Here is a 72,089-nt window from a genome sequence, read left to right on the forward strand (position 1 = left end):
CATATATCTGTCATTTGTATTTCTTCCTGAGAGTAGTGTCTGTTCATGTCCTCTTCCCATTTTTTTAATTGGGTTGTTTGTTTGTTTGTTGTGGAGTTTTATGAGTTCATTGTATATTTTGGATATTAGACCCTTATCTGTGCAGTTGTTTGAAAATATCATTTCCCATTTAGTTGTTTGTCTGTTTATTTTGTTGTCAGTTTCTCTTGCTGAGCAAAAACTTCTTAGTCTGATGTAGTCCCATTCATTTATTTTTGCCTTCACTTCCCTTGCCTTTGGAGTCAAATTCATAAAATGCTTTTAAAACCCAGGTCCATGATTTTAGAGCCTATGTCTTCTTCTATGTACTTTATTGTTTCAGGTCTTATATTTATGTCTTTGATTCATTTTGAATTTTAGTACAAGGGGACAAACTGTAGTCGAGTTTCATTCTTTTGCATGTGACTTTCCAGTTTTCCCAGCACTATATGTTCCATTGGCCTGAGTGTCTATTTTTCTGACAATACCATGCTGTTTTGATTGTCAATATAGTTTGAAGTCAGGTATTGTAATGCCTGCAGCTTCATTTTTTTTCTTTAGGATTGCTTTGGCTATTCAGGGTTTTTTATAGTTCCATATAAAGCTGATAATTTTTGTTCCATTTTTTTAAAAAATGTCATTGGAATTTTGATGGGAATTGCATTAAATTTGTATATTCTTTGGGTAATATGGCCATCTTGATTATATTTATTCTTTCTATCCAAGAACAAGGAATATTCTTCCATGTCATTGTATCTTTTTAGATTTCCCTTAACAATGGTTTGTGGTTTTCATTATATGTCCTTTACATTCTTTGTTATGTTTATTCCTAGGTGTTTTATTTTTTTTGTTGTTGTAATCGTGATTATTTTTTTTTAGTTTGTTCTCAGATGTTTCATTGTTGGCATATAAAAAGGCTATGGACTTTTGTATATTAATTTTTTATCCTGGGACCTTACTGTTTTGGCTTATTGTTTCTAGTAGTCTTTTTGTGGATTCTTCGGGGTTTTCGATGTTTAGGATCATATCATCTGCAAAAAGTGATACCTTTACTTCTTCTTTTCCGATATGGATGCCTTTTATTTCTTTGTCTTGTCTGATTGCTCTGGCTAGAACCTCTAGCACCACATGAAATAAGAGTGGAGAGAGTGGACAACCCTGTCTTGTTCCTGATTTAAGGGGAAAAGCCTTCAGTTTAGTGCCATTTAATATGATGTTAGCTGATGGTTTATCATATATGGCCTTTATCATGTTGAGATATTTTCCTTCTATACCTATTTTGTTGAGAGTCTTAAACATAAAATTGTGTTGTATTTTATCAAATGCCTTTTCTGCATCTATTGATAAGATCATGTGGTTTTTTAAGAACATTTTCTAAATAAATTTATCCAGGTAAATTCTTAATGCAGTGATATATTTATAATAAAAAATTCATATTCAAATAAGTAAAATAATGAGATAAATTCTAGAGGTACAAACAAATCTAGTCAATAACATAGAAGATGTGTATTCATTTCTCTGTAAAATTACTACAATCTAAGTATATGATAAAATAAATTAGATAACTTACATGATGTTAAATCAAATACAGCATGTATTTAGAAGGGAACAATACATATTAATTGTAATGAGAAACATTACAATGACTACATTAAACATATGATGTGAACATTTCTTTTAGACATTTTGAATAAAACTTCCATTAATTTAAAAAATATAAATTATTGCTTAAATGATTTCTACACACTTCAATTTTAAATAGAGTTTTATAACCATTAATACTATATCCTAATTAAGAAATCCTTTAAATCTCTATAATAGTTGCCTCAGAGTTAATGTTAAATTTACTAGAGTTTTAAATAATAAGTTCATGTGATAGGATTTTAATGTACATTTAAGAAGTTAATATTTGAAAGAAGTAATCATTGCTTCTATGTTCAATCAATACTAAGTTTTTGCATTATACTTCGTTAAAAATTTTACTATTTCTAGTATTTAGTAAATATTTGTAAGTGTTCTTTATGAAAAAGGATATCTTACCTTAGTGAAACTTCTTTACTTAAGAATTATTTATACTCATTTATCTCAATATAAAATATGACTGATATAAATTTGTTCTACTTCTTTGTGAAGTGTGACCTCTTATGACTTTTACTTTATCACTATTTTTTCATGCCTTATCCTCAAAATGCAAATTTTGAAGATTATATAGTTTATACTTATAAAAATAATAATATTTTAAAGAAATTGGGGATATCTGTGAATCATAAACTATGTTGACAAACTGGAGAACTAAATGTAAGCCCTGGGTCTCCTACAAATTGTCTGTGTTATATTATCCATTCATGCCAAAAGCTCTCTTTAGGAATCTGTTTCTTCATCTGTACAATAAAGAACTTCCAAAGACTGAGTTATCTTTCATCGCTTAAAAGATAAAAACCTATTACTCACCTAGTTGAATACATTTTTATGCTGTTAAAAAAGGTGTATGTAATCAATTAGTTCAATCATGTTCTGAATTAGTTTTACAAACCATCATCAAACACATATTTAAAATAAAACTTGAAGAACATACTTTAATTAAATTCATTATATATACTAAATTTTTTGTATATGTAACTTAGAAAAGGTACCGTATTTTCTGTTCCATAAGACACACTTTTCCCCCACAAAAGTGAAGGGGGAAATGCCCATGCATCTTATAAAGCAAATGTTCATTTTTTTTTAGCTGCTGAGGGGCATTGCCTAGATAAACATATATAGAATGAGTGCCAGCGAGAGCGTAATTATAACCGCGACGGTAGCGGTAGCATGCAGAACCCTGGCATCTGCTGAGTGATCTCCTGGTTCTGGATTTCACAATTGTATGCAGCTCAGGAGGAAAGGCAAGCAATGTTGTGTGGGCGCATTCATCCAGCATCATCCAGGGCAGATGTGAGAGGCACGCTGCAGCAGTGGACGGCTGTGCTGCAACTGCTGGAGCTCTGTGTGGGGTGCTGACATCACTTGTTGCCCTATTAATGCTTGACCAGTTTAGAGCACATATTAGCAAAACCACAAAAAAATAGAAATTAAAGAAGTATAGACTCATCAAGCTGTAATTCCTGGGGGTTTTACCAGCCAGTTACAATCTCTCAACATTTCCATCAACAAACTGTTTAAAGTCTTCATGCAAGAAGAGTAGACCAAATGGATGGCTGCTGGTAATCATGATCTGACACCAACTGGACGAATGAAGAGACCCACTGTCACTCAAGTTTGTGAATGGGTGAAAACATCATGGCAGTCAGTGAAGAATTAAACTGTGGTATGGTCATTCAAAAAATGTGGCATTAGCAATGCCTTAGATGGCACTGAAGATGGTATCATACATAAAAATATCAAAGAAAATGATACCAGTGATTGTGAGCAACTGAGCTTCTTAAATTCTGACACTGGTGATGATGAGTTCCTGGGGTTCCTGGACAACTAGATGAGTATTTGAAGATTAAAGTCTCTTCTCATTTGTTAATAACAGTGCTAATGGCTGTTAATGCTGCTGAGCTTATATTGCTGAAATATTACTGTGGTATATTTTATTAAATATTTTAATATACCATTTGTTTCAGAATATTTTTTTCTTTTTTTCTTTCTTATAACCCTAGGTGTGTCTTATGATCAGGTGCATTTTATGGAGTGAAAAATACGGTAATTTAATATTGATATAAAAATCCAACTAATTTTTAAGACTCAGTTGGTTCATTTGTAATTTTATCACTAAAAAGATTTGAAAATAATCTGAAGGGGGAGGGAAGGAAATATATAATTATTGTTATAAGACAAGATACTCAGCAGATAATTTCTATGCAAGATTTTAAAACCTGTAAGCCAGAAAATAAGAGCAAGAAAGACTTTGCAACTAGAGTAGAATAAACAAAGGAAGAACATAAGTTCCACAATACACTTATGTCCTTTTGAATCCAAGTGTCCAATTCAAGATGCCATGTCATCATGTCTCTTAAGTATTCTTTAGTTGGTTAACAGTTCTTAGTTTTCCCTTGATGTTCATGATTGCGTAAATATTACATAAAATGTTTCTTAGTTTAGATTTATTTAATATTTTATCATACTGGTGTTGGTTTATGGATTGGGGGGAGAAATACCAAAGAGATGGCATGTTCTCATGATGGCATCAAATGCAGAGAAATGCCATGATATTAGCATGACTTACTATTGGTGATGTTAACCTTGATTGCATGGAAAAGCTGGTGTTGGGTTTCTTTATACAATTCCCCCCTTTCTAGATACTATAGTTATTAGAAACAAGTCACTAAATCCAGACCATGGAAAAGAGAATAAAATTGGGCTCCATCCCTCTGAAAGGAGAAATATCAAAGAATTTCAGATACTTAAATACCACTAAATTATTAAATGAATATTCCTGAGTGACATTTTTTGGTTGTGCAAATTTCTTGTTTTTCCTTAAAGTTTTGCCCACTAATATTATCATTCACCTGTGGATATTGCCTATAGCAGCTATTACTGTATTTTTCTATGTACATACACAGATAGTTATAATTATTTCAAATTCTTTCTATGTACTTGTATTAAAATAAACACAATTTCACAGATATTTCTATGCATAATCCACTACCCTGGGTACTTCCATATCATATCATAAGGTTTGTTCACTCTATCATAACTTCTGTCTCAGACAGCACAAAACCTGGCACATATTGTCAACAATTCATTTATTGTGTAGATACATGAATTGTTAACCCTATTACTGTGAGAAATAATTTAACCAATTAAAGTATAGTCTTTAGCTTCTTTTTGCTTTTTAACTTTACAGTCTGTCAAAATGTCTTTTTCTAGAGTAACTTAAATTAACTTTTCTTCCTTCTCCCACTCCTTTGGATGAGATTATGTCACACATTTATAATACAGCTAGTTTCATTTGTCAGCTTCTGCATTTCCTCCTGGAATTTTCTAATATCTTGATTATTTTCTTTCAATATGTGTAAGGTTTTATGTGTTTATGATATATACAGCGGTCCCTTGTTTATCATGAGGTTAGGTTCCAGAAACCTCTGTGATAGGTGAAAATCCACGAAGTAGCAACCTTATATTTATTTTATTATTTATATATATTTTAAGGCTTTATAAACCTTCCCCACACTCTTATAAATACTTCTTATACTCTTAAACACTTTCTACACTCTTAAACCTAGGTAATTTTAACAACACATAAAATTATATATAGGTACTCACCAGTGAATATAAATGCAAATCTTTGTCTACTAATCTGCTATATGCTATGTATTTTATTTTGATTTATTATTCTCTTAATATGTTTAAATTAATATTTTATATTGTTTTCAATTTTTTAGGCTAGAAAATGCTTCTTTTACTACAAAAATAATTAAAATAATAAATATATAAAACTACCTATATACTGCAAAATCCTGCGATATAGTGAAAAATCTGCAATACAAAATTAGATATATACAATTTAAAAATCTGTGATACAATGAGACCGCAAAATGTGAATCGCAATATAGCGAGGGATGACTGTAGTTCTATGGGCTTTAACAAATACATAGGGATTATTATTATTTTCTATATTGTTTTAGCTATACTCATCAATAAGTTGGAGCAAGGAAGAAGAGTTATGGGCAAATTGGTAGCAGTGAAAACAGTTACAAAAGCTATTGCCACTAAGTGTGGGAGAAATGTGATTTTAACAAGAATGACTTTCTTTGGATTTTGTATATGATTAATATTATTATCTTTTATACAATTGTAATGTGATTATGAGATTCATTTTTATGAGATTTTTTATGATAGATTTTTAAAAATTTCAATAAAAAATTTATTTTTTACTCTGAATATAAAAATATCTTAAAGGTAATATGTTATATATAACTTCATACTATGTGTTAAGATTGATGTGTATTTCAAAATAGAGCTAATATACCAGATTAACTGGTTGCTAGACTAGAGGTAAAATAACAATTTAAGAATAAATCTAAAGTTTTTATTGTAAGTAAATGGCAGTCTCACTTAAAAGACCTGATAAATGCCTGACCAGGCGGTGGCGCAGTGGGTGGAGCATCGGACTGAGATGCAGAGGACCCAGGTTCAAGACCCTGAGGTCGCCAGCTTGAGCACGGGCTCATCTGGTTTGAGCAAAAGCCTACCAGCTTGAACCCAAAGTTGCTGGGTCCAACAAGGGGTTACTTGGTCTGCTGAAGGCCTGTGGTCAAGGCACATATGAGAAAGCAATCAATAAAGGTGTTGCAACGTGCAATGAAAAACTAATGATTGATGCTTCTCATCTCTCTTCGTTCCTGTCTGTCTGTCCCTGTCTATCCCTCTCTCTGACTCACTCTCTGTCTCTGTAAAAAATACATACATAAAAAAAGACCTGGTAAATATCTTTGTAAATTTAGTAATCACATTTTGTTCCCTTAAACAACAAAAACAAAAATTATATAAATAAAATAATTTTAAATTAAATGTTTATTTTTCTAAGTAGATGTAAAAAAGAAAAACATCCTTATTTTGTAAGAACTTATTATCTCAAGAATTTTCTTCTATAAATATAGGGTAATGGGTTTGATGTGATAAAATTCCATTTAATAATTTTATTAACAGTAGATTGTTCTCTTATATGTAATGTTTGCAAATCTTGCTCTTATAAGTCATGAAACATAAATATAATTTAATTAGAAAGCAGAAAAGGTACTAATATAGTCCTTTGAAAATATGAAATTCTCTTAAGATTTTTTTCAAAGACTAAACAAATATTATTATTATTATTTCTTCTCATTTAAACAAAAACTGAATCTGACAGACTTAAGTTAATAATTTTCTTTTCTTAATCACTATTAAACCATCAAACATGAATAGAATAGCAGAGATCTGTTTGTAATCTAGTACCTACCATTCTCAGGTCGCTAGTAAACTATTGCTTATTTTTTAATTTTCTTATCATTTATAGTTCTCTAGCCTGTATAATTGGTAGCAAAGTTTAAGATAAAAATAAAGTGTCATATAACAACCTGTCTTATTGTTTTAACTATCCATTTTATTAATTAATATTGTTAATATTTACTTTCAATTAATAATAAATATTTGTAAAATTTTTCTTTATTTGATTCTTTCTTGAGATAGCTAATTTTACTCAAACCAGAAAAAATATCTAAAATATACTTATTTCTTTAAGACATTAAAATATATTTAACAATAAATTAAGAAATCTTCAGTTCAACCAAGCTTTTGAATTATCTAAACTAATTTTAAAAATTTTTGACTTTTTAACACAATGAGCTCTTTTAATATGAATGTATAAATAACTATATTTTAAAATTTTTTGAACTCTGAGAAAGTGGTTTGATGTCAGGACACTAAATTAATATCTAAAGGTTAACATGGTTTATATAACTAGAGTCTAAATAAATCCTTTTGAAATGAAAATCATGTGAGAACAATAAATTGTTACAAATAAAAAATCATGTCATGGTAACTGTAATGAAGAAAACAGAAAAAAATAGAAATTAAAAAGGATTTTTTTTGTATTCTATACTATAAACAAGGATACTTTAAATGTCACTTTCAAGAGAAATATTCATTCGCTAATTAAATACAAAATAGATATATATTCTTGAAGAATAAGTAATGCTTTTTGCCAGTTAATTCAATTAAATTACAGCACCGTTATTGGAAAAACTAAAGTAAAGGTGAGGGTCTATCTAGTATATTACTTTTAAATTATTTATATTTAAACTAGAAAATATATCTCTGTTCTATATTTCATTTTTTTAAAAAATCTGCCTCATAAAAATAAAACATAATTGTCTTGGAGAGAGTATAATATTAACCATATTGAAAATACAGAAATTAATATACAGAATAAGTTCTCAGATAAATTATTGTATTATAAATAAATGACTACAAAAATTTATCAGGGTAGGATAAAACTTTTTTTCTACTTTTTTATTTGTTTTTTGTTTTTTTGCGAGATATAGACAGACAGATGGGGAGAGACAGGAAGGGAAACAGACGAGAAGCATCAACTTATAGTTATGTCTAGGGTCCCACACTCAAGGTAGCAAACCCAGCACTCAAGCTGGTGAACCTGCAATCAAGCCGTATGAACCTGTACTCATGCCAGTTTGTCCCCCTGCACAAAAATTAATTCAAAATGAATCAAAGACCTAAATATAACAGCTGAAGCTATAAATTACATAAAAGAAAACATAAGTACTAAGGTCATGGACCTTGGACATAAAAAACAATTGATGAATTTCACCCCAAAAGCAAGGAAAGTAAAGGCAAAAATAAGTGAATAGGACTGTATCAAATAAAAAAGCTTCTGCACAGTAAAAATACTGACAACAATACAAATAGACAGCTAACTAAATGGGAGAAAATATTTGCCAACAACAGCTTCAATAATGGGTTAATATCCAAAACATATAGAGAACTCACAAAACTCGGCAACAAAAAAGCAAACAATCCCATTAAAAAATGGGGAGAGGACCTGGACAGACAGTTCTCCTAAGAGGACATACTAATTGCCAACCAATATATGAAAAGATGCTCATCTTCACTAGCTCTTCAAGAAATGCAAATCAAAACTACAATGAGATACCAACTCACATTTTTTAGATTGGCTATTAACAGCAAGACAGATAATAACAAGTATTGGAGAGGCTGTTGTAAAAAAGGAACCCTCACTCTCTGCTAGTGAGAATGCAAATTAGTACAACCATGATGGAAGAAAGTATGGTGGTTCCTCACACATTAAAAATAGAATTACCATATAACTCAGCAATCCTTATACTGGGTATCTACTCCTCAAAACTAAAAATGTTGTTTTGTAAAGACACATGCACCCCATGTTCACTGCAGTATTATTCACAGTGGCCAAGACATGGAAACAACAAAAATATCCTTTAATAGAGGATTGGATAAAGAATATGTAATATATATATATATATATATAAAGGGAAATACTACTCAGCCATCAAAAATGATGACATAGTGACATTTATAACAACTTGGATGGACCTTGAGAACATTATACTGAGTGAAATAAGTAAATCAGAAAGAGCTAAGAACTGTATGATTTCACACAAAAATGGGATATAAAACTGAGACTTATGAACAAAGATAAAATTGAAGTTGTTACTAAGGGGAAGGGAGCAGGGAGGAGGAGAAAGGGGACTTGAGTAAATGGGAAGTGTGTAAAGAGAAACAAATATAAGGTGACAGAAAATAAATTGACTTTGGGTGATGGGTATACAACATAATCAACAGTTCAAATGCTATAGAAATGTTCACCTAAAACCTATGTACATTTATTGATCAATGTCACCCTGCTAATGTTAGTTTTCTAAATAAAACTTTAAAATTAAATAAATAAATAAATAAATAAATAGTGGAATAATGAAATCAGGTTTGTGTTTAAGTATATCATTTAATAAATTCATTTTTGTAACTAATATTTGTTGAGTGATTATAATATCCAATGCATTATAAAGTGATAGTTTTCAAAGAAAGAGAAGCACACCAAATGATAGTGAAAGGGGATAGAATATGTCATTCCAAAATATATCACTTTAGCATAAGTATTATTTTGAGCTAAAGGCACTTAAAAAAAACAGATGCAATAAAAGCATACTAGGAGAGCAAAAGTCCCATGTGAAAGATGCTTTTCCTGTACCAGGAAAAAGAATACATTATTTGACAGGGAGTCAAAAGAAAGAGAATTCTATACAAAAAGACTTCATTAAGCCCTGGCCAGTTGGCTCAGCGGTAAAGCATCGGCCTGGTGTGAGGGGGACCTGGGTTCGATTCCCAGCCAGGGCACATAGGAGAAGCGCCTATTTGCTTCTCCACCCCCCTTCCTTCCTCTCTGTCTCTCTCTTCCCCTCCCACAGCCAAGGCACCATTGGAGCAAAGATGGCCCGGGCACTGGAGATGGCTCCTTGGCCTCTGCCCCAGGCGCTAGAGTGGCTCTGGTCTCGGCAGAGCGACGCCCCGGAGGGGCAGAGCATCCCCCCCTTGTGGGCAGAGCATCCCCCCTGGTGGGCAGAGCTTCACCCCTGGTGGGCATGCTGGTGGATCCCGGTCGGGCGCATGCGGGAGTCTGTCTGATTGTCTCTCCCTGTTTCCAGCTTTAGAAAAATACAAAAAAATAAAAAATAAAAAAATAAAAAAATATTTTTTGATTTCCTTTACCCTCTAGTATATATTTAATTACTTTGTGCAATTGCCTTTTTTGTTCAACTCAATAGAAAACATTTACATTTTGACACTTCTTTGGGTTTTATTGTTTATGAGGGCTTAAATGCAAGGAAAACATATATCCATATGCTTTACTCCTGTTAATCAGTGTTATATCAGTTTAATTCTCATTCCATGCTGTAAAATCCTAAGAGGGTGGCGAGACAATTTTGTCTCCTCTATAGTAGAAGATGCTTAAGACTAATATAATGGTCATATTGGGAAACATAGTGATATATTTTCTATCTAACATCTGCTTAAATCTGCTAAACAAGTTTTAGCAAAACTTTTGATATTTCAAGAAATACACCATCATTTTATTTTATTTTATTTTTTTAGTGAGAGGCAGGGAGTTAGAGAAACCGACTCCCACATGGATCCTGACTGGGATCCACCGGTAACCTCGGTCTGAGGCTGATACTCTGCTCATCTGGGCCTGTTGTTTTGTTGTTCATCAACCGAGCCGTCCTAGTGCTAGTAACAAGGCCATGGAGCCATCCTCAGCACCTGGGGCCTAATTGCTTGGTCTATTTGAGGCATGGCTGTGGGAATGGGAAAGGAGAGATAGATAGATAGAGAGATAGAAAGAGAGAGAGAGAGAGAGAGAGAGAGAGAGAGAGAGAGAGGAGGGAGAGGGGCGCTGAAGCAGATCATTGCTTCTCCTGTGTGTCCTTACCAAAAATTGAACCTGGAACTTAGACACACTGGGCTGTCACTCTACTGCTGAGCCAAATGGCTGGACCCACAATCATTATCAATCAATGCTAGGTCATAATTGCCAACAGAATAGATTTTTTGCACCTAAATTGAAATAGGAGAAACCTGTTTATTTGCTTTTTATTTTTGGCTAATCTTGTTTCTTTGCCTTTAAACTTCTGCACCAGATTCAAAATGTTTTTAAATTGTTTCCTTTCCAATGGCTCATCTCTCTTTTATACAGGAAAGAGAAATGCATATTCTAATATAAGATATATTGGAAAGTACCAAGAAAATATTTAATATCCCTTCATTTTTTACTTACTTACTCAACATTATGTAAGTATGAGATTCAGTGTTCCACACTTTGGGTGATATAATGAGCAGAACAGATGGACACCTGCCATGGAGGAGTTACATTTTGATGTAGGAAACAGAAAATAATAATGACTCAAATAAATAGAGAGTATTTAAGTGCTATGAAGGAAATATGATTCTGTGGTACAGAATAACAAGGAGAATGGCCTCCGGGAACACATGACATTTCAGTTGAGACCTGCAGGATGCTCCAGGCCAGGAATGCCAGGTGGCAGGGGAAAAGAGCAAATAATAAATGTAAAGGCTTTGAAATTGGGAGAATGTGGCATGTGTGTTCTTACAATTGCCAAAAGCTATTGTGATCATAAGAGAGCAAGTGAGTTTCAGAGTTCTAAGAGATGAAGTCAGTAAAGTGTGCTAGATCATGTAAGGATTTATAGGTCCCTGGAAAAGGTTGTAATTGTTTTATAAATGGAATATAAAAAGAAATTATTAAATTTGAGCTGGGAATAACATACTTTGGTTTTAAAAAAATATTCTTTCATATGTGAAGTGGAGGGGCTGGAGAAAGAGAGCAGAGAAACCAGAAAAGAAGCCAGTACACTCACTTAAACAAAAAACAATAGTGACTTTACTAAAATTGTGGGGATAAAAAAATGAGAATGCCTCAGAGATGTAGTTTGAAGATGACATGAACAAGATTTGAAAATTGATGGCACATAAGTGTCTATGAATTTGAGGATAAAATTTAGGTCTGGTTATACTGACTTCAAGAACAAAATTTCTTTTTCCTAACTTATAAAATTAATTTTCTTAAATCTACAGTGTAGATTTTTCTGGGAAAGACAACAGCAATGGCATATGGAGATCTCATTTTGTAAGGTTGGTGGTTGTGGCCATACACGTTCACATTGGAATTGGGCTGAAAGTAGAGAATGGGCCATTCCATTATTAGAGTCTCACAATAGTGGATGATCAAGCAGACAGAGAAAACAGCTTCTTTCTCTCAGGGTTGATAAGCAAATATACTGAAGAAAAAACCCTACTCTGGCAAACAATAGCAAAAAAAGACCAGTCCCCAGGGGTAGGCAATCTGCAATTAACAATTTGCCACTCTAAAGGCAAGAACCTTCAGCCTTACATCTTTATTATATGCGGCTTAAGTGTCTGTTTGTCGCCGATAGCTTATTGGTTGCTTGCGTAACTGTACTAGCCAATAGGGTGATGTTGCCATGGCTGAATGCAAATTGAGTGGGTTAAGGGGAAGGTGAACATTTGTTTGCATTGGCAATCATCTATTTTACATAAAAACTACGTCTTAACATAATTTCTTTTAAGAATGCCTCCTAGAAAATACAGCACTGAAGAGGAGAGAAAAGGAGCTAAAGCTGCACAAAAACAGCTTTCTCGACAAAAAGAAACCACTGAGCAGAGAAAGACAAGGCTTGCTTCAGTTGCAGAGCAAATGTGTCTTTCTCAGCAAAATGAGACTGATGAGCATAGAGAAACAAGGCTTGCCTCAGATTCAAGACAAAAAAGCCTGTCTCGACAAAATGAGTCCCTTGAACAAAGGCAGGAGAGAAATGCAAAAAAAATGACAGAGTAATGCTGACCGAAACGCAAAAAGGATTAAAACAGTTTCAAATGGAGAAACTTTAATTTTTGAGCATTCCTCTGGTGACATGAATATTAAATGTGAACACTGTCAGTCCTTAAACTTCAAGTTAGAAACTAATCGATTTGACTGTGGCAAGAAAGGATTTTCTCAAGTGCAAGTACGGACACATTGTAGTTCCACTAATTGAGAATTATCCACCACTCTTGAATAAATTATTGACTAATCAGCATCCAAATAGCAAACAGTACATGGATAGCATTCGATCCATTAATAGTTCGTTTGCTTTTGCGTCCATGGGAAACAAACCAATTGACTTGCCTGGACCAGGACTTTATTGCTTTCAACTTCATGGTCAAGTTTACCATCAAACTGGAACTTTGCATCCTTCTGACGGGAAAAGAAAGTTTGCTCAATTATATATACTTGATCCCTCAGAAGCCAGTTCGGCACATTTAGAATGGAATAAAAGAGTTCCTGAGACCTTATTTAATGAAGTGGGGGAATTATTTCAAGACATTAACCCATTTTAAGCAAAGGGGCGTCCTCGCCACCTGCCCTGGGTAATTCAGCTTGAATTAGCAGACACCTTTGCACAAATAATTTTAATTACAATTTATAATATCTAGAACAGTGGTCATTTCGTATTACTGCCGGGCTTTCTAGTAGACTATAAACAAATGGTGCTTCCCAGTGCTCATCCACCAATCAAACAGATTACAAGTGAGCAAGCCTAACATGTTTGTTTTCCCAACACATGCCTACCACCATATATTAATAAACACAAAGGACCAATGATATGCCAAAACACTTCAATTGAAATAGGAATTGGAGCAAAGTATATCCTCAATGAACTACAAATGATTCTGTTGTCTACAGTGTGGAAAATAGACTGCAAGAGATAGCTTACAGTTTCGGGGGACAGAGACATGGTGGACTGGCAGTAAGCTGATAAGGTCCTTGCTGCCCATCCACCCACTTCACTTGCTTGATTAGGTTGCTAGAGGCTGTGGGAGATTATGAACTGACAAAGATCCTTGCAGTTTAATGTTTAAGTTGCTAAAGGCTATGCCCTTCCCCACACTTCCATGTTATCTGTGATGTTGATGGTTTCTACTCATCTCATCCCCCTGTCCCTCAAAGAGATAGGAGGCAGTTTTCTTTTTACACTTTGTTTTGTGTTGTTAAGCTGTTATGCATGGTTGAGGGTTTTCTGCACTAGGGAAAATTCTTGGTTTGCTTCAGAAATTTGACTTTGTATCTGAGCTCTCTTTGTTTTGAAAATGATTTTGCTCTCTGCACTATAAATAAAGTGTTTTGGAGGTGCACGCTCACTTTTTATTTATTTATTTATTTATTTATTTATTTTTCTGAAGCCGGAAATGGGGAGAGACAGACAGACTCCCGCATGCGCTGGACCGGCATCTACCCGGCACACCAACCAGGGGGCGACGCTCTTCCCACCAGGGGGCAATGCTCTGCCCCTCCAGGGTGTCGCTCTGTTGCGACCAGAGCCACTCTAGCACCTGGGGCAGAGGCCAGAGAGCCATCCCCAGCACCCGGGCCATCTTTGCTCCAGTGGAGCCTTGGCTGCGGGAGGGGAAGAGAGAGACAGAGAGGAAGGAGAGGGGGAGGGGTGGAGAAGCAGATGGGCGCTTCTCCTGTGTGCCCTGGCTGGGAATCGAACCCAGGACTTCTGCACGCCATGGCAACGCTCTACCACTGAGCCAACCAGCCAGGGCTGCACGCTCACTCTTGCAAGCTAGTTAGCTTGGCAAGGAGGTCTCTGAATTCCATCCTTTTTCTTTCTGTGTTTATTTTCTAATTCTCCACAGTTTCCACTTGAAATCTTTAAAATTATGTGTCATGCTGGCTTACAACACTATAGTACTAAATGCATGAAACAGAAAAGAGAGCAAGAGTTAAAAATAAATTTTTTTTATCTGAAATAACAATGACCTATCTCAGAAAGAAAATAGAGAAATTCGGGTAGACCCTATTGATACTCCATAAAATTTCAAAATAAAATCTGAGGTCTAGCCATGGAAAAATGGAAATCTCTTTTCTGGGAACCTCATTTCTTACAACAGCATATTATGAGCCTACTATGACTCAATAAAAGGCTTCTAATTTTATTCTGAAAAAAAAATTTAATATTAGCATGAAGTCTATTTAATTAAATAAAAAATTGATTTCTCTAATAAGTCTTGTCATTTGTAATTTTCTTTCTTTTTCCCCCCTAACATTTGTCTGCATTGACTTTTCTTTTTTTCCTAGATTTCTTTTGTTATTATAGCTTTTAATTTTGGAGTGAAATGATTCATTTTTTTATTTATTTTAATTAATAAAATTATAAAGTAATGTGATATACTCCAGGCATAGATTTGGTCAAATAATTTAGATATTTCTTTGTACTTTTCTCATGGTTGATACTTTCTAAATATTCTATTAAAACCACTTTGATTTTTTTAATTTAAACAAAAGCTATCTCTGAGAGTATATTTTTATATTATTAATATTTATGGCCTGACTTGTTGTGGTGCAATGGATAAAGCATTGATCTGAAACACTGAGGTCACTGGTTAGAAACCCTGAACTTGCCTGGTAAAGGCACTTATGAGAGTTGATGCTTCTTGCCCTTCCCCTTCTTTCTCTTTCTGTCTCTCTCTTTGTTTCTCCTCTCTAAAATAAATGAATAGATAAATTAATTAATTATTTTAAAATTTAATATTTTTGAATCAATATCTTAATTTTTAATTCTATTTAAATCTTTATATAATTTCTAAAGATTATTTCTGATATTTTTATTTTTAATTATTTTTTTTAGGTAAGTTTTAGTCTGAAAATACTGTGAGGTGTATATTCCATGATGATTTAATATCACTTCAATTCTTTAAATAGTCTAGAAATATCAAGCTATCATTTCAAACATATTTAAAATTCATACAACTATACTTTCTCCCTTACATTTTCAGTTATTTGCTCCTACTTAATATTGCTAGTATACTGTGTTATATTTTTCTTCCATGGTTTATGGCTTGAGACAATTTATTTTAATTTTTTTTTTCATTTTATTTCCTTGAGGAATACATTCAGAAGGATTGATGGGTCACATGGTAATTCTATTTTTAATCTTTTTAAAAACCTTCACTTTTTTTTAAAGCATCTTCACAATTTTATATTCTCATTACAGTGTATAAGGGTTCTCTTTTTCAACATCCTGGCCAACACCTTTGTTTTGACAATAGTCATCATAACACATGTGAGGTGATAACTCATTGTGGTTTTTTTTGTTGTTGTTTTTGTTGTTTTCAGGGACAGAGAGAGAGTCAGAGAGAAGGATAGATAGGAACACACAGACAGGAATGGAGAGAGATGAGAAGCATTAATCATCAGTTTTTCGTTGAGACACCTTTGTTGTTCATTGATTGCTTTCTCATATGTGCCTTGACCGCGGGCCTTCAGCAGACCGAGTAACCCCTTGCTCTCGAGCCAGTGACCTTGGGTCCAAACTGGTGAGCTTTTTGCTCAAGCCAGATGAGCCCGCCCTCAAGCTGGCAACCTCGGGGTCTCGAACCTGTGTCCTCCGCATCCCAGTCCTACGCTCTATCCACTGCACCACTGCCTGGTCAGGCCTCATTGTGGTTTTGATTAGTATTTCCCTGATGATAAGTGATGTTGACCACGTTGCATGAATTTGTTGGCTATTTATATATGTTCCTTGGAAAATTATTCTAATTAGGTTCTTTGTTTTGTTTTTGTTTGGCTATTGGTCTTTCCTTATGTGATTTGTATATTAACTCTTTTTCATATATATCATTTGCAAATATATTCTCTCAGCCTGTACATTGTTTTTTCATTTACTTGATGTGCCTTTACCAGGGAAGCCCAGGGTTTTGAACCGGTGACCTCAGCATTTCAGGTCAACGCTTGATCCACTGTGCCACCACAGGTCAGGCTGTAATATAATTTAAAATCAGGAAATAAAATGTCTCTAACTCTGTTTTGTTTTAAGATTGCTTTGATTATTTAAAGTCTATTGTAGATGAATATACATTTTTAAATTACTTTTTAGAATATTCTTTTTCAAATAAAAAACAAAGTTATAAACATCACTCATATATTATTTATATATTTTCTAGTATTCAGCTTCAATAATTTAAAAGTATACGTACTATAAAGTAACCAAAAATTACTTTGAATACTTCTTATAAAATTAAAAAAAAATTCTAAACTTATTCTGTTTTGAAAGATAATTGTCAATTTTAGTTTTTAATTAGTTTTGGCCATCTTCACCATGACACTGTAACAGAACTTTACAATTTAGCACTTATTATTCTAAAGTAAAGAATATTATATCTTTATGTTTTTTGTATGGATAGAAACATAAAAAATCATTTTTTGCAATGTTTATTTAAATCAAAGGTAAAATTTTTTGATTCAGGGATTTTTGGATTAAATTTATTTGATATAAAAATATTAACTTACTTTAAATTTGGTTTCTACAAAACAAGCAAGTTTCAAAAGTAATTCCATCAGTTACTAAGTAGATTAATCATGATACCATACATTCATTAATAAGTTTTATAAAAGAGGTGCTAACAAAAGAGTAACGCAAAAATAATTTTTAAGATGTCAACACACTTGCAAATATTACAAGACAAATCATGCACCAAATAAAGAGTGAGCCATATGGCTAAATTTACAATTACTAGGAATCACCCTCAAAGTGTACATTATATCTCTAGCATCCTTCTGATATATTGCTTGGAATCCTTTCACTAATTATTTCTTCTTTTTATTAAGTTTTAGATAACAAGGAGTATTTATTATACTCATTAAATTCAGCCTGAATTAGAGTCCTAAAAGATTTCTCATCAGTAACTATCATATCATTTTCTCATTACATTTTTAATATTTTTAAATTCAATAGCTAAAGGAATTTAAAGAACACAAATAGGAAGCTTAGAGAAATGAAATTCTCTATTCTGAAACATCTCAATACTTTAATATTTTCTAGTGAAAGATAATCTCTTAGAGGAAAGATAATACTTTTAGAGGAGTAACTCAGGATCTTGAAAACTGTGCTGTAACATTTGAATTGAATTATTTCCACAAAAATGGTTCAGTGTTACTTTATGTACATCAACAATTTAAAAAGATTTATGTTCATAATGTCCATTTTTTCAAATTAATCTAATGCTTTTAACATTAATTTAACATTGTGAACAATTAGATTAAAGATGTTTCTACTATTTTATTGCAATTACAATTCTAAGAAATATTTTTTTAAAACAGAAACTTTAGTTTTTAGCTCTATAATTGAATCAATAAGTATAGTTGATAAACCACGTTCCATGCTTTCATTCAGTTGCAGGAATATTAATGAAACATCAAGAAACCTGCTGAGATGATAAAGAGGTTAATTAGTTCATGAACAGAAAGTCATTTTTCTGCAACTTGTCTTTGAAAAGATTTGAAAATGCTTATAAGTATTATTAAAGCAATTTCACTAAGAAACATGTATTTAAATTCTAGAAAATATAAATTTATTAACTAACCTAATGAGAAGTATGTAAATAATTTTAGAAGTAAAATACTAAAGCTATGCATAGCAAACCACCAAATGACAATAATTACAGTAGGCAGAATATGTAATATCTGTATAAAAACATGTTAACAAAAATTTTTAATCAATCAAAATTGATGTTTACAGCTTGTCAAATAATTTGTTTTTTTTTTTTATTTTGTAAGCAAGAATTAGCAATCTTTCTCAAATTAAGAGGTTTTTTTTATGACTATAACATCCATAGAATTTTAATTGGAAAACACATGGAACATTCTGGAGAAAATACAAATTAATAACATTTCTTGACAACACAATTAGATCTGCTTAACATCAAGAAGACTTGGAAAGAATATAATTAGATGTATCTTTATCACTTGATAATGATAATAATTATATGATATAAATTATTATCATTTTATTTGCATATATATAATGAATATCTTATGTCATTTAATAAACACATCACATTTGAAATGTGATGTTGTAGGCTAAATAACATCTCCTCCACTTCAACGTATACATATCTTAATCCTCAAACCTGTCTTTTTATAGCAAAAAGACTTTACAGATATGATTATTTATAAAATATGTAAAATATATTTTAAAATCCCTTTTTTTATAGCACAAGGACTTCACAGATGTGATTATTTATAAAATCTTGAGGTAAGAACGTGAGCCAGATTATCCAGGTGGGCACTACATAATTGTTAGTGTCCTCACAAGAAATGGGCAGTAGAGTTAGAGGCAGAGTGAAAAGACAATGTGATGATGAAAGGAAGAAGAGGGAGAAAAGAAGATGTAACACATGGCTGCATGCAAGGAATGAGTATAGTCTCTAGAATTTGACAAAACAAAGAAATGGATTGTTCCTAACCTCCAGAAGGAAATAGCTTTGTTGAAATTTTGATTTTCCTTCAGTCAAGATTTCTTATTTTAAAAATCAAAATCTATGTTACTAGGTTTGTGTTAGTTTGCCAAAGTAGCAAGAGAAAACTAGTACAGATTCTGGTACCAGGAGTGGGGTTCTAATCTATCAAATATGTCCAAATGTGGAAGTGGCTTTCAATGGGGTAATGAGTAAAAGCAGAATGAATTTTGAGAAGAATTATAGAAAAAGCTTATCATGCTTTTAATGAGCTGTTACTAAAAATATGGTTATAAAAAATGGCTTATTAGGGCTAGAAATAAATGAGGAATATGGTAACAAAACCTTATATTATATTAGAGAATAACTAAATTGTCATAAACTGATTATGCTTAGAAACATAGATTAAAGGTGTTATTAATGAAGCCTCAGAAGTAAGTGAGAAACGTAATAGATCAAGCCTATGATGTAATAGATATTTATTAAATGACTCTAAAAAAATTGTTGGTAGAATATATATGTTAAGTGTACTGTTAATTAAGAATCAGAATGAAATGTAGAAAATAGTATTGGGAAAGAGAATAAAGTTGATTGTTATTGATAGATACGTGAATTTACCAGGAATTTCAAACTGCCCTCTTGATGTTCCACTTATCTGTCAGACCTCACAGATAATCCTTACTGGATTATTGCCCCTGAGACAGAGGAATTCCAAGAAGCTGGCAAGCCCCCCAAGGAGGAGTATTCTGGACATACCAGAACTTTTGATTCAACACCCACATACTTGAAATTCTTCCTTACCCTATAACATTCATCCCCCTATCTTGTACCGGCGCTCTTCTCCCCGGGAGAAGTGCCTGGCAGGGTTCCTTTCTTCCTTTCAATAAAGCCTGTTACTCCAGTCTTTTTGGACTTCCATGTATTCCAACAGTTATATAGTAACTAAAAGCATGGCTAATTTGAGTCCTTACAGTTCCACTAAGTAAAGTTGTAACTGATAAACTTAAGTATTTGCTGAGGTTTTCTAACAAAGTTGAAGGTGAAATTTGGTTTTCTCTAGCTAATCATAGTAAAATGATTAGGAAGAGGAAAGATATATTAAACAAATGTAACCAGGACTTTATTTGAGAAACAATCAGCTTATACAAATTGAAAAAAGCTAAAATTAGGTGACTCACTATAAGGAAAAGGTAATCTTAAGACAAAGACAAGGATGTGCCTGGACAACATTTTTTTCTTTGTCGCATAAGAAAGAAAAGTGTACATTATTCAATTATACAGATGGTTCTTTAAAGATGTTAAGTATGTGACTTATAGACCCACCTAGGCATCTCAGTGGAAACCAAATATAGAGATGAGTGTATTTAGAAAAAAAGTCTTCTATTTAATGGATTGAATCTCCTAGTTGTAATTGAGAGAGCCACAAGATTCCCAAAGATGTGGTACCAACAGACACACTGTGGCTTGGACTGAGACAGAGAAGGCAAATGAAAAAAGGCTATTAGACTCCAAAAATTCGACTGGCAGGAAACAGTCTGATAAAACCACTCAATGGCAACTTCATGAAAAAGGAAACGTGACCCATAGAGTAGAGCTGAGATTCAGACACAAAGCTGAAGGATCACAGTGTGGATCCTAATGCTGCAATGCATTTTCCCCAGGTTTTGAAACCAGCAAAGTATGTTTAATTGATTATTAAATATTTTTTAATCTGGTGACATCATTTTTTTCCCTTTTAATTTCTTTTTGAAAGGAACTATAGCTGGTACCCAATGCTTACAATACCGGATATATTGTTTTCTAGTTTCTCAAGTATACATTTGGCAAAAAATTCTGACCAATATAGATCACACCCAGAGTCTCACCTGATTCAAATGATGAAATTTGGAACTTTTGAGCTGATAAGACTTATATGAGGTTTTGGAATTGAGTTGATTCTGTAATATTTTGAAACTGCTGGGAACCATGGGGTGAATGTATTTTGAGTATGAAATTAAGGTGAGTATTTGAGGGCCAGAGATCATACTGTAATAGGCTGAATAATACCTCCCCGCCCCCTCCCCACAAAGATATATACATCTAATCTAGAAACCTGGTAACATGTTACTTTATATGACTAAAGAGACTTGCAAATTTGATTTATTTAAGGGCATCAATATGATGAGATTATCTTGCATTATATGGGTGAGTCCACTGTTATAAGACTTTTTGGCACACTGGGACACTCTTACTTAACAGCAGGGCTGGCAGCTTCTTCAAGACTACTCTTGAGGCAGCTAGAAGGATTCTACTTATCAGTGCCGAGACCCACTGCCACTGGAGGAAAGACATGACCAACTCACAAGTTAGTTGCAAGAATCACACAGGCAATTTATTACTCACAAATCCTTTTGGTGTGCTTCGTGCTCCTCTCTGTTTTCTTTGGTCAGAGAGTCATGGAGACAGTCCATGTTCAATGTTGGAGTCTGGGTGCCTACCACAGCAGGGGGGCCCTTAACTTTAGTACATTTTCTGGCCTGAGCCTTCTAGCAGGTGTTAATCTACAGGATGATCACAGCAAACCACCTATGGGAGAGTTCCTCGCAGGGAACCCCTTTATGTTAATCTACTGAAATGTCACATCAAGTCACCTTTAAGGTGTTCCTAAGGAAGCTTCTTGTTTATGTTAACCTACAGAGCTATGGCATCAAGTCACTTTTTATCTATGTATAACTTCACACACACACGAACTGGGTCCTGTGGGAAAGGCGGAGTCTGCCTATCATATCTGTACACATTAGATTAATTCCTATCCAGACAGCATAACTTTATATACTTTCCTTAATTGCTTTTAATATTATTATATCCTAATTATTTCTATATATCTTCCATATTTTTCTATATTTAATTTTTATAACATTCTATTACTGCAACAATAATAGTGTTTTTAATTCAGAAATACCAGTACACTGGAAGGTAGGGGAGTCTTGTCCACAAAGCTAAAATTCTCCAGCTGCTGGAAGTTTCTACAGGTTCAAGAGAAAAAGAAATAAATAAAAGTAAAAAGTCCATGCAGTTAATCATATAGCAATGTGAAGGAGGTGAGTGTTCAGCTACAGAAATAGTAGATGAAGTATTTCTTAACCCTTACATATCTCCTATTCATTACAAGTAAAAAGGTGCTATTACTGAAGCAAAATATCTCACTTTTGGGCTCCCTTATTAATAATAATACCAAAAAGTAATTTATTATTTGCCAAACACTGTTCTTTATACACATTAAGTACTCTAATAAAATAATAAGGTAATTTTTAAAATGATACTAAAGTTCACATCAAGATATTGTGCAATACATTCACCAGTCTTTTCTTGAGAATCACTATTCTACATGTGCAGCAGTAAAATAATCCCTTGAAAACTGAAATTACACATACCTGGCAATCTTTTTTCACTATTAAATGTTCTTATGGAAGAACAAGAATAATGATGATTTATTGTCATTCAAGAAGACAAGAAATTTTAACTAATGCTTTTTTATATGAAATGATAACATTGTGAAGTAACTTTATTTTTTTTTAAAAAGCTACTATAACTGTGTGCAATAGACACTATTTTAGCTAACTATAATTTTCCACAGCTAAGAAATGAAATATCTTATTTCTCCTAAGAAATTTTAAGGATGTTTCCTTCTCACTGAAGCAGGTAGACCATTTTAAGGTAGCTTCTAAGGTAAATAAATAAATAATTAAAACTTACAACTGTTAGGTTACAGAAGAATAGTGCAAACTTTTTATTTATATCCAATCATTTAAAATTATGAATCACATATAATATGCCAGACGTGATGCTAGATAGTGGGGAAGACAGATTCAGCAAGATTTTTTCTTCAAAGAGCTCTTAGTTCAAGAGAAGAAAGATAAGAAAGAAAACGGTAACACTACTCTGGGAATAATGAGAGCATGAACGAAGGTATCCTTTGCAAGTATTGTTACCCACCTCACTATTCTTTTAACACTATTTCTGTGAATAGTGACCTGTTAACTAATAGGTGACTAGAGATAAACAGCCTGTTGGGTTACAAGAATTTTAAGAACTAACTTCAAAAGAAGTAAAATCTGACCTTCAGACATTATAGCCCCTGGTTATTTGCCAACTTTCATCCAGTTATCTGAAAAGACTGTGTGGACTTGCATATAGTTTCCTCAAGGGAGAGCTCTCAATGCCCCCACCAATTTTTTAATTATTTGCTTTTTTCCCCCTCCTTTTTCTTCACTCTGCCTGCCCTGAGATGCTGTGATGCTTTTTGCTATGAGAGCTCGCCATTTTCTCAAGCTCTGGGCTCTCGAATAAACTTACTTTCCTCCTTCCAGCTTCTGTCTCTTGATTATCGGCTTTCCAGCAGCAGGCAGCTGAACCTGAGTGTGGTATCAGTATCCACTAACAGCATGAAGAACCACTAACCAGCGAGGTAAAGGTAAATGGGATTTGAGAGTAATTTAGAGATGTGGTAGAAAGTATGTTAGATAATTTATCCTGTGGTGTTTATGTCTTATTCAGTGTTCATATAATTCTTCATTATGAACTCCACAAGTTTTAGTTTATCTCCCAATTATAAATTCATTAAAGCCAGAGACTCGTTTTAACTTGACTAATTTTGAACTGTTACATTCAGAATAATTAAATGAATTTTAGACACTAATATTTTCAAAGCTTCACCTTAGGAGATTCTGATTTTTTTAAGTGGATCTTTCAAAGTGGGAAACTAATTGGAATGGGAAAAAATTATGACAGAATAGTTTAGAATTGATGGACACAGAGGAGCTAGAATCCTAAAGCAAGTGTATATGTAAAATGTCGAAAAGATGCTGTTTGAGTGGAAGAGATGTTACCTGGTTAGGCAAACCCTTTCTCAAATAGATAGGTTTGCAGAAATTTCCTGAAGCAATGAGTGAAATTATATTTTGATTTATGGTTTTATCTTGCTGGGCAGGAATTTCCTGGAACTAAATATTAAGTTATGTTGACACAAACTACTTCAGTTTTTAATCTTTCTTCAACTCTGTGAACAGAGGTGTTCTTGGTTTTTAACACTTGAATGGGACTTTATATTTTTTAATGAGAATTTTAATTACTGCACCAATATGAATTTTAACAATGGCTGCATTCTAATAACAATTTTTCTTAGCAATATATAATATTGGCTACATATTTCTTTATCGCATTATTACATTTAAACATTCATTACACTTTACAAGTTGCTTGACATAATGGTTCACCAGGTGCATGTAAGAGGACCCGTTTCTCCATTTATCTCAAGGCTTTATGTTGTGTTTCTTTGATTGCAATCAGTTTTCATACTTCATATTTTATATAAAATACCTTTTATAGTTCTTTCTCTGGAAATGTATTATTGTGAATATTTTAATATATTTTAGATTTTCTTTCTGTTAGGTTTGCTAAGCAGAATCACATGAGGCCAAGGGAGGTAAAACAATGGACTTTATTAGTGCATCTGAGTGCAGATGAGCTGAGAAAAAAAGACATCAGCCTCCGATTGGAGGGAGTCTGGAGATTTATAGGGCTTAAAAGTTCCTGCTGTCATGTGCGTAGCTAGGGGACTAATAAATCTTGGTCTGCTCCTTAGAATTCAAGTGGGTCATTCTGCAGTTAGTTGGTTCCAGGAACACCAGGAAGGTGTTTACAGCCTTTAGGTCTCTCAACCATGTTCGTTTCTCTTGGTTTAGACCAGGGGTCTCAAACTTGCAGCCTGAGGGCCGCATGCAGCCCGCCGAACAATTTTGTGCGGCCCGCAGACTAATCCACGAAGTTCAAAATATTTTGGATAAAATTAAGTAGGCCTAGGGGCCTACTTGTATTTTTCATTTCTCTAGCATCCTAGCTAGATATTAGCTTAGTTAACAGCAGTTGTGATGCGAACTACAGTTTCTGGTCATTTTGTGACATGGAGTAAACTGCATGTATGATTGTGCTTGTTGTACTGATTTTTTTTGTGTTTTCAACTGCAGTGAGAAAAGTGTTGCGTAACAGTTGCCTTTTGTAGACCTAGTGCGGCCCGCCGAACAGCTGTGATCTTGCTCTGTGGCCCACATGCTGAGTTGAGTTTGTGACCCCTGGTTTAGACCAAGGGTCCCCAAACTACGGCCCCCAGAGACCATTTATGCTGCACCTGCTGCACTTCCGGAAGGGGCACCTCTTTCATTGGTGGTCAGTGAGAGGAGCACAGGATGCGCAAAGCACGGCATCATTCATGTACAGACCTACTTCCGGTGATGCAAGATGCACACGTCAGAGCTCCGGAAGCGCGTCATATCACTTGTTAGGGCTAGCAGTGACAAATATGAAAGCGGACATTGACCATCTCATTAACCAAAAGCAGGCCCATAGTTCCCATTGAAATACTGGTCAGTTTGTTGATTTAAATTTACTTGTTCTGTATTTTAAATATTGTATTTGTTCCCATTTTGTTTTTTACTTTAAAATAAGATATGTGCAATATGCCTAGGGATTTGTTCATCGTTTTTTTTTATAGGTCGGCCCTGCAACAGTCTGAGGGACAGTGAACTGGCCCCCTCTGTAAAAAGTTTGGGGACCTCTGGTTTAGAATGTAGTTATTGTGATCTGCAAAGTCCTAACAAAAATGGGTGTTAGGAAGGCAAAATGGCTCTGCCTTTGTTCTACCTAACACTTTCATTGAAGTTTGTGTGTGTTTGTGTGTTTGTGTGTGTGCACATGTATTATTGTCACAGATATTTTAAGCTTTTCCTAGCAGATTGTTTTTCTATACTTATATAATATTGAGTCATATAAATTTTACTTTTGATATAATTAAATTTGTCACTCTTTGGTTATTCATGATTTCTAGGGTTTTTTGCCTTTTCAAAAAATCCTTTCCTATCTTGATGTAATTTTTAATTTTCTTTCTCATGTTTTAAAATGTTGTTTAATATATGTATGTTTCTCATCTTTTACTCTTTTTTAAAGTCAAAGATGTAATTTTAATATTTATTTTAATAAATGCACCTAAAGCTATATATTTTTCTTCAAATGCTGTTGACTTTTATCCCATGAATTTTGATATGATGTATTTTTATGTGTAATCCAATTTAAATATTTAAAACCTACATTTGTGAGTTTCTTTTTAAATTTTGATATACAGAAGAGAATGTATGCATTTGATATTCATAGACGTTATTGTTTTGTTAGTTTTGTTGGTGTGATATTTCTGGGTTGGTCTTTTCCATTTATATATTATCTAATTCTAAATTTACTTGATATTATCTATTCACTCTCAACTTCTAGAGAAGAACTTTATCAAGGTCTATCTCCCAACTTAACCATATTGTTTTCTCTTACTGTTTATTTCAATTCTGTGCTGTTGGGGACCAAATAAATAATCAGGGTATTTTTGCAATCTGGACAGAGATGCTGGGCTCAAACCCCACCTCATTTGCATAGTTAACATAGAGCTACACCTGATTCTCATTTATTTCACCCATGTTCTCCGGAGGAGGCTGGAAACTAGTTTCTTATTAGTTTAAAGTAGATTTGGATGGTATGGTGGGGGGTTGTCTTTGAGTTGCCTTGGAAACTTAATTGAATTCCTGATGGACCACATTTTTTTCTATGAATAAAAGTGGATGTGCTTCTGGGAGCAGAGAGGGGTGGGTGGGTTATAGCTATGGAACAGTAGAAATTGTTGGCCGTGGAATCCTCCCGAACCCATCTTTAAGTTCCTGTTTCTCATTTATTTTAATTCCATACCTTTTCCTGTTTGGGACTCTGGTATATATATACTTGTTGTGGCTGGACCCCAAAACTGTGTGGCCAGTATTTTATCTTTTTTTTTTTTAGGTGAAAGGAAGGGATATAGAGAGACAGACTTTTACATGCACTCTGACAGGGATCCACCCAGCATCACCTGTCTGGGATGATACTTGAGTACTGAGTTATTTTTAGCACCTGAGGTTGTTGCTCTGGGACCAACCGAACTATCCTTAGCATCCAGGACCACGCTCGAATCAATTGAGCCATTGGCTGTAGGAGGGGAAGTAAGAGAGAAAGGGGAACAGGAGGAAGAGAGAAGCAGATGGTCTCTTTTCCTGTGTGCCCTGACTGTGTGCCCAAGACGTTCATATACTGGACCAAGGCTCTCTCCACTTAGCAACTGGCTAGGGCAAGTGTTGAATCTTAATCCTCCTTTAAATGCCAATTGTATGAATTTAGTATTTGTTTATGTTCTCCAAAATACATATGTTGAAAGCCTAACCTCAGTTGTGGTTGTATTTGAAGTCAGATGTTTAAGGAAGTGATTAAAATTCAATGAGGTCAAAAGAACTGGGCTTACCCTGCCAGGATAGCTCAGTTGGTGAGAGTGTTGTCTGGAAGAGTAGAGGTTGCTGGTGCAATCCCTGGTCAGTGAACATACAGGAATAGATGAAATTCCCTCTTGCACACTCTCCCTCTGTTCTTTCCTCTTTCCCTAAAATTAAAAAAAAAGGAAAGAAAGAATGATATGAATGATACCATTAGTGTCCTTATAAGAAGAGAAATTAAAGAACTAAGTTGCACTATTTGTATGCATGCACCAAGGAAAGCTATGTAAGAACAAAGCTAAAAGGTGGCCCTCTACAAGTTGAAAGACAACTCTCACCAAAACCTGAATAAGCTAAACTTTGACCTAAAACTTCAGGCCTTTAGAACTCTGAGAAAATAAATTTCTGTTCTCTAAGCCACCAAGTTTATAGTATATATCAGGGAAACAAGAACAGACTTATACATGAATACATTATTTTTGTCAATTAAGAGTTAAAGTTTTTCAATATATTTTACTAATTGATATGCTGAAACTTTAGTCATCAATCTTTTTTTATTTTTATTTTTCTGAAGTGAGAAGTGAGGAGACAGACAGACTTTCACATGTGCCCAACCAGGATCCACCCAGCATGCCTGCTAGGGGGTGATGTTTTGCCCATTTGGGGCATTGCTCCATTGCAACTGGAGCCATTCTTGTGCCTGAGGCAGAGGCCATGATGTCATCCTCAACACCAGGGGCAACTTTTGCTCCAGTGAAGCCTTGGCTGTGGAAAGGGAAGAGAGAGATAAAGAAGAGAGGGAAGGATAGAGGAGTAGATGGGCGCTTCTCCTGTGTGCCTTGGCCGGGAATCAAACCCAGGACTTCCACACACTGGGTTGATGCTCTATCACTGAGCCAGCCAGCCAGGGCTTGTCATCAATTTTTAGAGCAGTGTAACTTGTTTTTTCTTGGCATAATTCTTTTAGTATTTATTTCTTCTACAAATGTTCTTGAAAGGTAATTTCTACAAGTTATTTGTTTCTTCCACATCCAAAACCACAGACCTATACCTATTTCACACTCATTTCTGAATGATTTTGCATCTGAGTTTGAAAATAACCTTCATCAATGTGGCTACCTTTCATAATCAGACAGACTAAAATAGCTTTGTCTTTGTTGTTATTATATAATACATGTTGAAGAGCACTTCTCAATCTTTGTCTCTGAAATTATTTAAATATTTCCCTACCATTCTCTTGGAGTTTCTTTTAAATGTTTCTAGGCTTATGATACAGTCATTCAAATATAAATCCCTTAATTTCATACTTCCTTTTTTTTTTTTTTACAGAGACAGAGAGAGAGTCAGAGAGAGGGATAGACAGGGACAGACAGACAGGAACAGAGAGATGAGAAGCATCAATCATTAGTTTTTCATTGTGCGTTGCAACACCTTAGTTGTTCATTGATTGCTTTCTCATATGTGCCTTCATCGTGGGCCTTCAGCAGACCAAGTAACCCCTTGCTCGAGCCAGTGACCTTGGGCTCAAGCTGGTGAGCTTTTGCTCAAACCAGATGAGCCTGCACTCAAGCTGGTGACCTCAGGGTCTTGAACCTGGGTCTTCTGCATCCCAGTCCGATGCTCTATCCACTGCGCCACCGCCTGGTCAGGCCATACTTTCTCTTTTGTTCTCTGTGCAGTGTTATTACTTTTATAAGTGTTGTCTTATCATTTTTCCTTCACTGTGTTCAACATAAAAATTATCTTATCAGATACATTGCATTTGTTTAGCTTCTCTTTAATAAAGAGGCTTTTTCATCATCTAATTATTTAATGTGTGTATGTATCCAAATTATTTTTGTCTCACATGCATATGTTTTTATTAATTTATTTTTTAAATCTTTTATAATCTAATAATTTTTTAATTGAGTCTTTTATATATTATTTTCCTTAATAACATTGGTCAGTTATTTTAAGAATTTATCTTTCTACATATACAAGGTTGGCTAAAAGAAATTTACTGTTGTGACCACGTGAAAGTTTATATATTATTTACTAATATTTCATTATTGTATTATATTGACTGTAAAGCCACTTTTGCCAACCCCTGTATATGAATAAGATCTAGCTTATTGTCTATATATATAATATATGTATTATATATATATGTTACACAAATACATATATATAAATATATATACATATATAGTTTATTTTATAATTTTTATTTGCTTGCTTATTGCTTTCTATCCTTTTGTCATGGAAGAGCCCAATTCAGACCACGTTTTGATCAGTAACTCACAATATTCATTCTGCAACTATATTGTAATTACAGAGACTGGTGGCTAAACCCAAGTTTACTTGGCTATCTCATTTTTCCTACCACTTTTTTTTTTTTTTGTATTTTTCTGAAGCTGGAAACGGGGAGAGACAGACTGACTCCCGCATGCGCCCGACCGGGATCCACCCTGCACGCCCACCAGGGGGCGATGCTCTGCTCACCAGGGGGCGATGCTCTGCCCCTCCGGGGCGTCGCTCTGTTGCGACCAGAGCCACTCTAGCGCCTGGGGCAGAGGCCAAGGAGCCATCCCCAGCGCCCAGGCCATCTTTGCTCCAATGGAGCCTCGCTGCAGGAGGGGAAGAGAGAGACAGAGAGGAAGGAGAGGGGGAGGGGTGGAGAAGCAAATGGGCGCCTCTCCTGTGTGCCCTGGCAGGGAATCGAACCCGGGACCCCTGCATGCCAGGCCGACGCTCTACCATTGAGCCAACTGGCCACCTACCGCTTTTGTGTACAAGTACAACTTTATACACCCCATGTGTAATAGTCTCAGCTATTTTAGGCTATAATTTCACTCAGAGTGTAGTTAGTTCTCTTACTATTTGTCAGGTAATCTTGTTTCTTGAAATCTAACACCAAGCCATTATCGTTTATATCTGGTGTTAATGCTCCATGAGATCTGGCTTTATATATGTATATTTTTAAACAGGAACAGAGAGAGTCAAAGAGAGGGATAGATAGGGACAGACAGACAGGAATGGAGAGAGATAAGAAGCATCAATCATCAATTTCTAGTTGAGGCACTTTAGTTGTTCATTGATTGTTTTCTCATATGTGCCTTGACCATGGGGCTACAACAGACCTAGTAACCCCTTGCTCAAGCCAGTGACCTTGGGTCCAAGCTGGTGAGCTTTGCTCAACCAGATAAGCCCACGCTCAAGGGTCTTGAACCTGGGTCCTCTGCATCCCAGTCTAACGCTCTATCCACTGCACCATCACCTGGTCAGGTGTGGCTTAATCTTTGAACCAACAATTGTGTGTACTATTTCACACTAGAAACAAATTGGCCTTATTTTGTTTTGAGAGCAGCAATATCTTTTCTTTCCCCATCCACAAGTGTCCTTAGGTTTATTCATATTAGCCAACTGGCAATGGCTCTGCTGTTCATCAATAGAAAAATGGATAAACTCTGTGGTATACTCATACAACAGAACACCAGTCAGTATAAAAAGAAACAAACTATAGATACAGGCAACAATGTGCGTGAGTCTCAAAAATATCATGCTAATTGAAAGAAGTCAGACACTATAAAATTATTAATTTTTAAATTTAATTTTTTACTGATTTTAAAATTTTTATCAAATTTTAAATATCTGAAATTGCTATAGGTTTTCAGTATGTTTTATTTATGTATTTGTTTTATAAGATAAAGCACGAAGTCTACGTGAACCTTGATTAAGATGAATGCTCACCGACTTTCTTGTAGGACAAAGCCATGACATAAAGGAAATAAATTCTACTTCTCTCCAGTTGTTCACAACCTTATTAACAAAGAAAATGTCAAACATAAGATATAATGTAGAAAAACGTGAGCAACATGACCAGGTGGTGGTGCAGTGGATAGAATATCAGACTGGGACACAGGGGATTCAGGTTCGAAACCCCAAGGTCACTGGCTTGGGCATGGGTTGCTGGCTTGAGCGTAGGATTATAGACATGACTCCATGGTAGCTGAAATGAGCCCAAGGTCACTAGCTTGAGCAAGAGGTCACTTACTCTGCTGTAGCACCCTGGTCAAAGCACATGTGAGAAAGCAGTCAATGAACAGTTCAGGTTCTTCAAGGGAGAATTGATGTTTCTCATCTCTCTCCCTTCCTGTCTGTCTGCCCCTATCTGTCCTTCTCTCTGTCTCTCTCTCTGTCACACGTGACCAAAAAGGAAAACAATATTATTGTCTACATTTATCTTTTGTAGTATTTCAATTCTGTAATAAAAAGGAAATGTTACTTATTTATGTAATAATTTATTTAACGACATAGACATGTCGTAGAAAGCAATACTAAAATGTATGAACTACATATTAAATTGAATCATTTTCTTAAAATATTTTTGTATTTTTCTGAAGCTGGAAATGGGGAGGCAGTCAGACTCCCGCATGCACCCGATCGGGATCCACCGGGCACGCCCACCAGGGGCGATGCTCTGCCCATTTGGGCTGTTGCTCTGTTGCAACCAGAGCCACTCTAGTGCCTGAGGCATCCCCAGCACCCGCCCAGGCCATCTTTGCTCCAATAGAGCATTGGCTGCAGGAGGGGAAGAAAGAGACAGAGAGGAAGGAGAGGGGGAGGGGTGGAGAAGCAGATGGGTGCTTCTCCTCTATGCCCTGGCCGGGAATCGAACCCAGGACTTCTGCACACCAGGCTGACACTCTACCATTGAGCCAACTGGCCAGAGCTTAAATTGAATCATTTTTTTTCATAATTAATAATCCCTGAAATGAATTTTAAGCCTAAATACATGAATAGCTCAAAACTTATGGTCATAATATTAAATCTCCATAATAAAATTTAGAAAATTTATAATAAGCTGATAAAATATTCTGCTAAATTATTGATTTATAAGTTATATTTCCAATCCATAATGCCATGAATTATAATTTAAATAATATTTTTAATTTCAAACTATTTTGATTTATAGCTTAATTTTACTTAAGTATTTTTTAATTGTCAAACATACAAAAAAACCTTTAAAATACTTAATTTTTTAAGTGCTGAACATTTTGTGAAATTTGTATACTTCCAAACTCAAGCATATATTATTTCTAAGAGATTGTGCTTGAATTATTGTCTAAATTGCATTATCTCCATAGCTGCTAAGTTTGCCCTTACAATCCATTGGTCCATATAAAACACCCAAATATATCTGGTTAAGCACTTCAATTAATAATAAAATAGGAAGTTACTTAGTTTTCTACCTTCCATGGTTAAATATGTGTAATTTTTTTTTATATCGTTCAGCACTAAGAATACAACTGTGATTTTCACTGATATATTGTATACCTGAAATGAATTTATTTAGAACAACCATACACATATTGCCATATAAATAAATAATAAGTAAATATATAACCAAAAATTAAAGCTTTTTTAATATCACAGACAAGGGAGTAATAATGTTAACACATCATTATGAAAATATTATGTGTATGCACATCAAATTTAAAAATATTTATGACTATTTTTAATTAACAATTCCTACAACATATTAGCTATAAATGATGTTATTAGCCTCACAATATATTGCTATGCAAAATTAAAGTAATATTTTAGAATGCAAGTGTACAGTAAGCTATATATGTTTGTGAATTTAGGTTAACTTTATATAAAATTTGCCTCTCTTTTCTGTATATAAAAATTTATATATTTTTAATATTAATGTATATATTTTCTCTACTGCATGACACAGTGATTCAGTAAATATTTGTTGAAAGCATATTTGCATTATTCTCTGCTGTGAATTTTTTTATGAAGTTAATATATGTGTGGGTATTTTTGTTAATAATTATGTTGAAAATATATAATATCTGTGTTTAATATATTGTTCATATCTGTCTCTACATTTATAATAAATCTTTCTCAGGAATAGCCCTGGCTTTGAAGTCTTAATTTTGAAAGATGTCACTCTGTCCAAAAACAGCTTTCAGGCTCCCACAAGGGGCAGACCCTGTTAAGAATCACTACACTCAGAAAAACTTAAAGTCATCTCTTAGAGTTCTCCCAAGACAGATGCAAATTACTTCTCAGGTATCTTTTTTACCAAATACAAAATTACTTAGTTACTTAGTTTTAGTAGCCCCATATCAGATTATCAGAGGAACAGAGATAATTAGTTAACCAAAGATCCACTGTGCATATAGAAAAGAAAAAGTTAGGCTAACTTCCCACAGCTATTTTGCTTTTTTATAGATTTTGGTCTCCATATCCTTCCTTAATATATAAATATATATATAAAGAATAAGGTGTAGCCCTGGCCACTTGGCTCAGCGGTAGAGCATCGGCCTGGCGTGCGGGGGACCCGGGTTCGATTCCCGGCCAGGGCACATAGGAGAAGCACCCATTTGCTTCTCCACCCCCACCCCCTCCTTCCTCTCTGTCTGTCTCTTCCCCTCCTGCAGCCAAGGCTCCATTGGAGCAAAGATGGCCCGGGCGCTGGGGATGGCTCCTTGGCCTCTGCCCCAGGCGCTAGAGTGGCTCTGGTCACAGCAGAGCGACACCCCGGAGGGGCAGAGTATTGCCCCCTGGTGGGCAGAGCATCCACCTGGTGGGCGCGCCAGGTGGATCCCGGGGCGCATGTGGGAGTCTGTCTGACTGTCTCTCCCCATTTCCAGCTTCAGAAAAAATAATAATAATAATAAGGTATAATAAAGGGTTAAAGGGGTCAAATATATACTGATGAAAGATTTGTCTTTGAATGTTGGGCATACAATACAATATACAGATGATATATCATAGAATTATATATTTGAAACCTTTATAATTTTACTAACCTATTTCACTCCAATAAATTTAACTAAAAAATAAAAATTGAATTAAAAAACAAATTTTGTCTGCATTCATAAGTGTATATATAATAATTAAACAAATATATATAATATTTATGGAAATGAAGGCATAGAGTAGAGCTTCATTTGCTTTTTTTTTCACCAGCTTTATTGAATTATAATTAGTTACGCAAGATGAACAAATTCTGGAGCAAAAATTGTATATATTTAAGGAGTACAACTTACTTATTATGCACATACATTGTAAAACATTCACCACAGTCAAGCTAATTAGCATATCCTTCACTTCATATAGTTATAATTTCCTTTACTTTTTTGTGATGATGGTGATACTTAAAATCTACTCTAGAAAATTTCAAGTACACAATACCATATTTTAAACTATGGCTACATTATTGCATATCAGAACTCCAAAATTTGTTCACCTTGCATAACTAATAACTAAAATTTAGTAAACCTTGACCAACTTATCCCTATTTCCACCCCTGTCCTACCATTCTATTCTATTTCTATGAGTTTGACTATTTTAGATTCCATATTTAAGGAAAATTATGTAGTTTTTTTTAGTGTCTGGCTTCTTTTATTTATTATAATGTTCTACAGATGTATCCATATTGCAATATGTAATCCATATGTATCCATATGGCAATTTTTTTTTCTGGCTGTTGAAGATTCTATTGTGTGTGTGTGTGTGTGTGTATACACACACACACACACACACAAAGGGGTGGGCAAATTTAGGTTTATAGTTGTTTGTGTGGAAAATAATACAATAATTTATAAATAATAAAACTAGAATAAACTATTTGCTCACAACTATAAACTCATTTTTGCCCATCTATGTGTACCACATTTTATTTATCCATTCATCTGTTCTTATGTATTTAGATTGTTTTCATACATTGGCTGTTGTAAATAATGCTGAAACGAACATTGGTCTTGCAGCTGGTGGCCTGGGTTGTAGCTCCAAAGCCAGAAGTGGTTGCTGCACTGAAGGAAAAATAGCTGTGATGCTGCCAAAGGTGGCTATGGTTGGCCCTGGAATTGCAGCTAGGTTTGAGGCTGTAGTTTCCAAAAGTGAAAAGAGCTGCCAAAGCTGGGAGCCAGTGCTATTTTGCTATCTTGTTGCTGCCCATCAATGGTCCCAAATGCAGGCTGTGGGTTGGCTCTTGGATATGAGGTAAGAGAAGCCTTGGTACTTGAACCAAAGAGAATGGTAAATGCTGAGTTGGTAGTGCTACTGACGTAAGGGTGAGCTAGTTGGTGGTAACCAGAGCTGAGGTTGTAAAGGTGTTGCAAAACCATTTAAGATAACGAGTGGTTGTGCTGCTGCTGGCTGGAAGTATAGCACTGCGTAGGGACTGGCCAAAGCTGGTAATTATTGTTGAAGTAAGCAGGGCGGGAGACTTGAGGTTTGCCAAATTGGAATATGAGCCCGTGGCTGGGGTAAAGCTGGCACCAGAAGCAGGGAGATTCACAAAGAAGAAAGGCTGGGTGGTGGAAGTGGTGACACTAGTGCTGGTCACATTGCTCACACTAAAGGGGAAGACAGACTTCACAGCCTAGTATGTGATGATGCTGGCTGTTGAGGTTATATTGGCCTGGCCAGTGAAGGGGGGGGGGCGTGATTGTGGCTGAAGTAGTTGATTGATTGAAGGAGAAGAGAGTTGACAAGGGCACAGATGTAGGTGCTCCATGCTGCAAAAAATAGGGTTTAAATGATGGGTGAGGTGCTGGTAGTTGTGGGGAGGGCAGAGTTGGAAGATTCTATGGTTGTGGCCTTAGAAAAGCTAGATGGCAATGGGTTCTCACTTCTGGGGACCATGAAAACGGACTTGAACATGAAAGATGCTGAAGACTCAGCAGGGGGCGCAGAGACAGACTGGTTAGCAGGTGGAGTGTTCAGCATTCCAAACAGAACAGTTGACCTGGGGGTGGGGAATGGGGAAGATAGGTCTTGAGATTTGGCATATGTCTCAGCCTAAGCCACTAGGGGTGACAGGGTGGTGTGACTGATATCATGGAAGAAGTAGGGGTCAACCCAAAAAAAGTGACTGTGAATTTTGAATCTGAGGAGGTACCTGAAATGAGTACTGACCAGGAAGAACTAAGATGGCCCAGAAGGCCCAGAGTCTTTGGAGGCAAATGGGTCACAATGGTGTCACTCCAGCAGATCCTAGGAAGTAACAGAGAATACTGCATCTTTTTCACACTCTATGAGTGGGTCAGTACTTGGGGCCAAGAAGGAGGCTGGGGAGGAAGCAGTCCTAGAAGCAGGGAGGGCAAAACTTGAAGAAGGAATAGTGTTAACTGGGTTCTTCACTTGCCCTGAGTTTGAGACAGCACCAGTCTTATCCTCTAAGACCATGTTAAATCATTGTAAGGAAGCTTTCTTTTCCAAGTCTAGGTTTCCAGTAGTGATTGAACCAAGTTTGGCAGGTGAAGTCAAGGTAAGGTTGTCCCCTCTCCTGGATGCAGCAGATAAATCTTTCATTTATATGGCATCAAACTGCCATTTATAAATGGGGTATTCTATGTGTTCTGAGTTTTTCAATTGGTTGTATGCATGACCATTTCTCCCTGGGACTCCTTGTTGGTTACTAATGGAGTTAAAGAAATATAAGCAAGAGAAAGTTCCTCTTCTCATTTTGTATTTATTGTACTTTTGCAGGCCTCTGGCATCTGGGAGTGAGATGAGCCTGAGCTGAAGAAAGGTGATGACCTGGGATCATGTCACAGTTACATCAGTGTAAACAATATCTACTGACTCAAAAGCAATGCCAGGTGTAAACAACTTTATAGATGATTTCAAATACAATTTCAAAAATCAGAGTCCTTTCTTACATAGAGCATTCTAAAAAAAAACAAAAAACAAAACAACAACAAAAGTAAGAAATGTGCTCCAAATTATTTATGAAACAAAACAACTAATATTTAAAAACAGTAACTATATTATAAGAAAGAACAATCTTCTTATTGTAAAATGTATAACCTAATTTTTTTATTTGCAAAGTTACTCTTGCATGTATTATATATCATGCCCACAGGATCCAAAGACAATAGATGGACATCTTTAGGGGCTATCATTCTGTTTATTAATCTAGAATCTAGTGGAGGCTGCTTTGATAATTGCATTGTGTGAACATAGTATAGGGATTCTACATGGCTTTTTCTTTTTTTTTTTTTACTGTGGCCTTCAAGATCCTATATAATTTGACCTTCTTCTACATCCCAGACCTCTTTTCAGGTATTTTTTTCCCTCACACCCTGTTCTTTCAAAACAATAAATACATGTGTTCTGCAGGGTCTTCTCTGCTTTTTTCTGTATTTCAAACATTTTCTCCATTTTATATAGTAAACATCCTCATTAGTGTATAATGGTATTAATGTAAGTAGGATTATCTACCCATGATATATAAATTAACCGTTCTCCATTCACTATCATATTATCCCAATGTTACCCCAATTTATTGCATTTACACATTTATTATTTTCTAAAATTAACTAGAAAAGTGAGAATTAATTTAGTGAATGACATTTATTTACAGGAAAAAAAAGCATCAACTACAATGTATACAATTCTTACTGGAATTGAATGAACAAGAAAGCTATTTGGTACTCTTATGAAAGATGGAATAGAAAAGGGCTACATGGAAAAATCAATCCATGTAAGAAAAAAAGTCCAATATAAAATGTGTCATACAGACAATCTATTGTAATAAATGTGTATTAAAATAGCAATGGCAATGGAGTTATGTTAGAAGAAACAGGCAAATATTAGTAAATCTGCTCTTAAAGATACAATTGAAATAGCAGGTCCCATATGGTGTTACCGTACCCACAGAAAAGTGGCAACTCTCTACTGGCAATCCTTTTTTCAAATGCTTGTTTTTATCTTTTAACCAATGAATTAGACATCTAAGATCCTAATTTCACAGAATATGATTTACAACTTAAATATAGATAATTGCGTGCTTTCAAATTCACCTCTTATATGCAAAAAAAAGTAGGTACATTGTGAGTAAAATGTTCTATACCCCTATGGCTAAGTGAAAATTTTTCTTGAGTCTGAGTCTTCCAGAAGTTCTTTGGTCCTCATACTGGGCCATTTAGAGCATTTGAATAACTTGTTAAAATTATATATATATATATATAATATATATTATATATATATATATATAATTTTTATGCATGTATTTTAAGGAATATGTCATCCTAGTTCTATAAAAAAGAAAAACAAATGCTTGCTAAACAATAGATAGGTATTATCAACTTATTAATTGACAGTTATTAACTAATATTCTAGAAAATATTATTAAATGTTATTTTAATAAAAATTGATAAATGCATATTTATAATGCATAATATTCTTAATTTAAATATTTAAAGAAAAATATATCCAGTGGTTTCAGTTTTTACACTAAATAAAGAAAAAATGTTGCCCTGGTTGGATAGATCCGTTGGATAGAATTTAACCCCTGGTCAGGACACATACAGGGACAGATTGATTTTCCTGTCTGTCTCTGTCTCTCTTCCTATCAAAATGCAATAGATCAATAAAAAAAATAACAAAACAAAGCAACACAAAAGAGAACAAAACAAAAAAAACACCAAAAAGAAAAATTATTAACTTATAATTTACATTTCAACTCAAATCTTTCCTAAAATAATTCTGAATGTGTGATACATATTTTAAATAAACCTAGCTGTATCTAGCAACCATTATTGAAGATAAATAAGGATGTACTAGTTGAATGATTAACCATTATCAACTAAACTGTAAATTTAAAGAAAAATAAATCTCTAGTAGCATTGTTCAAATTCATACTTTCCCATTCATAATTAAAAGACTTGGCCACTCTAAATGCTTTGATTAAATATAGTCATAATTTATTTTGGTATACTTCTTTCTAATATGTAATCTCCTAGGGTTTTATATTTAATATATTTATATGTTAAAAATTATATTTAATTTTGACAAATTGTAAAAATAATATTGAAAATAATTTTTAATATTGAAATTTAATAAATGCTTCTTTATAATAAATTTTTAATATAAAAAGCTCTAGTATTTAAATATTTGATATTTACTTTAAAAAGTGTCTAGTAAAATATTCAAATATTAAAGAATAGAAAGGACAAATATGTGGGACAGGTAGCATCTAACAACTAATTGAAAAAAATGTTCGTATGTAACCTTTAGATGTTTTCACTTATAGTTTATAAGGCTGAAAAATTTCAGTGAATTAAAAAAGATGACAGTCGGCCCTGGCTAGCTGGCTCAGTGGTAGAGCATTGGCCGGGCATGTGGAAGTCCCGGGTTTGATTCCCAGCCAGGACAAACAAGAGAAGTGCTCATCTGCTTTTCCACCCTTCCTCCTTTCTTTTCTCTCTATCTCTCTCTTCTCCTCCTACAGCCAAGGCTCCATTGGAGCGAAGTTGGCCCAGGTGCTGAGAATGGCTCCATGGCCTCCGCCTCAGGCACTAGAATGGCTCCGGGTGCAATGGAGTAACTGCCCAGATGGGCAAGGCATGAATCCCTAGTGGACATGCCAGGTGGATCCTGTTTGGGTGCATGCAGGAGTCTATCTGTCTGCCTCCCTGTTTCTCACTTCAGAAAAATACAAAAAAAAAAAATTGATGGTCAATTTTTTAAAATAGTCACTGAAGTTTCAAACTCAGAATTGACATAATCTAATATCTCATAATAAAATAAAATCAGCACAACTAAAATCACTGCCCCCATCAGAAAATATTTTGTGGTAGTCTGGTCTGTTTTAGGTCTTAGAAGTGCCTTCATATTTCCTTGCCTTCTACCCTGAAAGCACAGAAACTTCTGGTAACATTCTCAATTTATTTTCCTTTGACAAATATTTTGTAGTGATAGGCTTGTGCCTAACTTATGTTAATGTCTTTCTTGTCTTCCTTCCCTTATCCCTGTGTAATTTTAAAATTTTCCATTTTAACTTAAAATTTCATATACATATATCCATATATAGGTGAAGAAAGTATTCCAACTTATTTATGAAGTAAAATCTAACTATGATATTTAAAACAGTGAACATATCATAAGAAAAGTTATAAATCAACCTAAATAATGTCTATTTATCTAAAATGTAAGCATCCCCAAATTTAAAAATGCATTTTCTGCTATAGAACTCATAAGTTTTAAATATATATATATATAATCTCCCAGACAAAATTTATTTTGGGTTGTCATTACTTTTAAGTGTCTAAAGGAGTTCTAAGACCATGTCTGAAGACAAATACTCTGCTGCATATGTCTTCCTTGTGAGTCTTACAAAATTTATAAGTTGTGTTTTATTCTCTCCATCAGTTTAGGTGTCAGGAATGATATATGTTGTAATTTGTAGAGTAGTAGACCAAACATTGATGAGCTGACAGGTGTTAGATATATGCTACCTTTTTAAAGATGCTGTATTGCATCTGATTAAATTCACATTTCTTGTTTAGCAGGGTATCTGTCTGTATGGACAAGAATGAAAAAAAAATGTCTGTAATGAGAATGTTAAGTCTGTGTACCCTGAGGCTGTCACTGAAGAGCTGAAGTAAGACTGGTTTTAACAAGTAATTTATAAATATTTGAGCCTCTAATCAGCAGTGCCATAGTGACAAAGTTTAATGCTGGTATATGTAAATCAGAACATAGTATATATTATTTTTCATGCTTTCCATCAAAATCACTGACATATTACTGTGAGAATTCTCTATGAATAAAGCAGGATGTGGAAGGTACTCAAAGCAATTTTAACTTACTATGAATCAATGATCTTTCTGATGCCTTCAGCTGGTGCCTTCTTAGCACAGAATCCTATGTCCCTTTCCAGGAAATGGCATGAAGTACAACAGTTGTTGTAAGTAAATGAGGCCCTGGGTAGTTGGCTCCAGTAGATAAAGCATTGCCCAGCATATGGACATTCTGGGTTTGTTTCTGGACAAGACACAGAAGAGAAGCAACCATCTGCTTCTCTCCCTCTCCATCTCCTCCTTCTCTACCTCTTTTCCTCCCTCAGCCAATGACATGATTCGTTGGCCAGGTGCTGAGCATAGCTTGGTTGGTCCCATTGTGTCAGCCTCAAGTGCTAAAAATAGCTCAGTTGATTCCAGCTTGGGTCCCAGAGGAGATTGTGGGGGGCAGAGGATCCTGGCTCGTCGTGACAACTGTGGGAATCTGTCTCACTATCTCCTCTCTTAAAAAAAAAAAAGGTAAATGAAATGCTTCTATCCCCTGTAGCCAAGGTTTCAGAAACTTCTCTCTAATATATGTATACTGCTTACTGTGCTGAGAACCTCACGTCACATTTTGTACTTGAGATTGGAATTGTAATCTGCTCACTAAATATATTCAATATTGAAATTATTTAATGTGATGTGGTCATTCATTACCAGATGGTCAGACCATAAAAAAATGGAGTTAAGATTATTAATTTAGTTTAAATATTGAATAAATTTTAAAAATATATATTACAAGATATGAAGTAAACTTTTTTGAGTTTTGTCTCAGTAGTAAGGTATAGATTTTTTGGTGATTAATTACAATTAATATATTTCTTTTCTATTATATTATGATAATGGCATTTAATGAGTTTTAAAGATTTAAGCGAGAGATGACGTCAGAGTAATGGAGGAGTAGGAAGCGATACCGATAAATCTCCCCCAAAACTCAACAAGATCTTCAACCAGAAACAGAAAAATCTATACTTGGAGCCTCCAGATGCTTCACAATACACCCGAAGGTATGGTCGAGTGAAAAATTGGCTAAATATATAACCAAATCCTGAAGGAAATAGGGAGTAAGAAATGCTCCGCCTTCCTCACTAACCTAAACAGGGCGGCTTTCTCTGGTAACTGTGAATATAGAAACTGAGGCGGGCAAAGGGGGAGAATACATCCAGGCCGCGCACAAAAGGCCGAACCAGGCTGTGGCACGGAGATCCTAGCGGAGGAAAAACTGTTCCTGTGGCAAGCCGGGCAATACAAGCTAACACTTGCGCCAAACCCAAACAAAGAAAGACAAGCGGGGCAGCCATTTTACCCGTTCTCCTGGTTGGTGCGCAGTTAGTGGGCGAGAGATCTCTTCCTAAGCCCCAGAAGTGGGTGTCCGTGTTGCCCCACAGAGAGGCAGGGTCAGAGGCCTTTCTGTGGGCTGAAAGCAGAATCTCTGGGCAGCCCCAGCGCCCTGGGAAAGCCGCGCACGGGAGGGAGCGAGAACTAATTCCAACGGTGGAAATTTTCCGTGCTGGTGAGGGTTTCACTCAGGGAAACGCGGCCGGCCTCATATCCTGGTGTGTGCGTGCAGATAGGTAGTGAGCGATTCCTCCGAGTACCTCGGCAGGGCGCGCCCGTGTTATCGCACAGAGGGGCAGAGTCAGGGGCCTTTGTGTGGGCAAAAGCAGAATCTCGGGCCGCCCCAGCGCCTTGCAAAAGCCGCGCATGGGGACGGAGCAAGAGCGAATTCCAGCGCTGCAAATTTCCATGCGGTGGGGGGTTTCACTAAGAGCGTGAGACTACTGGCCGGATATCCTGGTCTGCGCGCGCAGATAGTGAATGAGAGTTTCCTCCAAGCACCCCGGAAGTGGGTGCCCGCCTGTGTTACCGGACAGAGTGGCAGAGCCAGAGGTCTTTGAGTGGGCGGAAAGCCCGCCTGATTATGCTAGCAGCTCTGACTGACTGAGCCTTACCCAGAGCCCTGTGCTGAGTGGAAATAGAGTGGGGAGTTGCCAGCTCTTTGAACCTCTTACTATCCAGGCAGAGGCAGCAACAACCCCATAGCTGGATTATCAGGCTACTAATTGAGGAAGGAAAGACTAGGAGAAAGGCTCCAGGAACATGGACTCTCTCACTGTCGGAGCCTATGAAAGCTAATGAGCCTTGACTCCCAACGAGACTAAAGCACAATACATGACATTGCCATAGGGACTTATCAACTGCAAACCTCTACCTGAGCGTGCCAAAGGGGCAGAACCTGGGGTACAGAGTCACCGACCAGGAAGAGGGAGAGAAAAGAAAAAACAAGAAGATAACCTCTCAAAATCAAGAATAATCTGCAGACTTTATAACCTATCCCATTTTATTATATTTGTTCGTTTGTTTCTCTTATCTTCATTCTTGAGACTTTTTTTCCTCCTCCAATTTGGCCGATTAACTATCTGCCGGTCTTACTCTCTCCTCTCCTTGAACTACACTACCCATAAGTGTTACATCTCCCATTATCTTTTCTCTTCTCTTCCTTTCTCTCTATGAGGGTTGCACTCCAAAACCCTTAACTCTCTCTCTCTCTCTCCTTTCTTTTTTCTTCTTTTAGTGGTTCCCTCTTTTTTTTCTCTCTATCTCTTTCTTTTCTCCCTCTATATTAGTTTCTTCCTTTCTCCTTTACATCTCCTCTCATTCAAACCTCAATAACAAACAAATTATCTTATCTGGGACTCAAACTTATGTTTGTGGCATTTTGGGGGTTTTTTACTTCACCTTTTTAACTCACTAGCAGTGCTCCCATCCCTGGCTCTCCATTTTATCTAGTTCTTGTTCCACTAAATACAATAGTATTTTTTTAATTTGTCCCCCCATTTTTCTGTTCTCTTATTCCTCTCATCATAACTCTTAGACAACACCAACACATAAAAGCAAATCATTTTATTCTTGACCCAAATTTTTTCCTTATTTGCTTTTTGTGGGTCCATACCACCCCCCTTTTTTTTTTTCCTTTTTTTTTTTTTTTTTTGCCCCTTTATTACTTTTCCCCAATTCAGGACCTCCATCACAGGCATTGTTTGTTATAATTCACAGTACATCACAAGATTTTCTCAAGAAAAAGGGCAGAGGAGAGGAAAAAAGGAGGGGGGGGAATAATTTCCTTTTTTTAAAAATTATTATTTTATTTTTCTTTATTTCATTATTAATTTTTTTAAAAAAAACAACTGTTTTTGATTTTTTATTTTTTTAACTTTTTATTCTTATTAAATCTCATTAATACTATCAACAAAACCACCCTCAGATGCCATTAAGGAAGAGAAAATCGAATATCATGGATACAAAAGAAACAGAGGTAACACAGCTAGATGACGAAAAATCTATGGAGAAAAAATTTAATATATTGGAAACCTTGGAGCTAAATGACAGAGAATTCAAGATAGAAATCCTAAAAATCCTCCGAGATATACAAGAAAACACAGAAAGGCAATTTAGGGAGCTCAGAAAACAACTCAATGAACACAAAGAATATATGTCCAAGGAAATTGAAACTATAAAAACAAATCAAACAGAGATGAAAAACTCAATTCACGAGCTGAAAAACGAAGTAACAAGCTTAGCTAATAGAACAGGTCAGATAGAAGAGAGGATTAGTGAAATAGAAGACAAGCAACTTGAGGCACAACAGAGAGAAGAAGAAAGAGACTCAAAAATTAAAAAAAATGAGATAGCCCTACAAGAATTATCTGACTCCATCAAAAAGAATAACATAAGAATAATAGGTATATCAGAGGGAGAAGAGAGAGAAAATAGAATGGAGAACATACTCAAACAAATAATAGATGAGAACTTCCCAAGCCTGTGGAAAAAACTAAAGCCTCAAATTCAAGAAGCAAACAGAATTCCGAGTTTTCTTAACCCCAACAAACCTACTCCAAGGCATATCATAATGAAATTGACACAAACCAACAGCAAAGAAAAAATTCTCAAGGCAGCCAGGGAAAAGAAGAATACAATATATAAAGGAAGGCCCATTAGATTATCATCAGATTTCTCAGCAGAAACTCTACAAGCTAGAAAAGAGTGGACCCCAATATTTAAAGTCCTGAAAGAGAGAAACTTTCAGCCACGAATACTATACCCATCAAAGCTATCCTTCAAATATGAAGGAGAAATAAAAACATTCACAGATACAGAAAAGATGAGGGAATTTATCATCAGAAAACCCCCACTCCAGGAATTACTAAAGGGGGTTCTCCAATCAGATACAAAGAACAAAAAAAAAACAGAGCCACAAGTAAAAGCTCCAAGAAGAACACAATAAAACCAAATTTAAACTGTGACAACAACAAAAAGAAAGAGGGGGAGAAGATGGAGATTAACAGTAGCAAAGGACGATGGAGTGCAAAAGTACTCACAAAATAGTTTGCTACAATGAACAGGGTAGGAACCCTTTTCATTACTCAAAGGTAACCACCATTGAAAAAACCACCACAGAAGCACATGAGATAAAAAAGATAGCAACAGAGGAAAGATGTATGGAATACAACCAAATAAAAACAAAAGATAGAAAAATGAAAGAGAAGGATCAAACAAGACACAAAACTAACAGAAAGCAAGATATAAAATGGCAATAGGGAACTCACAAGTATCAATAATTACACTAAATGTAAACGGATTAAACTCACCAATAAAAAGGCACCAAGTAGCAGAATGGATTAAAAAAGAAAATCCAATTATATGCTGCCTACAGGAAACTCATCTAAGTAACAAGGATAAAAACAAATTCAAAGTGAAAGGCTGGAAAACAATACTCCAAGCAAATAACATCCAAAAAAAAGCAGGTGTAGCAATACTCATATCGGATAATGCTGACTACAAGACAGGAAAAGTACTAAGAGACAAAAATGGCCATTTCATAATGGCTAAGGGGACACTGAATCAAGAAGACATAACAATTCTTAATGTATATGCACCAAACCAAGGATCACCAAAATATATAAGACAGCTACTTATTGATCTTAAAACAAAAACTGACAAAAATACAATCATACTTGGAGACCTCAATACACCGCTGACGGCTCTAGATCGGTCATCCAAACAGAGAATCAACAAAGACATAGTGGCCTTAAACAAAACACTAGAGCACCTGGATATGATAGACATCTACAGGACATTTCATCCCAAAGTGACTGAGTATACATTTTTCTCCAGTGTACATGGATTATTCTCAAGAATTGACCATATGTTGGGCCACAAAAACAACATCAGCAAATTCAGAAAAATTGAAGTTGTACCAAGCATATTTTCTGATCATAAAGCCTTGAAACTAGAATTCAACTGCAAAAAAGAGGAAAAAAATCCCACAAAAATGTGGAAACTAAACAACATACTTTTAAAAAATGAATGGGTCAAAGAAGAAATAAGTGCAGAGATCAAAAGATTTATACAGACTAATGAAAATGAAAATACGACATATCAGAATCTATGGGATGCAGCAAAAGCAGTGATAAGAGGGAAGTTCATATCACTTCAGGCATATATGAACAAACAAGAGAGAGCACAAGTGAACCACTTAACTTCCCACCTTAAGGAATTAGAAAAAGAAGATCAAAGACAACCCAAAACCAGCCGAAGAAAGGAGATAATAAAAATCAGAGCAGAAATAAATGAATTAGAGAACAGAAAAACTATAGAAAAAATTAATAGAACAAGGAGCTGGTTCTTTGAAAAGATCAACAAAATTGACAAACCCTTGGCAAGACTTACCAAGGAAAAAAGAGAAAGAACTCATATAAACAAAATCCAAAATGAAAGAGGAGAAATCACCACGGACACCGTAGATATACAAAGAATTATTGTAGAATACTATGAAAAACTTTATGCCACTAAATTCAACAACCTAGAAGAAAAGGATAAATTCCTAGAACAATACAATCTTCCTAGACTGAGTCAAGAAGAAGCAGAAAGCCTAAACAGACCTATCAGTAGAGAAGAAATAGAAAAAACCATTAAAAAACTCCCCAAAAATAAAAGTCCAGGCCCTGACGGCTATACCAGCGAATTTTATCAAACATTCAAAGAAGACTTGGTTCCTATTCTACTCAAAGTCTTCCAAAAAGTTGAAGAAGAAGCAATACTTCCAAACACATTTTATGAGGCCAACATAACCCTCATACCAAAACCAGGCAAAGATGGCACAAAAAAAGAAAACTACAGACCAATATCTCTAATGAATACAGATGCTAAAATACTAAACAAAATACTAGCAAATCGAATACAACAACATATTAAAAAAATAATGCATCATGATCAAGTGGGATTCATCCCAGAATCTCAAGGATGGTTCAACATACGTAAAACGGTTAACGTAATACACCATATCAACAAAACAAAGAACAAAAACCACATGATCTTATCAATAGATGCAGAAAAGGCTTTCGATAAAATACAACACAATTTTATGTTTAAGACTCTCAACAAAATGGGTATAGAAGGAAAATATCTCAACATGATAAAGGCCATATATGATAAACCATCAGCTAACATCATATTAAATGGCACTAAACTGAAGGCTTTCCCCCTTAAATAAGGAACAAGACAGGGTTGTCCACTCTCTCCACTCTGATTTAATGTGGTACTAGAGGTTCTCGCCACAGCAATCAGACAAGACAAAGAAATAAAAGGCATCCATATCGGAAAAGAAGAAGTAAAGGTATCACTTTTTGCAGATGATATGATCCTATATATCGAAAACCCCAAAGAATCCACAAAAAGACTACTAGAAACAATAAGCCAATACAGTAAGGTCGCAGGATACAAAATTAACATTCAGAAGTCAATAGCCTTTCTATATGCCAACAATGAAACAACTGAGAACGAACTCAAAAGAATAATCCCCTTCACGATTGCAACAAAAAAAATAAAATATTTAGGAATAAACATAACAAAGAATGTAAAGGACTTATATAATGAAAACTATAAACCATTGTTAAGGGAAATTGAAAAAGATATAATGAGATGGAAGAATATACCTTGTTCTTGGCTAGGAAGAATAAATATAATCAAGATGGCTATATTACCCAAAGCAATATACAAATTCAATGCAATTCCCATCAAACTTCCAATGACATTTTTTAAAGAAATAGAGCAAAAAATCATCAGATTTATATGGAACTATAAAAAACCCCGAATAGCCAAAGCAATCTTAAAGAAAAAGAATGAAGCTGGGGGCATTACAATACCTGACTTCAAACTCTATTATAGGGCCACGACAATCAAAACAGCATGGTATTGGCAGAAAAATAGACACTCAGACCAATGGAACAGAATAGAAAGTCCAGAAATAAAACCACATATATATAGTCAAATAATTTTTGATAAAGGGGCCAACAACACACAATGGAGAAAAGAAAGCCTCTTCAATAAATGGTGCTGGGAAAACTGGAAAGCCACATGCAAAAGAATGAAACTGGACTACAGTTTGTCCCCCTGTACTAAAATTAACTCAAAATGGATCAAAGATCTAAACATAAGACCTGAAACAATTAAGTACATAGAAGAAGACATAGGTACTCAACTCATGGACCTGGGTTTTAAAGAGCATTTTATGAATTTGACTCCAATGGCAAGAGAAGTGAAGGCAAAAATTAATGAATGGGACTACATCAGACTAAGAAGTTTTTGCTCAGCAAGAGAAACTGATAACAAAATAAACAGAAAGCCAACTAAATGGGAAATGATATTTTCAAACAACAGCTCAGATAAGGGCCTAATATCCAAAATATACAAAGAACTCATAAAACTCAACAACAAACAAACAATCCCATAAAAAAATGGGAAGAGGATATGAACAGACACTTCTCCCAGGAAGAAATACAAATGGCCAACAGATATATGAAAAGATGCTCATCTTCTTTAGCTATTAGAGAAATGCAAATCAAAACAGCAATGAGATACCACCTCACCCCTGTTCGATTAGCTATTATTAGCAAGACAGGTAATAGCAAATGTTGGAGAGGCTGTGGAGAAAAAGGAACCCTCATACACTGTTGGTGGGAATGTAAAGTAGTACAACCATTATGGAAGAAAGTATGGTGGTTCCTCAAAAAACTGAAAATAGAACTACCTTATGACCCAGCAATCCCTCTACTGGGTATATACCCCAAAAACTCAGAAACATTGATACGTAAAGACACATGCAGCCCCATGTTTATTGCAGCATTGTTCACAGTGGCCAGGACATGGAAACAACGAAAAAGCCCGTCAATAGATGACTGGATAAAGAAGATGTGGCACATATACACTATGGAATACTACTCAGCCATAAGAAATGATGACATCGGAACATTTACAGCCAAATGGTGGGATCTAGATAACATGATACGAAGCGAAATAAGTAAATCAGAAAAAACCAGGAACTGCATTATTCCATACGTAGGTGGGACATAAAAGTGAAACTAAGAGACATTGATAAGAGTGTGGTGGTTACGGGGGGGAGGGGGGAATGGGAGAGGGAAAGGGGGAGGGGGAGGGGCACAAAGAAAACAAGATAGAAGGTGACAGAGGACAATCTGACTTTGGGTGACGGGTATGCATCATAATTGAACGACAAGATACCCTGGTCTTGTTATCTTTGAATATATGTATCCTGATTTATTTATGTCACCTCATTAAAAAAATAAAATTATTTAAAAAAAAAAAAAGATTTAAGCTTTATCATGGATATTTACTTTTATGGATTTATGTGTTTTCATGAAGTTTTGTCTTAAAATTGGTGGTAAGCTAGTGAATAAAATATATCTTAATTGGTTTCTTAATAACTATTTAGATGTATATATACTTAGTCAGTTAGTTAGTTAGTTAGTTAGTTAGTTAGGAAAACAATAACCTACCTTCAACTTCCAGTACATTTCTCTGGAGTTCTCACTAACTTCATCATTATGATTAACTTCCATGTTTAATTTTTTAACCCAGGTCCCAAATTTTAAGAAAGCCTTAACTGAACATACACATAATTTCTTTTTGCTACAGTTTAAAATCTATGATCATTTTCCCTTTTATTAAATGTTTCTTAAAGAGCATTATCAATTCATGCATTATCAATTCATTCATTTAACTTGTATAAGACAGACTTATTTACCTACACCAATCACTGTATTAAACATTTATTTTGTTTCTAATTTGTTGCGATTTTAAATAGTATGTAAGAATTGCAAGTGTTATCTATTTTAGGTATTTTCCCTTGAGTTAAATTATAGCTGCAGAATCACAGGGCTCTAAATTATCTCTTCAGATTAAATCCATATAAATGAAATTGTTTTGTCAATTCACTTAAATTGTTAAAGTGTTCCCCAAAAAAGTGATGGCAATTTATACCTGTGAAAGAACAATATTAGAATCTTAGTATATTAATATGATTTAATGCATATTTCAATTACTTTAAAATTTTTTTAGTTTTCTTAATTTCTGTTTATTGTGTGCTTTTATCTGCAATTTGAATTATATATTGTTACTTCTGACATTTTTCATCATGTATATTTTTCTCATTTATATTTTAAAGTCATGAAAAGAAAATCCAGATTTAAAAAGGCATATTTTTTCTACTTATCTTATTTTTATAACATGATTATTAATAATATGATAATATAAAAATGTCAAATATATAAAATGAGAAAGTAACAATAATGCTAATATTTATTCACAAATTCTTCTAATTATTTCAATGACAATAAACCAAAATGGCCTTCTGTGTATTATTTTAAATACAGAAAAATTCCAAACCATATTATATATAGTAATTTACAGGCAGTAAAAATTTGTGTTTCATGCAACAATTTGGATGCAATAGCAATCCATAAAAGAATTTAAATGTAGTAATTTAAATGAAATTAAATTAAATTCAAAAAGAATGATGGGAGAAAAATATGACTAGATTCCAGACAAGGGAAGAGGAGGAAAGAAGGAGAGACATAAAAGATTAAGAAGGAACATGAGATTATGGGTCTGGACTCCCTGATTCCAGGGGCTCTATGTTTCTAGAAGGAATTTCAACTCTTAAGTGAGAGGAAAATAAATGAGAAGAGGCCCCAGATATGGAAGGAGAGTCAGATAGATCCTTAAACCTTTTTGGGAGGGCCCAAAACATAGGAAGAAAACTGGCATTTCATACAGTTTGGACTCAACCAAAAGATATAGGTGAGTGAGAGAGCTACTTGCTTAAGAGAAGCAACACACTGATACTCTAGAGCTCTAATACACTCAGTCAGTGGTCAACTTCAGAAACAAAGCCAGAATAATAACAAGAAAATGAGACCACAAAACAATGACCACATCACATTAAATAATAACCTCAATATTGAATATAACAGTCTGGGAGATATTAGTGAGCAGATTACAATTCCAATCTCAAGTACAAAATATGACGTGAGGTTCACAGAGATTAATATACCTTAGAGGGAGACTGTCTTCCCATGCCTGTTGAACACTTAAAACTGGTCTGTTTTGCAAGCCAATACCATCCCAATAAATTCAATATAAAAAATAATTTACAATTTGACAAAATAGATCCACATTAATGGAAATGTGCATTTACATGATTTTTGCTAGATAAGAAATGAACAAGTGGTGAAGAATGGGTATAATAATATAAAGAAAAAATGTTGAACTTATACCATTAGACTTGCTTCTAATAATAATACTATTTCTAACAAATGTATTATATATTGTTGGCTATAACTGAAACGCATAGTTTATTATGGCATCTTTCTATTCCCGTTGTTAATATACATTTTTCATATACAGAGAGGGTGGGAGAAAAGAGAGCTTAACAACTCTTCTGATCATGTCTCAATTGTTAGCAATAATTTTTATTTTTTTATTTTTTTTAAATTTATTCATTTTAGAGAGGAGAGAGAGACAGAGAGAGAGAAGGGGGGAGGAGCTGGAAGCATCAACTCCCATATGTGCCTTGACCAGGCAAGCCCAGGGTTTCGAATGTTAGCAATAATTTTTATCCTCACTTATAGCATGAGTTGTTTGTTCCGTCTAATGCATCAACATGACTGCATGGAATGTTGGAAAGTCTCACTTCTTCTCAGTCATGTTTTACTGATTCCCACTGTGCTTCACTATGCCCCCAGTACTTTTCTTCAGGCTCTATGCATGCATCAGTGTCACTTTCATCTTTCTGTGGTTTTGCACTATCATTCCTTCCCCATATCCAAGCCAGATCAATTATTCCAAGGGCTTCTTTGATACCAATGGATTGAGTGTGATGGAAAGCAATCTAGAGGTCTTTACATTTATTCATTAATAGAAATTAGCAAAACTCTTGCATAAAAGCTTTGGAATTTTGGTAATATCCTCAAAGGAATGTAATAAAAGCAAGATAAATTTAGTCTGTCATTTTATCCCTGACAATTTTCAATTCTATCAGTTTTACTCCCTAATTTGTTTTGCACTTGGCTTCTTCCTAATACATTTTAAAGAGGTTGTAATAGATGATCAAAACAGGAAAAGAATGCAATCAGTGTCTCTTAGAGCTAGATGCTAGACTTGTATCCTAACCTTGCTTCAACCACTCTCTCATACTTTTGTTACTCTAGTTGGTCTTGATATTTAGCCTACTTGCTCATTAGGTATACAATATATGTGTGAATGCCAAATATGAGTATCTTTATCAAGCAAATGATATTTTACTCATCTCTCTCCTCCTATACAAGATTAACTGATTAATATTTCAGGCATTCTATGATTATATAGCTTATATTTATATTAAATTATTGGCTAGGTGATCATAGACAAGTAATTTTCTCAAATTTAAAAATTTTCAAATTTATTAAATAAGAATAATGATAATAGTAATAATACACAATTGATAATATAAATGTTGAAATAATAATTCAGTTTAATAATATAACTTAAAATTCTGATACATGGGTTAGTGCTCCAGAAATGCCACAGTGTGCTTACTGCATCCTTTTACTCTGCCTATAGTATCAATATGTCTCCACCTTTTAGCCATTCTTTCTTCTTACACCATTGTCCTAGCTTTCTACTTTATTCAATAAGCAAACATCTTGAAATTTCTACATTCTATCTTTTTAACTCTGGATATTCTTTATAAACATTTTCAAGATGGTTTCAACATGTAAGTTTTTTTTTTAAAAAAAATTAATTTATTGTGTTTACATAGATTTTAGTGTCCCCTTGAATGCATTCCCCCTCCCCCGTTTTCCCCACAACATCTTCTGTTCCCCCCTCCCCGCAATGCCCTCCCATTTTCCCTCCAGGATTAGCTTTTCTGCTCTTTATAACGCTGTGTTATGAGTATATAAATCCACCAATCTCTTCAACATGTAAGTTTTAAATCAAACTTTACAAAATCTTTGAAGTATTCGACAGGGCATTTTACCTAATTCTTATAAAAACATTGTTATCTCTGACCTCAACCTCAAGCTAGATCAAAATTGTTTGATGAGATGACAAGCTAGGAGGCATACTTCCTCTCAAAGGTTAGAGATGGTTGAGCTCCCAGCATCTGAAATAAGATTTTATGAGATTCCACATGAAAACTGTAACAAGTACTAACTCCTTGAAAATGTGTTTACACCAAGGTGAAACTCACCAACCCCAAGCTTCCTTCCAGAAAAACAAAACAAAACAGCAGCAACAACAACAACAAAGTGCTCATGGAAAAAAGGGTGATCAGTTAGGTTAATTTTTAAATACATCCTGGTGAAGGGATTAGTGAAATTATATATTGATATATATAACACAGAGAAACAGATAACAGAACAGCAAATCCCAGAGGGAAGGGGGTAAGGAGTTAAGAAGAGAGTGGCAAAGGGGGTAATGGGGGACAGGAGGGTGGGAGTGAGGGTGTTATATTCAGTGAGAAACTTGAATCCATGTAAAGAAAATAAATTAAAATTAATAATAAATAAATAAATAAATATTTGCTGTTCTCCATGTTATCACAAAGCAGAAGTCATGAATTATAAATAAACTAACTTCTTCAGGATTTCAGAACACATGATCTTTATGGAGAAAACTTCAAAATCTACTAAACTGGAGAGTAAATACATAGACAAAAATGGTAAAAGGAGAATTCAAGTCAAGATAAGCTAATCAGATGAAAAAATATAAAATAAAAATAGCTGTGAATACAAGTTAAATAAATCTGTCTTCAGATGAATTTATTCCAGATGAAATAAAAATGATTGGTATCAGGCTGATGCTCTAACCACTGAGAAACCTGGCCAGAGTTGCTCTATTTTTCTAATTGAGCTAATAGAGAATTTGCTACCAAAAATGTTTTGAGAAAACAGGACCTTGGTGAATAAGTCCTGTGAATTGAATCTTAGTTATGTAGAGGCATTCCCAAATTTGATTTTATTTAAGTTATTATTGACCCTATTTCTAGTACTAAAAGGGCATGAAGTAGCAATATATTTATGAAGATATTCACATATTAACTAACTAATAAAATGTTTGTTCTTTTATTCCTGCAATGTTGGGCTCTGGTGATGTTAGAGTTATTAATTACAAATCAGAGCTGCTTCCTCTGGAGTCCATGGCAATGGTTTCTTTTATGTAGAAGTTGAGACTGCCACATAAACACTTTGGGAAAGAAGGAGGTTATTGTACTGGTCATTGATTTTGATAATTGAGGTAGAATTAGATTACTACTATTCAATAGGGTTAATGAAGAATGTGTTTGGTATAAAGAAAAAACTTCAAGGAGTGTTATTTAATTCCCATGTACACTGATTAAGGTCAATAGAAAACTATAATGACCAAAGTAGACAGACTATGGTTCATGCTCTAAGAATGAAGGCTTGATTTATCACTACTGGCAAAAAATAACCATAGTTAACTGAAGAGCTTTCTAAAGGCAAAAATATCTAGAATAAATAGTTAAAGAATGTAGTTAGAAATACCAGCTATAACTATGAAAATAGTTGCAGAGCCCTGGCCGGTTGGCTCAGTGGTAGAGCATTGGCCTGGCGTGCAGGAGTCCCGGGTTCGGTTCCCGGCCAGGGCACACAGGAGAGGCACCCATCTGCTTCTCCACCCCTCCCCCTCTCTTTCCTCTCTGTCTCTCCCTTCCCCTCCCACAGCCAAGGCTCCATTGGAGCAAAGATGGCCCAGGCACTGGGGATGGCTCCATGGCCTCTGCCTCAGGCGCTAGAGTGGCTCTGGTGTCAACAGAGCGACACCCCGGATGGGCAGAGCATCGCCCCCTGGTGGGCATGCCGGGTGGATCCCAGTCGGGCACATGCGGGAGTCTGTCTGACTGCCTCCCCGTTTCCAGCTTCAGAAAAATACAAAAACAAACAAACAAATAAACAAAAAAAGAAAATAGTTGCAGAAACCAAAACTGCGATGTTTATCAGTAGTTTCTTCTTATTTTGATATGAATACATTTATTTGTGAATAAATGAGTCATGATTTTGTTAAACCAACATTTGTTAAGTAGAACCCTGAGATGTCGGCTGATGAGCCATGGATTAAAAAAAGGTCACAAGAGAAATTGAAATGGAGAGGTTTATTACTCATAGGTTCTGGAGCAATTACATGACAAGTCCCAAGGGGCCACACATGGAGGTCAAGGCAGGATCTGGACAGAGCAAGAGACAGGACCTAGGGCTGATGGGGGCAGTCCCGAGCTAAGGCTGGATAGATCAAACAAAAAAAATAGTTTTCATAATCTCTACATTTGTCTCATTTAAGGGACATGCAATTGAAAGGCCCTGAAGGGTGAGGGGGACAATTCATCACAAGAGATGTTGGGGAAGTCATTTCAGGAATTTACTTTGGTAGTGGGCTAGTGTCGCAGGCATTTGCTTACATGAGGGAAATAGTATCAGTTTAAGGCCCGACAGGCCACTTGGCCACACAAAATGGATGGTGAGGCTCCAATGCCTTGAAATAATTTAGGTAAATGCTCAATATAAGTATGTAAAAAAAGGCCTCCCTAAGTTTCCCCACCAACTACAATAAAGTATGTTTATAGTAGTTAACTTTATATCTTAGCGTTTAAATTATAGAGTAGTGAGATTTAAGTAGAAAAATAATGAACATCAACTAAGGTAGAAGAGAACTTTAAATCTTCTTTTGGGGAAAGTTTAAGTTTGTTTTCAGTTGTATGTGGGGCAGTTGCATCAGGCTTACTAGTACATGTCTCCATTATTGTTTCTTTAGAAGCTGCATATGGATTCAGGAGCCACATTTGCATGCTGGGTTTATGAGTTATACTGTGGTGCTTTATTGTAGATCCATGTGGCTCTGTTAAATTATACTTTCTACAGTTTCTTTTCCTATATAATATAATTAGGGTAGGTCACAAGAAATATTCTGAGTGCAAGTTGAAGCAGCATCCTTATTGCTTTCAGAATCAGAGGCCTATGAAGAAGCTCCAGGTGCTATTTCAACTCATGCGTCTTGATATTTATTTGCCGGCTCACCTCATTGGCATGGGGCAGCAGCTTGCCAAAAAAGTATTCTACTTTTCCCAACTTTTGAGCTAGATGTGTATTTAGGTTCATGGTGAAGTTTGTCAACTTTGCTGCAGGACAGCAACACCACCCAATTGAGAGATGGTGAGAGACTAACAAAATATCTAGTTATTTCTGTTCCAATTTGTCCTAGGTCTTCCACACTTTACATCCATCTTCTTTTCCTGATTGCCTTCTCTTCATATTTCAAGGTTCAGCATCAATGAAAAATAAGCACTGTGTCTACTTGGCTCAGTGTATAGTGTACCAGTCTGGCATATGTACGTCCAGGTTCAATTCCTCATTAGGGCACACAGGAGATGCAACCATCTGCTTCTCTCCCTTCCCGTCTCCCGCTAGTGGCTTGATTGGTTTAAACATTGGCCCCAGATGCTGAGATTGGTTCAGTTAGTTCAAGGCTCTGCCTCAGTCACTAAAAATAGCTTGGTTGATTCAAGCATTGGCCCAAGATAGGGGTTGCCAGGTGGATCCTGGTCATGGTGCATGCAGGAGTCTCTTTCACTATCTTCCTCTCACTTAAAAAAAAAAGATATAAGACCTACAGAGTCTTTTCACCCATCTTACACAGTTACATAGAGTCAAATTTCTGCCACATTGCATATAAACATTCTGCTTCCTTGATGGACTCCTGACTGATATGCAGGCCTACCATATATTAAACCTTATTACAAAACTTTTATATCTTCACTAACAATTTGCTGTACTATTAATATACATGGGTACATAATGGAAAATTTAGATGTGGATTATTTATTCATTTATTTATTTATGCATTCATTAAGAGAGAGAGAAAGGGAAGGGAAAAGGGAGAAAGCGAGCTATCAACTCATTGCTCTACTTAGTTGTGCATTGATTGATTCTCAGATATGGACTCATTTTATGGGGAAATTTAATATAGGCTAAAAGTGGCATCTCAAAGTTAAAGAACAAATGATGAACTAAAACTGTATGATGTTAAAATAACTAGACAATTATTTGGGAAGGAAGATAAAATGAGACCCATATGTCACTCTTGGTTATAAGGTTAATATGAAATGGATTAGAAAACTAAATTCTAAAATAGAATTTATATACACACTGAAAAAAGAAAGCATATGAGCATTCACTGGATGATACATTCTCTAGGATTTTAATCATTATATCGCAGAAATAGGAAAAACATTCGTAACTCTGTCCTAAAAATCCAGAATCTATGAAAGACTATAAATAAATTCAATGACTTACTATCAACCACTTCTCTGTGTGAAAGTGAGCAATGATAATTTCCTATATATAAGTATGATTACTATGATTATGACTAATACACATTATAAAAATGAAATACCTTATTGCATGTCAAGTATATACGGGCATAAAGCATGGGCAGAGAAAGAATAGATTTTTTTTACTGTTATTTTGATAGTTATTATCTGTTGTATCAATAATAACAACATTAGTATTAGCCTGGGTACAAGTTCCAGTAATAAATGATACTATTAGAGGTTTAAGACAATTTTATCCTAAGGAGAATTAAGGACTGAGATTGTGAATATGTGCCTAGGAAAAATATGGCTTAAAACCATGATCATGAAATATCTAAACATTTCTGAGTTAAAGTATGAGTGCTATTTGATTAGTCTTAATGGCCTATCAAATAAAATTTAAAAGATTTAAAGAAATTTTAATAACATTTTGAAAGGCACATGGAACAGTTTTTATGAGTTGTTAATTAAAATCACTCAATGGAAGATACAAAATTTTAAAAACATTATTAAAATTCTCTAGTAATAATAGCTCACACTAATTAAAGCACAACAGACAGAAAAAAAACACTTTCATATTTAAACCTCCTGTTTAAAAGAAGCCAGACATAATTTTGCAGTACTAATTACAAAAGTTTTATATACCTATGACAAAACAAGTTAATATGCTTTAATGCTTTTCTTTCTAGACTAACAATATGCTTACAATTTTGAAATCATTGTACTTCCCCCTCAACAGTTTTTAATGAAGATGTATCACTGCTAATCACTCATGATGCTGTCTTCCATGTCATCAAATTGTGTCAAAGATTTAATACATAAGCATTCGTCATTAAAGATGCTTGTACAACTATAGCTTGATTCCTCTAAATATTCCTGTTATAACAAGAAAAAGTAAACATGCCTTATTTGATAAAATACTTTAAAAATTAGGTAAAATTTAGTTAAGAACAATAAAGAAATATGGAAAAATGACACTTTGAATTAAGATCAAAATCTGAGTAAACAAATATTCTGATGCTGTAATGAAGCACAGGATATAGGACTGTATTTATGGTCATTTTAATTTAGTTAAAAAATGTTTTGCTTGGATTTTATGATGCATATATTTTTTTTAAAAGGCATGTCATTTTTTAGAGCATGCACTGTTATTGGTGTTTATTCTTTAGAGATATAAATTCCATCAAATATCAAACATTTCTATACGAGAGAAAAATTGATAGAAATGAGTGGTAGGTTCAGGCCTTTCTGTACTAGGACATTTTTCTAATTATGTGTCTGTTTCTGTCTCTGTTTTACACTCTCTCTCTCTCATTTTAATAGAGTATGATTTGTCTGGGATGAATGTAAATGCAGCTTGGCATTAGATTGCCTGTAATTGGTGTTGGCTCTTTATGATACTAATCTGGGGGAGCCAGCTTCCTTGTGCCAGGGGACCTTGAGAACAATAAGAAGGTGTAGTTTTACCTTTGGAAGAAAACTCTTCTCATTCTGATAGGTAATTGAGCTTAGTGTAGTGTCCCCTCTCAAAGATAGAGAAAGCTTGTGCCAAATAGATCATTGTACAGGAAAATCTGGGTGAGTGTCTGAGTGATTTTCAAATAATAGTGCTTCCTACATACATCTCTTTTCCCCATTGTCATCTCAATCAACTATGACCCACACTGCATACTCCTCAAAACTAGTGAGGTTATTTATGTCTCTTATGCTCTTTGTTGTACTGGCCAAGTCCTATTCTTCAGTTGTTCTTGAGATATCTGCATGCAAAACAACAAAGTCAGAATGAAGGTGGACTGGTGTATGTTGGGGGAGTGTGTATAGTAATATATTAGTATGCGGACTTTACAGAATAGAAGATTGATTATCATTTAATTTAATCTCTTTCCTAACAATAATAGTGTCTTCCTAAATCATTTTCTGCACACTGGTAGAAAGATATCTTGAAACCTTTTCTCTAAGGCAGGGGTCTCAAACTCAACTCAGCATGTGGGCCGCAGAGCAAGATCACAGCTGTTCGGCGGGCCACACTAGGTCTACAAAAGGCAACTGTTACGCAACACTTTTCTCACTGTAGTTGAAAACAAAAAAAATCAGTACAACAAGCACAATCGTACATGCAGTTTACTCAGTGTCACAAAATGACCAGAAACTGTAGCTCGCATCACAACTGCTGTTAACTAAGCTAATATCTAGCTAGGATGCTAGAGAAATGAAAATACAAGTAGGCCCTAGGCTTACTTAATTTTATCCAAAATATTTTGAACTTCGTGGATTAGTCTGCGGGCCGCACAAAATTGTTCGGCGGGCCGCGAGTTTGAGACCTCTGCTCTAAGGTGTCATCCTTTATGGGAAATATTTCAATTGTAACCCCTCAAAAACAAGAATATTAACAATTAAGAAAAAAAAGTCTGAGCTGAATGACAGAAAGGAATTAATATTTTAATTTATTATATTGATTATGAATTGAATGCCAGTTAAAGAAGAAAGTAGTTTATGCATCTTATGTCTTATGCAAATTTGAAAACATGCTTATTAAGTTCTTATCCTGTGATGTTTTTATTTTTATAGTTGATTTGCACATTTGTTTTATGAATGACAAGAATTATACAATTAAAATGTTATATTTAATGCATCTCTGAATATTTTAGAGTCCTTAATACTATTTTACTATATCTTTTCCACATGTACATCTCATTCTCCACACCATTTGATTTATTTTTGCCATTCTTTAGTAAACAGAAGCTTATATGAACTAAGATTTATATGTTATCATCTAAAGTAAGAAACAGAAGGCTTTGCTGATTTTTAATGTCTAAACATCTCCAGATGTTTTATGTCAGATGAAAACCATAATATAATGCCTTGTTAAATATAGCACATCCATTTGATTATAATCACTTCCCTTGGAATATATTTTAATCAGTTTTAACAATATAAACAAAGCAAAAACACTAAAACATCTATGACTCATCTTTCAGTTCATAAAACTTCAATTAAAAACAGTATGTTACCTTTTTCATTTATATAAATTTAAAACAAATACAACTTAATTCACATAGTAAATATAGTTTATACATGCTCTTTCAACCTAAATTATTTTATAATATTTTATACCTATAATTTAAAAGTTATTTTAGATTGAGTTTTAATTTTTTAAATGTTTTTCTAATATATCTTAGATTTTTTAAATATTTTATCATATCTAATATATGGATGCAGAAGTATTTCTTTTTGTTGATATATTTTAGGACACAATATTATTCAATATATTGTCTTCTCTAGGTTAAAGATCTATTGATTTTTATGAAAAGAGCAATTATGCAATTATAATTTAAAAAATACAGAAAATGATGCTTAAATTGGTAAAAATGTTTAGTATTTTTTAAGTCATATTAACGTGAGTTGGTGATTACCTAATATGTGCAAGATAGACAGTGTTTCAGGAAAATCTTTCAGACTTATTTTGAATCCAGGAGGGCTATTCTTGCTCTCCCCCTCCCCACCCCTTCTTCCTATTACAATGGCTGACTCACATTTAGCTTGTTCCTCACATGGAGCTACCAGACTCTTCATTGCTTATCACCAACATTTGCACTGTTTTTGAAAGCATTCTTAGGTTGGACCTTTCCTATACTTTGTCCTTAATAAAGTCAGGTCATATGGGGAGAGCTTCAGGCCCTCTCTGCTGTAATGGCCTGTCTCTCTTCCTGGGGAAAATTTCTAAAGCACTGCTCCAGAGCTGGGTGCAATAACAGGGGGCCACCAATCTTATAGTGATGTCTCTGCTTTGTGAAGAATGAGCTGGTCAGGAGTGGGGGCTCTGTTCAGGGCTTGCTTGTCTGACTGAGATACCTCTACCCTACAAGTGAGTTGAAGGAAAAATAATTATAATTTCAGCTTCTCTGCCTGCTATGTTTGGTGAGGAGTTTTTATCCTATGAGTGGGGTTTGAATGGAGAAACAAATCCCCTGTACCTTCAGGTACTACTGCCTGTAATTGAGCACAGATTTGGGAAGGTGAGAAATGCTGATGCCCTGCTCCCCTGGGCAGACACTGCTGTCATTCATTGCCTGGTTCTCTTCTGCACTATCAATATGGTCAACTCAGTTCCTTCCAGTTCTCAATATGGAAGCCTCTAATTATGTCCACTCTGGCCTGTGAAATTAGATGTTCTGCTTAAACTGTAACCCTCAGAGTCTGTGGACTGATATTGATTTAAAAAAACTGCAGATGTTACATGACCAGTCCTCAGAAAATCATAGAGGAATGATATTTTTTTCTTATAAAAAGACATCATTAACAATCAAAGGCACCAAAATATGAGCTTCACGTAGTTGAAAATTAACACTATGATTTAGACTGATGCAAATGTTCTCAAAAGTAATTACTTATTCTGTTACCAACCTTTTTCTCTTGGCCTTCTTGTGTGAGGAGTGGTGAAATTTCTACTGACAAAACTTTAACGACTTCATATGGAAGCATAGAAAAAATGAACAAATAAAATGCCAGATTGTTGGCTCTGCTGTCACTGTTGTCTTTTCTTAACGTGGTTGCTGACAGCCCAAATTGAAAACGTGCTGAGTATCCTCAGCACCTGATGTTCTGTAGACACTGTGTCAGAGGCAGAGATGCTGTGACAGGTTGGGAGATCATGACAGGGGAAACAGAAGGGTACAAAAACATCTGAGGCCAAGGCCACTTGTCTACTGCTAGGAAAATTGAGAAAACAGTGCTTACAATTACTCCTTTCCCCTCTGTTAATACAGCATGGTCTAAGAATTTCTCCCAATGACTGCTACATCATATAGGAGGAAAATTTTTTCAAAGCATAAGAGGTTTAGATTTCTAATACAGAGGCGTTATTTCATTGTAAACTAGCTATACTACTACTACTACTACTACTAATAATAATAATAATAATAATAATAATAAACCACAGGAAGGATGTATAGAATGTGAATGATTCTAGATGTATGGAGACATGAACTAGACATATGATCTTTTCATTGCTGCTTACTCAGACTGCACATTAATTCATATATTTTTGTTCACTTAAAAAATAAATTGCAATTTTTAGAAATCTTTTGTGGCTCTTGAAGTTTGATTGAAGACATTTTATAAAATAAATTTGGCTTAGTAAGGGTAGTGGGATCTGATAATGTATTTTTTCATTGGGATGATGGGAAATTTTAAATAGCAGTTGAAAAACTCATCTGTCAATATATCAGGTCTTTATGTCACAAGGTGGCACCAGGTATAAGCATACCTTCAAACAAATGACAAAATAAAGATAGGAAGGGGAAAAGTCAGAAAGAATTTTAACAAAAACTAAACTCAAAAGTAGACAGCCAATCCCATGTTTCTGAATTTAAGACAGAAGATACAAATTATTTTGGTCAGGGAAAACAAGAATTAACTTGGCTAAGATCCGTGACAGTTGTGGAACTAAAACTATCCTTTAATACCCAACTGTGTCTATCTAGATTATTTAATATTTCTACTGAATCTTTAATGTACAGATGTTTGATTATATGTACATTCTCATTGTAAAGGTTTTAAGTTCAGATTGAAATTTTATTAGCAAAAATTGCTTTTATTCTACTTAAAACATAAAAAGTGAGCCCTAACTCTTCTACACTCTATTTTAATTTGAATTCACATATATTTTTATTCACCATTCAAATTCATTGCCAATCCAAACAAATTTTAGTGTATCTTTTCTTTTTTTTTTTCTTTTTTTTTTTGTGTGTGTGTGTGTGTTTTTCTGCAGCTGGAAACGGGGAGACAGTCAGACAGACTCTCGCATGCGCCTGACCGGGATCCACCCGGCAGGCCCACCAGGGGGCGATGCTCTGGCCATCGGGGCATCGCTCTGTCTCGACCAGAGCCATTCTAGTGCCTGGGGCAGAGGCCAAGGAGCCATCCCCAGTGCCCGGGCCATCTTTTTGCTCCAATGGAGCCTCGGCTGTGGGAGGGGAAGAGAGAGAGAGAGAGGAAGGAGGGGGGGGTGGAGAAGCAGATGGGTGCTTCTCCTGTGTGCCCTGGCCGGGAATCGAACCTGGGACTTCCGCACGCCAGACCGACACTGTACCACTGAGCCAACTGGCCAGGGCAAGTGTATCTTTTCAATAGAATAATTTGCTTATTAACAGTTTACAAAGGGGATACTTTATAATTCACCTTAGATATGAGACACAATTAAAAAAATCAAATATTTATTCTATTATATACAGATAAGTCAATAATTACCATAATAGTGATTCTTATCATTTGAAGGCCATCTTTTCTCATATGTCTTAAGAAAACCAATACAAAATAGTATTATTAAAAAAGTTTCTTATGCAATAATACAAAAAGATAAAATATATGATTGAAATTAAACTGATGAATTAGAAATTTTAAAGCCTCTTATTTTATTAACCTCTCTTGCTAGAGATAATAAAAATTCAATTTGTGAGAGTTTAATCTCCCAAATGTTAATTCCTTTTTTAACATTTTACAGACAACTAATCTTATTCTCCAGCAACTATTCTAAACATTTATGGGGTAGGCAAATTTCAGTCCACAGAACAACTGAGGCCCATCCGATGTTTTTATATGATCCTTAAACTAGAAATTATATCTTTACATTATAAAGCAGTTGAAAAAGAAAATATAACCACAAGTATCCCATAAAATATTATTATCTGGTTCTTAACCAAAAAAGTTTTCAGAACTTAGCATAGACCAGTATTTGTCATTATTGGTTTTCAGTTTCATGAGGAACAAGCAAGAAAAACAGTCTGAACTCTCATATTACACTATCCGTATTCCTAAGTTTCTCAGTTACTATATAAAATGTTGTGTTTTTCAATTTTAGGGTATCATAGCACACATAATTTATATACACACATGCAGTTCTGTTCCCATGATGAGGATGTAACCTGAATTTTGGTGTAAGTCATATATGCATCTATGACATGCATAAACTATATTGAAAATATACAGATGCCTCTATGTAAAATATATACATATATAATTTTAAGTAAGTACAGTTTTTTAGGATTTGTGATTTTTTTTTACTAAGGACATGATCAAGTATGTTTTGAAGACCAAAGAGCACCAATTATTTAGCAAATTTGCAAGGAAAGTGATTTTTCAAAATTATTCCATATCTACAAATGACTTGCATTGTTCTTCACATACTAATGGTAATTTGAGATATTATAGATTAACAAACTCTTTACCTCATCTTTCCATGAAGCTTGTAAATTTAATTCTTCTTTCGTTAGTATGTGAAAACATGTTTTTTTTTTTGCCAAAACAAATGCTGAAATTGTTTTTTTTCCTATTTAGTAATTTTTATATTCTGAAATTTTTTGTCTTTATTTACAAATGCAATCTAACATGTACAACTACATTTTTCTAAATAATATTTTTCTTGAATGTGACTACTCTCAACTTTCAGAATCGTGTCCTTTGTAAATTTCTCAAGACTAATTATAAAAATTAGTTTTTGACTAGTGTTTCTGAACAATCTGCTGTGTTTTCTAATATAGAAATGCATACTAATAAAAGTTGAAAAAAATTTTAATAGCCATCTTTTAATTAGAAGCTATTATGTTGTAACATTGTACAAGTTCTTGTAATACTATCTCTGGTTCTCAAGAAAATTTAACATCCTTTGCTTTATTATATAAATGGGTATTCAAATCCATACAATTGATAGACTTAATACCCAGACCTTTTGTCTCTGAAAGGCCATATAATCCCCTCTATACCTTTATTGAGATACAACTGACATGTAACATTGTGTAAATTTAAGATATAAAATATGTTTATTTGATTCACATATATTGCAAAATGGTTACCACCATAACATTAGTTGACATATCAATCATGTCACATAATTAGGATTTATTTTTTTATGTTGAGAACATTTAATATCTACTGTCTAAGAAACTTTCAAATATATAGTGCAGTATTTTTAATAATACACACCATTTTATACATTAGATTCTTAGAACTTATTTATCTTGTAACTAGAAGTTTGTAATCTTTGATCACTACATTTCCCATTTCTTCCGTTCTCCAACTTCTGGCAAGCACCATTTTACTTTTTATTTCTATGAGTTTGGCTTTTTTATTTTAAAGTAGATCTATGAATCTACATTCCCATCAACAGTGCACAAGGGTTTTTTTTTCTACATCCTAACAGCTGTGAGGTAATATTTATTGTTACTTTTTAAAGTTTATTTATTGATATTAGAGAGAGAAGAATGGAGAAAGAGACAGAGAAGCATTCATTTGTTCCTATATGTGCCCTGACTGGGATCAAATCTGCAACTGTTGCTTGTCTGGATGATACTCTAACCAACTGAAGTATATGGCTAGGATGCTTCATTGTGATTTTGATTTGTATTTCCCTGATGATTAGTGATATGGAGCATCTTTTCAATTATCTGTTAGTCATTTGGATATCCTCCTCAGAAAAGTGTCTATTCAGGTCCACTACTATTTTTAAAATTTAATTATTTGGAATTTTTTGTTATTATGTTGTAAATAAACTCCTTATATATTTTGGATATTAACTCCTTATTAGATAGACCAAATACTTTCTATTAATCATTATAATCAGATAAACAGTATCTAATTATTGCCTCTATTATTTCTGCCACTACACTGACATTTCCTTTCTTTCTTATTTTATTTTTTTCATTCACCCTCCATCACTGCCTTCACTAAATATTCACATGATATTTTTTTCTATACACTGCAATTCAGTAGCTACTGGTCATATATGTCTACTGAGAACCTGAAGTATGGCTAGACCAAATCTTGAGGTGTCATAAATGTGATATACACATATTTCCAGGACAATATGAAAAATAAAATGTGAAATATAAGATAAATACTTTTTAAATACTAAGTTCCAAGTCAATGTTTTTCAGGTAGATATAGCAATTTTTACTCTTCTTCCTTTATCTTTGTCAACTCTTTAAAAAATAAACTGGTAAGGCAATGTAAGATATAATACAGAGGAATCCTATGTTCACTTTAACAAGAACTTTATAACAGTAAAATCTTTTCTTTTTTTTTTTTGTATTTTTCTGAAGCTGGAAACGGGGAGAGACAGTCAGACAGACTCCCACATGTGCCCCACTGGGATCCACCCGGCACGCCCACCAGGGGCGACGCTCTGCCCACCAGGGGGCAATGCTCTGCCCCTCCGGGGCATCGCTCTGCCGCGACCAGAGCCACTCTAGCGCCTGGGGCAGAGGACAAGGAGCCATCCCCAGCGCCCAGGCCATCTTTGCTCCAATGGAGCCTTGGCTGTGGGAGGGGAAGAGAGAGACAGAGAGAAAGGGGGAGGGTGGAGAAGCAAATGGGCGCTTCTCCTATGTGCCCTGGCCGGGAATCGAACCCGGGTCCCCCGCACGCCAGGCCGACGCTCTACCGCTGAGCCAACCAGCCAGGGCCAGTAAAATCTTAATAAACTATAATACAATATCACAGTCAAGATGTTGACAAACACTAGCTTTGTATTTCTATAAATTGCCATTTCAAAGGGATTATATAAATGGCATTATAGAATATGTAATTGTTTGGGGTTGGCTTTTTTCACTCAGCATAATTCTTTGGAGGTTTTTTTCAAGTCATTGGAAATAGTAAGCAATTACTCCAGGCTGTAGATATATTAATTTATCTAATGATGTTCAAGTATATCTTATTTCTTTTAAAGGTTTGTTCTTACTGTAAAACTGCTATAAATTTTCACAAGCAGGCTTTTGATTAAACATAAATCTTCATGTCTCTGGGATAAATGCCAAAGAGTTCAATTGTTATGGTATATAGTAAGCCCATATTTAGCTTAATGAACAAACAAATCCTGTAAAATTGTTTTTAGAAAGTTCTTTACCTACAGTAAGACATAAGTGATCCAGTTTTTGCAAATTCTCAACAGCAATTAAAGTTGTCAAGATTTTTTACTTTTGCCATACAAATAGGTGCTAACTCATTGTTGTTCTAATTTGCACTTCCCAAATGGTTAATGATGTAGAAGCATTTTTCTGTGACCATTTGCCAACTGTTCATGCTAACCAATAAGATGTCTGTCTTTTGCTCATTTTCAAATAAAATTTTCTTTTTTTACTATTGGGTTTTGAGGATTTTTTAATATATTTTAGATATACATATGTTGCTGGATATGCAGTTTACAAATATTTCTCCCACTTTCTAACTTATCTTTTTATGTTTTTAATAATATCTTTCAAAAAGCAAGTTAATGATCCATTTTAATTTTTTGTTTAAGGTATACAACTTAGATTTAGGTTAAAATTTATTAATTGCTTAAGGGATTTATTGAGGAAGTTTTGGCTCCAGATTGTTTGGTGTATATTGCTATGTCTTCCAGATAGTTTGGTCCTTTTATCATTATAGAGTATTGTTTTTTGTTTCTGATAATTTTATTTGCTATGAAGTCAACATTATCTGATATAGCAACTTCTAATTTACTTTAAAATTTTGTGATATATGTTTTTTCATGCTTTTATTTTCAAACTGCTTAAATCACTGCATTTGAAGTGAACTCATTGTAGATAGTATATTTGGGTCATGATTCTTAATTTCCTCTGTCAATTTCTGTCTCTCTCTCTCTCTCTCTCTCTTTTTTTTTCCTTAATGAAATGAGGGAGGCAAAGAGACATATCTACATGCGTCCAGACCGGGATCCACCGGGCAAGCCCATTAAGAGGTGATGCTCTCCCTATCTGAAGCTGTTGCTCCATTGCTCAGCAATAGATCAAATTTTTAGCTCCTAAGGCAGAGAGGGCCGGGAGGCAGCCTCAGAGCCTGAGGATGACTTGCTGAAACCAAGGCATGGCTGCAGAAGAGGAAAAGAGACAGTGAGAGAGAGAGAGAAGGAAGAGGGATGCAGAAGCAGAGGGTTGCTTCTCTTGTTTGCCCTGACTGGGAATCGAAAGGGACATTCATATTCTGGGCCAATGCTCTACTACTGAACCAACTGGCCAGTGCCTCATTTTCTGTCTGTTAATTGCTGTATATATACCAAGGCATTTAACATTCTTTTAGAGCTTAAATCTTCCATTTTATTTTTCTGTTATTTGTTTGTTCTCAGTACGTGGAGTACAGAGTGCATTCCTAGCAGCCATGGCTGATGCAATGCTATGAGAATACTCCAGCTTCCAGAAGCCTCCTGGGCATACCCAGGAAGGGAGCTCGCCTGTTATAAGGAAGTGACTTAGTTCCAACCATGCAGCTCCCTGATCTTTTCAGCCATTGGCTATGAAAGACACACTGTAACATCATATTGGCTGAACCCGTGTATATAAGCTAGCTTACTTCCTGAATAAAGTGGATCTGCATCACTGAACCTGGTCTCTGGAGTAAGGTCTTTGCGTTTCCGTCTCCGACGTCCTCACCCCCAACAGGACTTGTCCACGACTGGCACCCAATATAGGGCAGGGACCTAACTGGCATCCAAGGGAGGGGTGAGTGACCCTCTGCACTGGGAAACCTTCTCCCCCACTCTCGAGCCCCACAGGCTTGAGCCCTGCACATCCTATTGCAGAGTAGGCGAGTTGAAGTTTATGAAAAGGATCTCTGTACTTACTGGGAGATCCTCTCTGGTCTCAATCCCTGGATTGAGGATGCGCCGCTGTGGGACCTGGATACTTGGGCTCGAACACTCTGATGTGTTCGTTTGGCCGAAGTACATGAGGGATGGGCCTTCCCTCTCGGCCTAATTCCTGCCTTATTGGCAATATACGCCTGCTTGGCCGGTGCTTCTGCTGGGGACCCTCCACCAGTGCCAAAAATATTGAAGGCTGCCTCTCTCTGAGGAGACCCTACCTCCCTATTTGCCCCCCTCCACTGAGGAGGGAAGTAGTTTAGCCTCTGAGTTTGACAAAATTACGGCTGAGCTCGCAGAAACGAAACCAACTGAATTGCTAACTGCGCCATCAGCTCTGCCACTGGAAAAAGCAGAAGTCACTACTTCCACATTCCCTGCCAGGGTTCAATGTCCCACTCCGGCCGCTCAGACGCCATTTTCTCCAACACATGTTCTACTGCACTCCCATGGGCCAGCCTACACGCCCCCATGTGGCTTTTCTCTTTCTGTCTGTCTGTCTTGTCTACTTTTCTGTATCTCTCGCTCTCTCTCTCCCCCGCCCTTCTCTATGAAATGACGATGGAAGGACCCAGCTACAGCACAGTGGCAGGGATCACACTCTCTTCTAAAGCAAGGGAAGGTTATGCTTGTGTTTTTCAGCCAATTTGGATCCCAGGAACCCCTCAACCTGCGTGAAGAGTTTCTTGGGCACCCACTGAATGGTTCAGTCTTCACCCATCCAAAGCCACAGCCCTGGCCTTCTCCACACCGACTACACCTGAGGGGAAGAGGTCCTCAGGACTCCAGAAGAACTCGCGGCCAGTGTGCATGCCCCATCACCTGGGGGGATGTGGAGGCTTTGGCGGGGCGGACCCAGAGAATTGCCCCTGACAGGCCCCCTGGCCCTGGTGCTCTGTTCTTGCTTATGTGTGCTATAGTAACCGCTGACTCCCAGACACAGGCAGCAGCAGCCCGGGGCTTGAGCTCGGCAGTGAAAGCTGGTGTTTTCAGTTCATCTTTGGAGGATGAGGAGAATTGGGCCGGAGTTGTGATTCGCAGGCTTCAGAAGGTAAACGGTGGCAGGAGGATGAACACACATCCTGGAAGCCAGGCTTGCATCGCTGAGTGGTCACTGAAACGGCAGGGAGTGCCTTCTAAGTTGCTGGTGGGTTCGCTAACATTTTAGGACACAGGCGGGAATGCCGTCATGCTCTCCAGAGCAGATATGGAAATGCTGACTGCGATTGCCACGTGCTTCTCTTTGGAACAGTATAAGACCTGCCAGGATGGCAGGAATGAGGTGGGTGGCTGATGTCCCATGTGCGTGGACTGATTTCCCTGACCATGACCTGAGTGAGCACTGGCTCCTTTGTTGGATGGACTTATAGATTTTGGACAATGTGAAATACCCTGATGGGGATGGGGGGCGGCTTTGCTGGAGGCCCTTCCCCTGCCCCGGGAAGCATTTCCCATGGCTAGAAAGAAGGCCAAGGACAGTCTGTGATTTTGAAAATGTGCTCAGAGACTGGTGAAATGTACCTTTGTAATTGTTGAAATTGTATGATTTGTCATGTTGTTGTAATTTGTGTAATGTGCCTTGCAACCATATGCAGCCCACGGCAAGCCATCCGTTCTGTGTTGGACGCTGGGACCTTTGTGGGAAGGGGGCATGCATTGACCTACGTTCATTTTTTACAATCAAAATGGAACTGTGTTTAATGGCTCCTAGAAGGTCTCTGTAACACAATGGGAGGGAAATGACATCCTGACCCCTAGGAGGAATTCCGTTTAAGACCCCCATTCTATATTCTAACTAGTCAAACATTACAGAAGCTTGCCTCATTGTTTAATCCAGCTAATCTATTAGCATATAGTATAATAGATATTATAGTTGTTTTAGTTCTACTAGGGTTCCGTTGCATAATGCATAGCATTCAGAAGCTACAACAGCAAGCGGTCATTCATCAAGTCCAATTGGCATTAATTAAAAGGAAAGGGGGAGATGTGGGTGGAGCACAGAGCACATTCCTAGCAGCTGTGGCTGATGCAATGCTGTGAGAATACTCCAGATCCCAGAAGCCTCCTGGGCATACCCAGGAAGGGAGCTCGCCTGTTATAAGGAAGTGACTTAGCGCCAACCACGCAGCTCCCTGATCTTTTCAGCCATTGGCTATGAAGGACATGCTGTAACATCCTATTGGCTGAACCCATGTATATAAGCTAACTTACTTCCTGAATAAAGTGGATCTGCATCACTGAACCTGGTCCCCAGAATCGGGTCTTTGCGTCTCCATCATCCTCACCCCCGGCAGGACTTGTCCACAGTTCTTTCTATGTATTTATTTCTGTTTTCTTTTTCCTGCTTTCTTATGGTTACTTAAACATATTTAGAATTGAGTTTTACTTATACTTTTCTGCGGTTATGCTAAGTGTGAATAATACACATAACTCGGCCTACTGGTGTCATTTTGTTATCAGTAGATATAAATGTTATCTCATTTTACACCCTTCAGTCCCATCCC

The 72,089-nt window shown here is 35.4% G+C and overlaps 1 pseudogene; it reads right to left on the reverse strand.

The window, feature by feature from the left end:
• Window positions 1–35,533: 35,533 nt before the first annotated feature.
• On the reverse strand, window positions 35,534–50,151 carry LOC136309301 (putative nuclear envelope pore membrane protein POM 121B; annotated as a pseudogene).
• Window positions 50,152–72,089: the final 21,938 nt, after the last annotated feature.

Source organism: Saccopteryx bilineata, chromosome 6 (genome assembly GCF_036850765.1).
Source record: "Saccopteryx bilineata isolate mSacBil1 chromosome 6, mSacBil1_pri_phased_curated, whole genome shotgun sequence".
NCBI lineage: Eukaryota > Metazoa > Chordata > Mammalia > Chiroptera > Emballonuridae > Saccopteryx > Saccopteryx bilineata.